The 72089-nt window shown below is 43.7% G+C and overlaps 2 protein-coding genes across 2 annotated transcripts; one reads left to right on the top strand and one right to left on the bottom strand.

Annotated features, from left to right (window-relative positions):
- Nucleotides 1-654: 654 nt before the first annotated feature.
- LOC136538254 (transcription factor MYB41-like) lies at nt 655-3488 on the bottom strand. The gene is made up of 3 exons (XM_066530240.1): nt 2999-3488; nt 2149-2881; nt 655-1158 (listed from the first exon to the last, which is right to left on the bottom strand). Exons 1-3 carry the CDS (start codon nt 3365-3367, stop codon nt 890-892), a joined length of 1371 nt encoding a protein of 456 aa, XP_066386337.1. The 5' UTR covers nt 3368-3488; the 3' UTR covers nt 655-889.
- A 19237-nt stretch (nt 3489-22725) lies between these two features.
- Nucleotides 22726-71528, top strand: LOC136536234 (uncharacterized). The gene is made up of 4 exons (XM_066528597.1): nt 22726-22837; nt 22908-23117; nt 23184-23234; nt 71296-71528. Exons 1-4 carry the CDS (start codon nt 22726-22728, stop codon nt 71526-71528), a joined length of 606 nt encoding a protein of 201 aa, XP_066384694.1.
- The last annotated feature ends 561 nt before the right edge of the window (nt 71529-72089 follow it).

The raw sequence follows: 72089 nt of genomic DNA, 5'->3' as shown, positions 1-72089 counted from the left end.
ACGGATGTGCAATGTCTGAAGTTGATAAGGATCATGATTGGTGCTCCCATTCTCCTATCTGGACTCAGGACCATAAGTTCAAGTTTGGTCCTACGCCAACGGCTACGTGTGGCCCCAGCAATTTCCTTGTATGTGATCCTAGGTTGTTTCAATTGCCTTTGCATTGTCCTACTATGAGGTGGCAGCTGGAACCCTTCCAGCTACTCGATCTGCTCACAAAAGGTAAACTTGATGTCAAGTTTAGGACGCTGGTATTTCAGACGTTTTTCTCTATATCACGAAAAATCGAATAATAGGCATTCTTCGGTTCAGATTGCTCTAGCTGGAGGGGCAACTAGCCACAATTTCCAAAAGTTCCAGGGTGCCAATCTGACTTCTTGTCCTCATGAGCACATGGATCACAACTTAGCACAAATGGATGCTACCATGTTTGGGTGTTGTCATTTTTAGTAGCCATACGGGCTACACGCAAGAGGACTATATACTCTCTTGTGAGAGAGAGAGAGAGAGAGTAGTGATAGATGGATGATGTAGCTCCCAGAAAATCGAGGAAACGTTGACGGGATCTATCTATAAAATCTACTACCATTGATTGATGATGTCAATTGAACTGGGAAACTGGAAAGGAACATGCTAGAGACGCTGACGCAAATTCGCTTGGATTGCACAGCTGAGATCTGAGTCGGTAACTGACCAACAGAGTCGTCAAGAACGGTGAACAGAACACAAACAGATTTGTCCATGATGCTTGGCATCTGACAGCAGCAAGAAATGTTCAAAAAAAGGCATTCTGTCTCCGGCTCCTTGATCAGTTCTCAGAATCATCGGATGCACGTCTTAATCGACGATTCGACATGGCTACGCCGATCCCTGCAGTTCTTGCACGAGATCAGCAGATCCTGGACATGTTGCTCCACTGGCAGACGCCGTCGAGGCCCCAGTCCTGGTCCGACGAGCTGATGCCGCCGGCGACGTGAAGGTCGACGGTGGACGGGTTCTGGTCGTCGCTGCTGTGCTGTGAGGTCGAGCCGGAGTGGTTGGAGGCCGCAGCCGGCGGCACCGTCTCCGGCGCGCTGAGTGCTGGGTGCACCAGGCCGAACAGAGTGTCCATGTTGTCCTCAACCCTGTGCTGCACGCCGCTGAACCTGTTCTCTGGGACTGAAACCAACAACAGAGAAACGCATGACGCAAAATCAGGAACAAAGTGACATTGCTGGGCAGGTGCCGGTGCAGCACAAATTCTGAAAGCTCAATTTGCTCCATGAAAGTTCATATATATTCGCACGATAGCACGCACATCATAAAAATTAAAAAATCAGTAGCTTTTATAAATTATTAGTCCTGATTTGATTCTATTCTTTTCACTGATCATGATGACCTCTCTATTTTTTTTAAAAAGAAAAGAATGAGAACCTCTCTAGTTAATCTCCGGAAAAGAAATATAGCTATATATGATCATCCTGATTATGCTAAGCTTTCTTGCTCAAAAAAATTATGCTAAGCTTGTGCAGAATATGACAGCAATGTGACGTGTTGCTATGGAAGATAACGAGCAATCATACAATTGCGAAAAGGAAGGATGAATTGGAATCATATTACGTCTGATTAGGTAAATGATAGATAAAGTGGTACATGCAGAGGGAAAAGAAGGGGAAAAAGGTTGTTAAAGCACTTGGCAGGATAAGGTAAAGTAATCATGGAACAAGATCAAAGGTAGTCACTGTCTTGCATGGACAAAAAGAAAGCCCTCTCCATAGACAGCACCTGCAGAAGCTTCTCTAACCTTAAAACTATCAAAAAGAAAGACAAAAAAAAAAAGATTCCAAACAGTGTGCTGTCCATGTTTCAGATTTTGTCCAAATCCCAACAAAATATACTTAACCAGAATTACTTTCACCAAGGCACATTTATTCCTATTAGTACTGCCAAGTAAGTGAACTCTGATTAACAGATGGTGACACCGCGATAAAGAAACGGAGATTTTGGAAGCACAAACGAAAAGGTTCACACTAATCTGCCAATTCACATCGTAATCATGAGTATTTGTTCTCTTCCCCCGCAAAGCAACAAATCGAACTCCGAGTGCATCCAAAAAAGAGAGCAAGAAGATGTGAGAGAAATGCTTCACACACGGCATGCACTACTCACCTCCGCCATCATGCCGCTCCAGGGCAGCGCCGCCGCCGCCGTTGGCCGGGACCAGCGCCGGCGGATCGACCTTGATGACGTCATGCAGCTCCTGCAGCATCTTCTCGAGGCTCGCCGCGTTCTGATGATCCGGCAGCGCGATACCACCCCCATGTCCGGCTGCGGCGGCGGTGGCCGAGGTCGGCGGCGTCGGCTGGCCGTATTGGTTTGAAGGGAGCTCCACTCTGGGGCCAGGGGATGGTGAGAGCGTCGGGAGCCTGCTCTGCTCGGCGGCGCCGCGCACGCCGTAGCCGAGGGACAGGTCCGGCGTGGCCGGGTGCATCGGCTCGGTCGGCGTGGACGGGGACACGGGCGACGAGTGCGCGAGCTGGAAGTACTGCGCGTTCCGGGCGAACGGCTTCGCCCACGGGGACGACGGCGCCGAGAAGGGCGCCGGCGAGAGGAACTGCACCGTCTGCTGGTTCGTCACGGCGAGCTGGCGGGCCAGGTCGAGCGGCGCCGGGCGGGAGCTGGCGTACCCGGCCGACGTCGCGGCGGCGCCCAGCGCCTGGACATTGGTCGTCCCCGACAGCTGCGGGGACGCCAGCGGCGAGAAGTCGTCGTAGCGGCAGCGCTTGGAGAGGGCGAGGTGGAGCTGCACCTCCGGCGGGTACACGGGCAGGCCGGCGCGCTGGCGGCGCTTGGTCCTCGTGTTCCAGTAGTTCTTGATCTCGTTGTCCGTCCTCCCCGGTAGCTGCGGACGCGCACCAACCAGCACAGGAACGAACACGAAGCATCAGTCACATCACATCAACAAGTCGCCATAAATAAATTATTCATCCAAGCCGAAGAGAGTACAGTGCTTGCTTACATGCGCGGCCATGCGCGCCCACTTGTTGCCAAGCTGCGCGTGGAGCTGGGCGATGAGGAGCTCTTCGTCGGGGGAGAAGGAGCCCTTCTTGAGGTTGGGGCGGAGATGGTTGGTCCAGCGCAGGCGGCAGCTCTTGCCGCAGCGAAGCAGGCCGGTCATCCTCTGCACTGCGTTCCAGTTCCCCTCGCCGTGGTGCCGGACGTGGTCCATGAGCATGGCGTCCTCCGCTGCCGTCCACGGCCCCTTCTTGAGCACCACCGGCGTGGCCTCCTCCTCCTGCTCCGTCACATCCTCAGCATGCGCATGGCCCTCCGCCGCCACCTCCTCCTCGGGCGATGATGTCGGCGCCGCGCCGGGACTCTTATCCATGTCGGGCGTCCAACGGCGGCGCCAACCAAGGGTCGAGGAGGAGGAGGGCGGCAGAAGCACGGCTGCGTGGGGTGGGGGCAAGGAGGTGACTGCGATGGGAGATTGAAGGGAAAAGTTGCTAAAAAATGGAGGCAGGGGAGCTGGCGTTTTCGGTTTGTGTGGTTTGCAAGTGGTTTTTTGCAGGTGAGTCAGTGAGGAGGGGCTACGCTGTGCTGTGGTGGGTCATTTGGCTGTCTGCCCCTTTGAGGCTTTTTGTTTGCACTTCCCTTTTTGCTCTCAAGAGGCCTATATATGGGCAGCATAGATTGGAGCATCTGATGCCTGCGGTTTTTGGTGCAGCGCTTGCGTTGTTGGTCTATGTGGGCGAGAACCGGGCGATGGAGAAGATCGGGGAGTGCCCAAACAGATATGCTGTGTAGGAGGAGAATGATTAGAGACTAAAGATGGGCCCAGCTAAGGCCGGCCCTATGCACGCCCCCAAAATAAAATAAAAAAATATGAGCAATTGTTTTTTTTTCATTTATGGCCTTCTCCGCAGTCACCGGCCTTAACCATTGCCATTCCTCCATATTGCCATGCGCTAATCTAGCCACTGCTCGGTCTCTCCACCGACCCTCCCATAAGTCACCCCCGCCGTTTAGCCGCTAGTGTCCCTACTAGCTTGACGTGACATCCATCACCCATCAGTATCGTCGGGTAAGCTGCTACCACCTTTATGCTCGTCGGTCTTTCAAAACCATAACCACAAACCATCTAATCCTAACCTAGCTTGTGTTTTTGTCGTGGGTTTGGCCTCCTCCACCGTGGACCAGCGCACCAACGAATTCATGGAGAGTTTCCATGATCCGTCTTGCCTGTAGCACTACCACCTGTGACACCATTCTCTTAGAGGAAGGGGGGGGGGGAGGAGGGAGCGAGGAGGGAGAGAGAAGAGAAAGAAAATTGTTGGCTGTCTGTAGTATAGGATAAGATTGCACATGATACCCTTGAATTGTGGATCGATGAACGATATTGTAGGGATTGAAAATGAAAATCTTAGCTAGTTCCATTAAAGATTGCAAACTAGCGCATGTGTGCCACATTAAGATATAAGTGAAGAGAAAGAGTTGGAGCAAGAAGGGTAGAGAGATGGTGCGATGGGGCTATATGTCCAATATTCTCCTTGCTATGGCCCTGTGAGCCCATTATATTGATCATGCTTTTATGTGGTAGATGTATAACATCCATACAAACATTATTGGAGCATCATCAACAATATCCCCAAAACAAGCCCAAACATGACTTTGGTCTTGGTTAAGAAATACAGGACTCCAACTGTCCAACGATGCCCTAAATGATCATCCTAAATTCCGGATCACCCAAAAGCCACCCCAAAACATCTCATTTTAGTGCTCCATGGATGTTAGGACTACTCCCATCCAAGCCAATGATTAGGCTAAGCTGTCATCCCTTGACCACACTCAACCTAACCTCAATTTGTACAGTCGTCCCAGTGTGCTACCCACATAACACATAGCTATGCGACCTTCATCCAAGATCAATTGCAAGAAAATGACCTCATATGGTTCACGATAGGTTCAAACCACATTTAATAAAATTTTACTCAAGTTTACAACACAGTTGTCCACAACTTAGTTCATAACACGACAAACACATTAAGGTCTAGAAGAAGTCTTGTGACTAGTGACCTAGTGGGCAGCGGTCCATGGTTGGGAGTTTGGGACTCGGGCAGAGGAACTAATAGCGACCTAGTGGGCAGTGACACTTGGATGCAAGAGTGAGACATGGAGAGGCGCGTGGTTGAGAGTCAGGCGAACAGCTACAGGTGGAGAGATATTGTCAGGGTTTGGAGGGAATGATGGATGGATGGATGGGGTTCCCTGGTATTATATGGATGGACAGATTCATGTTATCTAACAGAGTTCTGCAGGGAATAGGTATGGGGAGTGCTCCCCTATTCCCGGACCAGTTAAACCCAACGGGGAGCGTTTTTACCCCAGTTTAACTCCCCGTGGGCTAAATTCTCCCATCCCCGTTCTCCAATAGGAGAATTCCCTGCAGGGAATTTGGGGCCCATTGACATCCCTACCCGTGTCACCTTCCTCATCATCGTCGCTCCCTCCACTCGCTTAGCCCCCTTGACTACTAGGTTTGGAGCTCAAATGAGGAAACCAGAAAAGAATAGGGGGTTCATGGCATATATTCCAACTGCCATGTGGTCGTGCATGCCTCACGTGATGCAAATGGATGCCAAAACTCCCGCCTAGGCCACAATGTCTCGCCACATTAATGTTCAGGCGGACACAGAGCTGGTTTGGACCTGATTGTACAATAAAACAAGTTTAAGGTGCCAGATATGCAAATCATAAGTACCAGGACCTATCTGAGAATGCAGGACAATTTTAGAAATGGCCAGTGAAATTTACTCTACAACCTCTCTAGTTTAGCCAAAAGGAAAAAACTTTCCAATTCAACATTGGAATGCCATATATTCTCAGTAGCACCTAGTGGCTCTAGGACAGAGGGGACAACATGAAACATGCATGTGTTGTTGATGGTAACTAGTCATGGCAAAGATCACAAGGTGCATCACACCAGCCTAGATCTAGAGCTCTATTTCTTGTTGCTCTATGGTGGTCATGACTTGATGTTGTTGTGTTGTTGCATTGTGAAACAGTTGGACATTGTATTCTTTCCAAATTTGCCAAGCAGATTATGAAGAGTGAGTCAAACTCTTTCTAATTTTTCGCTGGATAGCATTGCCTTTATATATATGTGCCCATCAATCACGTGTCTCCATATCCAACGTGAATAATCACAGTTAATTCTCATGAACAACTGAACTATCCACTAGAATTGCCAACTGAATCATCATTAGACAAAGATGTGGTCGATGGTTTCTTTGACCTGATCACGTAGTTTATTGAAGGTTGGGTGCACTTGTAATAAATCCATGGTTCAATAATTTGTTTTCCTTCCATTGTCATCATTGATTTGTGAGCCATATGAAAGGTTTCACCAAGAGAAGAGCCCATGTCTTTTGAATAAGTTTAGGGCCATGCTTCCATAAAACCATACTGACCCATGGTGTAGGGTGACATCTCAATTTGGTGATGAACTAGCCATTGGCGGTCCACCACCAAATGAAGCTATTTTCATAGGTGTAGTGTCGGGGACTAATACTAGGGTACCCGAAGAGGAGGAGCGAATGACCATCAACATTGATTTGTTTGTGCGATGAAGAGCTCGACTACGCCGCTTGCTGGGCTCCACCTCATTTGGCCACCAAGGCCATGGGCCATGCCTCGTCTGATCCCCAAGGGTTGGCTCCACCTCGGTGGGCACTGTAGCCGTGGGTCTCGTCTCACCCGACCCCTGAGGGTTGGCTCGACTAGTTCTGCCTCGCCTGACGTCTGAGGGCTGGCTCCGCCTCGCCTGTCATCTACGCGCGACTCCTTTACAACAACGCGCAGAGTAGATAAGGCAAGGCACTCAAAGTCAACCGCAATATCGAGGACCGTACCCTGTATACATATAGGACAGTACCGTTAGGCCTTGGCAGAAGGGTGCTTTGCAACCTTCTAGGTATGTCAGAGCCCAAACAGTGTTGTAGGCGCCGACATTTGCCTCACAGTATTGTGGGTGTCGTCATTTGCCCTCGGGCACGGATCCTTATGGAAGCTCACGACAACCACTATGGTCCAGAAGGTGTGACCCAAGGTCAAACTTTTAGAGTCATGCAGGGAGCGTTCACACCTCAGCGCAACCCATCCCCACGACATGTCATTCCAGGGAACTCACATCGCCCACAGTGACGGATGCGTGGTCACTGTGATACCTACTCTCTGTATGGCCGCTAATCAGCATACTGGTTCACCGCGTCGCCTGCCGGGATGGAGTGAAATGTGATGACCCGCTGACAATGCTAGGGTGTGGCATTGCCAGGGGACAGGCGCCCCACGTGGCCCTGTCATGGTTAATAGATAGGCGCCCAGCGTGAGGCTGTCCCTGTCACCACCTGCCATGTCAGCAGGGCCCGCATGGAGGAAAAGGAAGTTCCGACGACCCTGAAGGACTTCCTTTGCCTCTCATTTTCCTTTTTTCTCCCATCTGTAACCCATGATCTCCCTTGGTCTATAAAAGGGAAAGCATGGCACCCCACTAAGGAGAGGGATTCATCGCATCGCACATCACACCACATCATAGCAGAACCACTAGCATCAAACTTCGAACACATAACTGAGCGGCGACCTAGCTCTCGGCACCCATTCGATCTTTCCACTAGAGACTTGGGACATGTCCCTCTCTCGCCCGTTTGTAACCCCTACTATGAATTTTTTAGTGCTAATAACACGAGCAACAACCATAAACTTGATATAGGGACATTCTGCCCGAACCAGTATAAACCTTGTGTCTTTTCAGCACACCATCCAGACCAGACGCGTAATAACACAAATTTACTCATTGGTGTTTACTCGAAACACCGACGTGTAGGTAAGATCGATCCACACAATTACTATTGGGGATTTCTTAAGCATGGGAAATTAAAAGTCACAATGTGGATGTACCATTATATTATTGCACAATTAAAGGATTTCTTAAGTATCAGGAGTTATTCTTTTTTTTTAAAAAAAAAGATGGCATACTTGTTGCATCAAAGAAAACAAAGTACCTAGCTAAAGCGTGGAAGCATTTTTTTTTTTGGAACGAAGCGTGGAAGGAAATTAACTCCAGTAAGCTGTTACACAAAAAAACAAAAGGAAACACAACTTGCAAACAAAAGGCTCACGTGGGACTAATGAGATTTGTAACAAAAGTTTTATGCTAGGTTTCGTCTATATATGCTTATGATTCCAAATATTCCTACATGCATAAGGGGTACACAATTAAAATGTACTCCCTCCCTTCCAAATTATAAGATATTTTGACTTTTCTAGATACACCCCATTCGTTTCGCTGAAAAAACAAGTCGAAATACTGTTCCGGCTGATTTGTTGTGAGAGAAAAAATACTGTTCCCGCTGAAAAAACAAGCTAAAAAGTATGGATTATAAGACAAGCTAACAGGACCATAATTTTTTTGTTATACACTTAGATATATAGTATGTCTAGATACATAGTAAAATTAATGTATATAAAAATGCCAAAACGTCTTATAATTTAGAACGGAGATAGTATTATTTATGTCTCCCCACTGTATGCTCTTTCTTGCTTGCCATATTGTCGCCAGCTGCAAACATTGATAATTCCTTGAAGGTACAAGGCACCAATCACAGACCTGCTAATTGGAAGCTCGTCGGTCCGATAAGTCCGGTCAGGCCCGGCCTGAAAAAATTCGTTCAGGCCTAGCCCGAAGTTGCCTAGCCTGGATCAGACCTCATTTCCCAGCTAAAAAAATAATAATGCATGCTTGGCTTGGTCCATCAACAATCTTATACTAGAGAGCTCGGACTTCAAAGTTTTCAGACTAGGCTTTTTGAAGCCCAGCCTGGCCTAGTATTTGAACAAGTAACGCACCAAGCATGCACATCATCTTGGAACCCTCACTGAGAATTGTTTTTTGCAAAACTGCAGCCAGCAATGCACTATACTATAAAAACACATGTCCTAGTCGTAAAATTAGAACCAACACGAATAAGGTACTCGCACTAATATGAAACAAGAGCCGACAATAATAATCCCTCCAAGTGCCATCCAGTGTCATGGATCCGTTCGTGAATATCCATGCCGTGACTTGTTACAAATCGGCATGTGTACCAATAGCAGTGACGGAGCCGGAAAAAAAATAGCTAGGGCAAACTCTAGGAACACAAAGAAGAACCGTACATAGCAAATTACTTTACTGATGGCTAAATTGCAAATAATTCAACTGAACAATGGCAATTACACGGGTTACATGCTGTACCATCATCATCTGTTTCGGTTGTTTTCTATTGAGTACTCTTTTCTTTTCAATGTCAGTGGCACCACTAGCTTGCACTTGGACCTTGCTCTCCGCCACTGCCAACTCATTCGCACCTGCTGGAGCAAAAACTGCCAGACTCTATGACATTGCCATGGCCGTGTTCTAGCAATAGGAGCATGGGCGGACCTGGTGATGTGCCCGGGTATTCCAGGACATATCCAACATTTTGCCGCAAAAATTAGTAGATATAAGTATACATATATGTATGATATAGTTAAGCTTTAATATTGTAGTTCTCTTCATCTTATTTATAAAAAAAACAGCCAGACTGATTCTAGTCCATTCTCCACCCTCGGTCTAGCAACTGGCGAGGCAGAGCTCAAGAGCCGCGAGCCCAATGGACGCTACCACGAGATGAAATCCTAGCGCCTGCCAAGCAAAGATGTCGGCCACCCCCCTGACTACCTTAAAACCCCAGCACGGTCAACCATGGGTCGCCTCACACCCCGCTAGATACCAGCGGGTAGGAGGGCACGCTGGTCGCCAGCACAGGCGCACACCACTGGATGCGTTTGGAAGTGCAGACAGATCTTGATTCCGCATCTTTGTTAACCAAATTCTGAGGCAACAACTCAAGTTCTTCTTTGATCTTGGCTCAATTTGTAATATATTTTCTTTAGCTTGGGGCTTGGGCATACCCAAGTTTGAAATCTTGGATCCGCCACTGAATAGGAGGGTTGTCCCCTCTTCTACTTTCATTAGGCGCCGCACCATTGTCGGCCGCTGAGCCACCAACACACCACTCCGGGCTCTATTTGACAACAAAAAATGTCCATGTTATGAAGTTGTCAAAACGTAGAATGGACTTCACATTGCATTCCACTTGTCGAGATGGTAAAAAACATATATGGAGCGTCCAATTTAGAGTCTGGATGAAGGAATTACCCTAGAGAGGGACGCCTCCGGGCGCAGGGCGGACCACCCGGAACAGGCACTGCCACAGACCAAAGTGGGGTTCAATCCCTAGAAAAGCCTCGCATAGCATCACAAAGACAATGGTGCAGAGGATCCCTGCGGGGGTCTGATCATGGAGGCAGAGCCCGTAGTGGAGAAGGAGCCCCCAGAGGAAGAGGTGCGATGGGAGGTTGAACCCATGGAAGTGGAAGGGGGTGAAGGAGACGACCTTGTCTGCCGCCGGCTATGGCTCCGTCTCAAAATCTTGAATCTCAATGGAGCCCTTCATGCATCCCGCTGCCTCAGTGGCCTCAGAGATCACCGCCCTTCTCTACATCTCATCAAGCTCCGCGTGATCCACCGTTGATCACCCCTACTTTGCCATGACTCGGGGGCATGAGGTTCTAGGACGCAGCGAACATGCGGTGAGGAAAGCTCTTGAACAGAGACAAAGAGAAGGGCTTTCAGGAAGGTGGAGCGCTCGCAGGAGACAATAGGTAACTCCTCACTCTCCTTCCCTCGTTGCCTCTATAGTTTGGGGGCGGTGGGCGCCCCGCGCCCCACAACCCCGCACATGTTTGTACAATGTGGCGGTAGACCACAGGGTAGGGGGACGCCCCGAGTGACCCCCAAAGGGGGCTAGTCCCCAGACGGACCCACTTCTAGGAAGATGAACTGACGGACGACAGGTACAGGCGAGAGTCCTGTCACCACCCCATACCATCGAGGCGACGGGCCAGGACGCACTAGCCTGCGCACGCCACGCCAATGACGCCCGCCACATGCACGCCCCGATGCTAGATTCGAGGGGTTGCACCCTTCATCGCATCCCTCGCGCAGAACCGATAGCTTGAATCCATGCGTTTACAACGCTATGACCTCTTGGCCCTTCTATCGTCATCGTGTGGTGTGGTGGTTCGCCCCAAACGAAGGATAGGGTGCCGCATGCTTTAACTCCACCTGTGGCGTTATGAATGAGGAATATCAAAAGTCTATACCGAGTGTGACCGGGAAGGGCGCGTGGAGAGAAACCACCCTGCCTGCTAACAAACTAGTCCCACGAAGACCTTGAGGCTGCACCAGCCCCTCTGTAAGTAATTTCAGGGCCTGGCCGATGGGCGACCCATGACCAATCCCGAGAATTGTAGAAACAAGAGCACGAAGGGCACCAAGCGATGGACCCACCATGGGCCACCAAAGCCCGTGGCGCATATTGCACTCGCGGGCATCACGAGTTGTGGCCTGAGCCAAGGAGGCCTGTCACTAAGCCCTCAGATGGGAGTGGGACGCTGAGTGATGAATTGACACCGAGCTAGGGCCTCGAAGCCCTCTCGCTCGACCCACCGTAGCCCAATGTAAGCAGGGCGCCTCATGCAGGACCAGAGCTGGTGACTCCCCGATGGGTCCGCCAGGCCTCCCCACACAACGCTCGATCCTAGTATCGTTCAGCCCAAAATCCATGCACATGAAGGCTCGAACGCCCTTAGAAGGGCGTCTAACCAAAGTCCTCTAGGACTCAACCCAACCTGATCGACCCATTAGGCAAAAATCAAGCACAATGCCTTGTCACCGGAGTCAACCCAAAAGGCCACGAAGGGCTCGGTGGATCTCGACAAGAGTCTAACATAGAGGTATGTTAAGTCCCTAGGAAAGAGTAAGCTGACCCACGGACCCCCGACCAACCCCAGCTCCCATCGGTAGGGGTTCGACTCCTGAACCCACCAGGCGCCCACTGCCTAACATGTACGAAGACGCTGCAGCATCTGCCTGTTTAATGAGCGCGAGGCCCTGTCGGCCACTCTCTCGGTAGGGTCGCACAACGGGCATGATACAACAAGACAAGGGACTCTACCAACTCTAGGGGCAAAGGGCTCCTATGCCCGCTCATCAGTCGCTCTAGGCGGAGGCTCCTTGCAGACCAAGGAAGCGTCGAAAGGCTCACCTAAGGGAGGCCACACCATAGGAGGCAACTCCTAACAGCCAAGTACCAGAATGGAGGCAACGACGTTAGGGGACGGTAGGGGGCGGTTGAACCACTGTCGGCTCCCCTTACATGATAAGGCGACGTCCATCAACGCCGCAGTAGAGGACCCATGCACCTGTTGCATAGACTAGAATGAAACTGACTCTAGGAGGGGGATTGGACTCAACTCAGTGGGGAGATCTGATTGCCCACACCGAGGGACCAAGGAAGAACACCAATGAACTCTAGGATAGCACCCAACGATCCACTACCAATCCCTCTCGATTTCCACCATTGTAACCACCCGATTGGGCATTCCTAATACGAAGATCACTATACTTGTAATGCCCCAAAACAAAAAAAAACAAAATACTAGCTTATGAGCATGGGCCTTTTGGGCTTGAGTTGATGCAACTAGGGCCTAATTTGAGCCCAATTCGTGGGGAGAAAACAGGAAAACAACATACAACCTGACCACATGCTAGGCCCAAGTCAATTTACCCTCTCTAGACCTAGGGAGGAGCATCCCTAACCCCATTGTGGATCACCTCTCTCCCTAGAACATGGTTGTCCCTCCCCATAGCGCCCCCTCTATAGAACCACATCCATAACAACAACAAAAATAGGGGAAAAAGGAGAAAACAGATTGAGAAGGAGGGCACGATCAAGACGAGATATATCATTGGCGTAGACTGGATTTTTCCGGTCGTTGCTTTAGTAAAAATAGCAGCCAAAACAATTGCTTCTTGTTTTCTTTACCATTTTCCTCCTTTTCTCCTTTCTCTTTATTTTCTACTAAAATCTGCCACATGAAAGGATGAAACTGCCCCTGTGCTAATTTCACGAAACGAAAAGCCACGGATGCCGCTGTGCTTCGTCTTTCCATATCCGCGCTGCCCCTTCGTCTCTTCTGCGCGCGAGCCCTCGCATGGACGACGTGCCGCCGCTGTTCAACATGCCCCTGCCGCCCGACGTGCTTTTGTCGCGCGACGTGGCTCCTCTGCCTGACGCTGATGTTGACGCGATTGCTATGGTGAGAGACCTGCACACGTAGGCAGGCACATGCAGGCGCAGGCAGCCAGCCAGCGGCGACCAGCACCCAGCGCTGAGCGTCCACATGAATTAGCACAGGGGCAGTTTCATCCTTGTGGCTGATTTTAGGAGAAATAAAGAGAAAGAAGGAAAAAAGGAAAAATGGTAGAGAAAACAAGAGGCAATGTTTTGGCTGCTATTTTTAGGAAAGCAGCGTTTGGGTGCTAGTTTTGCGAAGCGCATTGTTTGGACTGGTAAAAATGCAATTTTCTCCTATCTCGCCGCCCAAGGTTTAGGATATAACCAAGGTGAGGAATCTGCCTTTCCCTTTGTTTAATTGAGATTTAGGTGGCATGTAGCCGTGGGGCATATTGGTTTTATAGGGAGGATCTCCGTCTGAATGTTGATCTAGGGTTCTGCTGTTCTGTAGATCGAGCGCTGCTGCTGTTTGTGTTGTTTAGACAACAAAAACGATTTTTCCAGTGAAACTTTATCATATGAAAGTTGTAGAGGACTTTCAGGTACATTAGCTTGTGAAATTTGACGATTTTAACATAAGCAGTTTGAGAGTTATCTTTTTTCTAATCTGTCTGTCATTCTTAGACAACGTTCTGGACAGAACTGGATCTAGCAGGATTTCAAAAACCTTACAAGCTTAAATAGACTTTTCATACGTCTGTAACTTGTTGTACATTTCATTAGATTTTCAGATTGGTAAATATCATGATTTTTTGGTAAGGGAAACTCCAGATATAGATTTTCAGAGTCAAGTGTGCTGTTTTCTTTGCAGGATTTTCAATTAAGCTTTGATAATGCATTAGGCCATCTTGTTACCCCTCTGTGAAAATATGAATAATATAAAGTTGTAGATTATGAAATCTATCTAGTGAACGTTTTTAACTTTTGGACTCAAGTATTTTGAGATATGAAAATGTGAAGCTTGCTGTCTCAATTCTGAAGCAGATCCTGAGGTCTGTTTTCAATTATGGATTAGGCCATCTTAAAAGCATGATAAAAATCTAGGTCCTCTATGAAAGTTGTAGGTCTTGGTCTGTAGATTCTGAAAGTGTATTTGGTTGCTATCATAGCCTTTATGGATTAAAAGATAAAAAAAAAGTTGTAGCACTGCTGCACTTGACATGGCGGTTGGTTGTTTTGCTTGTATGTCAGATTCTGCCTGTTTGTATTTGTTATAATGAGTTCTCTCTCTGATATTATACTACTTAAGCAGGTGGTAGTGTTTGCGAGTAGTGTTTTTTTGGGACTAATATCAGGTAGCAGTTTTCATTATCCGAATTTTGAATTACCCGACCCGAAAACATGGGTAACCTGAACGCCCAGGCCTAGTAGCTAGAACTCGAGCAACATATGCGCCAATCAACTTTTCTTCTCCTTTAACCTTTTGCAGAAAGTATATTAGCATTTTTAAGAAAAGTCTCAAAATGTATTTATTTGGACTTCTAGATGTTAATAAAGTTTTCTAAAAATTGGTCAAATTTTTTGCTAATGATACTTTTCCAAAGACAATATAGGCATGTCTTTTGACATGTTGTCAAATATAGAAGTAATAAGAGGTGGGAAAAAATGGTCTAAATTTTTTAATATTAGATAATAATATAAAATACAAATCCCTATCTCTCCTAATAATTTTTTAATAAACCTAAAATTTTGTTCCAAAATTCCCCCTAATTTCTCTCTCTCTCTCTCCATGAATTTCCCCACAGCCGCTCTCCTGAAATCCGCCCGCCTGCCCTTTCACCATCTGATAAAAATCGCGGTCTTTTTTTTTTTTTGATAATACGTATCTATATTTGTAGGTAAGGAAAACATACAGGAGCACGTACAAATACAGGTATGTACGATCAGGATACAGGGATAGCTTCCCAACTGACATGCACAAAAGCCCCTAAAGAAAATAGAAATTACATTAAGGTCCCTGGACACTGTGCTTCCCGAAAACTCCAGAGGTCTCCGTCGCCAACTGCCGCCGCCGACAAAGCCGCCGTGGCCCTGGATCAACAGAATCTCCTTCGCACAAAGGCTTTGACATGAGCCGCAGTAGGGCCTCGTTTACCTTGCGAAAAAATTTTAACCCGATAAATAGCAGTACTTTTGTCTTATTTGACAAATATTGTTCAATCGTGGACCAACTAGGCTCAAAAGATTCATCTCGTGATTTCGAACTAAACTGTATAATTAATTATTTTTTTTACCTATATTTAATACTCCATACAAGCGGCTAAAAATTGATGTGACGAAGAGAGAGTGAAAAAACTTGGAATTTGAATGGCATCTAAAAAAAAAAAAGGCCTAGATGAAGCCATCGCTGCAAATCCATCGGTCGGGGACGCACCCCAAGCTTCTCTGATCCTGGATCGAAGCTCGCCATCGGCCGCCGTCCGACGCCGAGGGGACCTTGAGCTCGATCCACTCACCTTCCAACCGCGGTACGCACAGCCTCCTCTGCATTAATGAAGAAAAGAGCGACCGGAACCGCGCCGGCCAGCTCCGACTCCTGTACAGCTCTTCGCGACCTCGCCGTTGACGCCGGAGTAGAACGTCACCGGGGCGAGGAAAAGGCCGGGAGAAGTTATTCTCCTGCGCCGTCGCCGCCTCCGCCTCGCCGACGCCGCCAGGAAAAGCAATCCGCCGAGGATTGTCACCCCTCCGGCACACCCTAGCTCCACCGACGAGTACCGACGGCGAGCACAACCTAGGTCTAGATAGATAACTAGCTAACCTATGTACATCCGCACGCCGATTTCCCGGTCCACCTCCATCTCCCGCGCCTAACCGGCCGTCGGAGAGGGAAGGGGTCGGCGAAATCGCCGCCGGAAACTCCCGTCGCCTCCTTTTCGTCCAACTGTAGCAGGGGGGAAAGGAAGAGAAGAGAACGACGCCTATAGCCGGGGCGTTGCTCGGCCGCCAAGCCGCCCGGCAATGGAGGCCCGCGCTGCAGAGCATCGCCGAAGGGTGAGGGCGCCAGCTCGAGCGTTCGGGTCTTGTTCCCTCTCTTCCGCTCTCACCGCAGCCATGTTCTGTTGCCAAGTTCGAGTGCCCGCGCCCTGGCTGAAAATTTCGACCTCTTGATGAAAATCTCCTCTTCCGCGCCTCTCCCTGCGCCGCTCTAAAAAAATTCGTCCCTCCCGCGCCGTCCCTCCCAGTCCCAGGTTATCTCTCCCCCTCCCCCTCCCAAAATCTCTTCCCCTCCCATCGTTGCCTCCCTGAGGAGGTGCCCAGGTTGACTCCCGCTCCAGGTCCACGGCAGCAGCATCTCTCCATCGGGACCCTGGTCGCCGCCGCTTCCGTTCGAGTTCACGGCCATGAGCGCTGCAGTCCCCAACCGCTCGCCATCCCAATCCTAAACTGCTGCTCATGCCCGCCTCTGCCCCGCTGCCATTCCCTTGTAAGGTTGTCAGCGCGGATAGAGTCGTCCGGTCCGTCAGGTACCCCTGTACTCTCCTTAATCCTTCTCTCGAGCATCGCATTTTGATGGTCCATTATTCTATATGAATTAGTTAGGTTGGTTTAATTTTGCTGAATAAGAGGGGTAGAGGACTGTATATATTTAGGAGAAAAGGAAACAGGAAGAAGATTCTATGTACAGTTCGATTTGTGTCTCCTCCATTGAGATTATGGTTAAACACTAAGACGTGGAGCTACAATTTAATTGTTAGGTGTCGGATACACATTTGTTCTGTTGTAATGGATTTTAGTTTAATTCTGTGGCATTCGAGATTCAACATAAAAAATATCCCCAATGTTTTGAATTTATATTCTCTTGATTTGGATGAGAGATAGTGTGCTTTGGTCATTAAATTGTTGGACAACGGAGACAACTACAGTCCCATTTCTCGATTGGCCTGTATCTTGTCACTTTGTCTTGAACCTGTTACTAACCTGTATGGTTGTATCTATGCAGTCTCAACTCAGTGATTTTGAGTAATTATTTGGTTTCCTAGGACAAAAAGAAGTGTGATCCCTGCTGCAGATTGAAAATTACCATGATTCATTTGTTTCTCAGTTCAATGACAGTTTCAGTGGGATCTTGAAGAAGCTGTTGCAGTACTAGCTTGCTGATTCTAATTATCTCAACAAACCAAAGGTGATGAGCACATAGGCGGATGACACGGTGTGAAGTCCCAACTTTGGATGGCTGCACATGGTCAGTACATTTAAATAACTTCTACTTTCAGTCAGTTCATGTCTCAGATTGTTAACTTGTGTCAAACTGAATACCTGATGATATTCACCTTATCTATGCCATTTTTAGGAGATTGGAATTTTTTTCACAAGATTTTATTTGGTAAGCGTGGCTGTGCCAATCAACTTTTCTTGGTTGTCCATGCATATGAAAAACTCAAAAAAGCACTTGCAGAAAGTTGATTTCCAGTAGTCACTGATAGGAGGATTTAAATTTTACTTTTTCCCTGTATATATGACATGGATTATGGATTGGCTGAAGCAAAAGAAGTGCTATGGGAAACTTTAGGTTATATTGTTTTATATGTAATGGTTTTCTAGCTTGAACATATACTGTTACCCTTTGAGACAGAATGAGGTTAGCCATTTTCAAGATCTGTTAGTCTGCTAGCTGATCAGATGGTTAGTTTCTCTTGTGGGTCATATCATTCTTGTTTTTTTTTTCAGTCCTAATATTTGTAGCTGTTCCATTGTTCACAGTTACTTGTCCATAGTTTGGGAAGGATTGGGAGTAACTGGTATGGCCTAAGTTCATTCTGCTCTGAAACTTTTAGCTACAGTTATTATTTGTACGAATTTAGAGAAACATCACAAAAATTGTTTCCTGGCCAAATGTTCAGCAAACTTGCAGCCTCTTTTTCTTCTTCTTTCAGATCATGTTATTTTATTTTCACTTTGGTTCAGAGGCTGCAAATGATAAAAATTGTACGTACATGATACAAATATGTGAATTGACACTGTAATAATTGATCAGGAATATGCATAGACAGGGATTTTTGACAACCTTGTTTAGTGAAGGTACTGCTGTTGGTTTGAGTAATCAGATTGGCCAATCTGATGAGCAAATAGTAGCACATGAGAATGTTCTTCCATCTGAGCGAGCAAATGGGAGCACATGAGGTAGTTCAAATGCTGCCATATATTCTGACTAACTGCTGATTTGCTGAAGTTGTGAAGTATACTGAACATTTTCACCCCATAATATGCCGTTGCCATGTTGGTCTAGAATTATTTTTTTGTCTTCTATGATGGAGTTGTAATTATGGTAGTGCTTGTACTGCCTAGCTGGTGGTTTTTTGTCCATGAAATTAAATTGCAGGTACCATGTAATGTTTACAAGTTGCATCTATTTTGTAATTAGACTACGTGTTCTAAAGAAAAATTAGATTGTGTCAGAATGGCAACTGTAGTGTAAATCTGATAATAAGGTGCTGAACTAGTTTTATCTAGTCAACTGTTGGATTCTGATCTAAGAAACTACATCATCTGATTTTCAAAAAGGTATACATGTTAGAACACCAAGAATATACATATTTGGCTCTTGTTGTCTCGGGCTCACCAAGATGCTGCCTTGGCACTCTAGCAGGTGCAGCTGCACCTCTGATCACAAGCTTGGGCTGTTAGTATTTTTTTTGGAACAGTTGACGTGCTTTTCTAAAATGTCTTGCATAATTGTTATCAATGTCATTGGATTTTCTATTAACTATTGGATAACTTAAGATTGCTTGTTGTTTTATTTATCTTAAAGGTCTTGTTTTAGATTTGGCTGGTTTCTAGGCGTAGTCTAATTAATATCCTATTTACTGCTCTTGTTGATCACTAATAAAAGAGTCTGCTGATAAAAAAAACTTGCATAGTCAAAATTGCAGATTTTGATCAATCTCCTCTATTGAGTACCATCACCACTTTTTTTGTTAATTATCCAATTTATTAGACATGTTGATGACCAAACCAAACTAAATAAAAGATGAAGTATCATTTTCATCTTGGGGTTGCATATTTCCTGTCTTTGATTTGTCACTGGCTGAAGGAAGGACTGAAAGTGATAATCTCTATGACAGATGCCTCAAAATATCCAATCTGTATTTTTTTAACTATTGATGATTCCTCATGCATGAATAAGGTGTCGAGGTGTAACACTATTCAATTTTTTATATAGCTCAAGCACAACCACTTTTGAGTCTCCACTCAACAGTGGTTGCTGGTTTCTTTTTTCTTCTGAATAACTAATCTGTATTTGTCGTCCCATCTTCGCATCTAAATTTGCAGCTTGTGTATCGTACCTTTGATGATGTCTCCATTTATAGAATCTCTGATTAGTAGTGCAATCAGATCAGTACCAGCATAAGCATCACCTGCTGTGCCTTCGTTGTCTACTCCTACGTCATGATTGTCATCATTAGCTGAACCTTCACTTATACCTTCCCTTTGATTAAACCCTTAACAAGTAAAGGTTTCTAAACCTCAGATTGCATTCTGTACACCATGTATCGACATCTAGCACGTCGACACAACTATTTCTCCTTTCGACGTGCCAGCAAATGTGGTTTCAATAAATTTCTGGAATTTGTTTTGCCACTCAACTAAGACCTACCAATGCGAACTATCATCTTGAGACATTATTATGCTTCCAAATAAAGTTGGACAACCAAAGTGAAATAAATGACAGCTGGTTGTCCTAGTTTGCATGATGATCGGATCAAACAGACATACATCAGTACACTTCTTTGTGTATATATCAATTTTATTAATGACAATATTGCTTCCATCCACACTGGTAGTTCATCATCAGAGCATCAAAGTATATACCGGTGATGATTAGATGAAAAGTCACTTGTATCTAGACAGCTCCTGCTGCATCACTTGCGTCGCCTCCTAAATGCAAATATCAATCGACTAGACTAGCAAAAGAAGCAAATATCAATTGCCGATTAAACTGTAGAGACATGATCAAAAGTATCAAACAGTTGATGACTTGTACTTGCTACGTACTAATAGTGCATGTCGACAAAAGCCACATTAGTGATGATGCTACGTTAGCTTCTCTTGCCGGAGAGATTTTGTTGCCGATGATAGGCGTCGTGTGCGTTGGCATTTCCACGTTCCTTGCTAGGGCACCAATGTCGGGAGTTGGGGGGGCCACAGCAGCGATAGAGGATCACATATGGCATCGGTAGAAGTCGATTCGTTCATAGGCCAGGGCCCCTCTGCTATACCTAAAGCCCACAAAATACAGGTGTTTCTGGCATATTACAATGACACTAGGATTTTATAGCAACCAAACCGATATGTGGCAATAGCAACATACTATTGCCTCGCTTTAGATATTTAGTTGCAATAAACACCTGTATTGTAGTGTAGTATTTTTGTGGCAACACAGTCCTCATATTACCATCTTTTTGGACAAATGCTGCAAAACGCACCCCTATTACAACACAATTTGTGGTGATGCAAATGGCGTTAAGTGGCAATCGGGTCGAAATCTAGTAGTGATTTAACCCCTGATTCCGCTTCGATGGCAGCCACTGTTACACTTTTTCACATTTTTGCATCCACCTACTGCCGTCTTCTCATCCTCGAGTCCTTCGTCTTCCTTGCGCCGCCATGGCCTCTAGCCGCCAGCAATCTGAGGGTTCGATAAGTGCCTCAAGCCAGACAAGTGCCGAGAAGTCGCAATCTTCCCAACCCTCCAAGGTCGTGGAGCCCATTGAGTATTGGAAAACATCGACCATGAAGGTGAAGGACCTGAAGAAACTGAGGGAGCGAGACTTGCTACCAGATCCACAGATCTATGAGTGGGTTGCTACCAAAGGTCAGGACCATCCCACCCCCGATACCCATCAAGCTGTGGTTTTTATTGCGCATTTCAAGTGTGGCTTCGGGGTTTCCCCGTCTAAGTTCCTTAGAGGATCTGTAGACATTACGGGATCAAGCTTGTACATTTGCTGCCGAATGTGGTAGCTATGCTTAGTGTTTTTGCCTTCTTGTGCGAGGCGTGGCTTGGGGTTAAGCCTTATTTGGACTTGTGGCGCCATTTTTATTCTGCTGCTTATTATTCCAAGAACCTGGCCATTGGGTCGGTCAATTTTTCCCTAAGGAAGGGAAGCGACTATACAGTGTTCCTGATCAAGACCTCTTGGAAGGGGTATCAGAGGAAATGGTTCTACATCCAACTCCATGAAGAGAGCCTGATCAAAGGCAAAGCGCTGATGCCCGTGTCCAATGAAAGATGGAGGTCGGTCCCTCTCATCAATGAGAGGATGCAGAAACATATTGCGTGTATTCAGGAGCTCCGGGCAGCTAGGCTTACCACGACGCATGTGGTCGAGACCTTGGTAAGGTGGAGGATTGTTCCCTTGAAAAATCGGGACTCGGCCCACACCTACAAAGGGATCCTTGACCCGAACAGGGAATCGGTTGAAGGTATAGGCCCTTATCTCGAATTTTCCCTTGTTCGGGGATGGCGTTTATGTCTTTTTTGTCTGAATTTTATTTGCCATATTGTTTTAGAAGTGCATGATGAAGAGATCGCCCAACGGGTGATAGAGATCCTCGATGTTGATCAGCCGAACTGGACTAGCGTCCCGTTGTCGTATAACACCGAGAATCCTCCTCCTCAGGTAAAAGCGAGATCTTTGTTGACTTGCTTCTTTAACAATCTTGATGCTCACTCACCATAGTATACCAGGATGTCATCCCCTTGGGTCCTATCACCGAAGGCATGGACATTGACAGTGACGATGACGATGGTCCCGAGCAGCCGGTAGCTAGGGCAACCTCGGAAGGTGGGCCAACTCAGGTTCCTATGGCCTTAGCTGTTACGCCACCCCCCAAGCCCATCTTGGGGACACAACAGAAGGAAGTAGCCGGAGGAGCAGCTGGTGATGAGACTTTAACCCAAGGAGGTGCCAGCCCCCGGGCCTGCTCGGGTGGTCGAGAAGAGGAAGACCCGATCACATGGGAGTGCAGAAGAACTTTAGTTCCCCCCCCCCAAAAGGAGTCGAGGTAAGTCCAAAAGCCCTCCTTCAGTTACCGCCACTAGTGAAGATCGGTCGGCAACGCAACAGGAGGCAGAGTAAGACGTACCACCTCACTCTAGTGATCAGGTACCACTTAGAGATGTCTTTGACTGCTTGATCGGGGTTTTTAGCCATCTAGATATCCTTGAACATGTTCGGGAGGTTTGTACTTAGGAGAAAGCCATAACTCCGCCAACGCCCAAATCGATGACTCGGCGATCGAAGAAGCTAAAGTGCTTGATCCCGCTTGACCCGTGAGTTATTGGCTAGTGATTTTGTCCATGTTTTTTTTTTCAAGTTTTCCCTCTCTTTACATTTAATTGCTATTTTGAAGGAACACCAAAACTCCCGAAGGCTCGAAAAAGACTGCCGCTGAAGAGCCCGGTGCTACCCCAACTTCTGACGTTCTGAACATGGCCCTGACGACCACTGTCTAGGTTTAGGGGGCCGAGGCTGTACTCCTAGAGAGAAACCCCTCTCGACTGCGGGCCCTTGTCCAGGAGATGCAAGGCTTCTGTGATCTTTGGGAAGGAGATCTCAAAAGGGCCAAGCAGTCTGACTCAGACAATGTTAAGCTGCAGCAGGAGGTGTATGATCTTGTGGAGAGTAATGAAAGTAATCTTTGGTGTAGTTTTGAAATGCACCCATTGCTATTTGGGTGCTGACTTCTTGTTGTTTTCCTCAGGCCTGCGCAAGCACATTAGGATCCTGGAGAGGGAGAAGGCGACTTTGAAGCAGCAGGCTGAGGAGATGCAAAAGAAGCTTGAGGCTACTGAGGAGCGTCGGGCTGCTGTTGAAGAGAAGTTGACCAAGGGAGCCATCACTACTGTAGAGCACGTGGTGGGAGTCATCAAGAGCCACCAGCCTGATTTTGACCCGAGCCTCATATTGCAAGGTTACAATTGTAGCTAGGCGGATGATGCTCAGCAGTTACTTGATAAAATCTGCCCCACGGCCATAGCTTTTGTTGAGAAGCTCGATTTCTCCGTTGATGACGATGATGATGAAGATGGTAAGTGATTTTTTTTATCTTGCATCAATCACCATGTTGTTGGAACATTAGCCCTGCCTTGAGACAATTTTCGTAATGTTGAACACATTATTGTTTTTTATCATTTAAGCAGTTTTATTTTATCTATAATTATGGTGTACTTGAGACTCAAACGGTCTATCTGTACAAATGTTCCTAGCAACTGTGTGTGTTCGGGCGTTCTAGCTTCTATGCGTTCAGGAAAATCGAGGTTTGGTAGGTATATATGTATGGTAGCCCCCAACTCTTTGTTTGAGTAAAAATCATTCAAATAAAGAGTAGAGACTTAATAGAGTAGATGATCGCCTCCCTAATCTTTATGTGAAAAATGTTGATCGATGTTCTAGATAAAGATTAGCTTAGCTGTTTGAATGTCTGTCGTTTTAGGGTAGCCCCCGATCCTTTCTATAACTGAAAGGGCGTCGAATGGGGCCACTGGTAGGCTCCAACCCCCGAGCATGTTTGAGTCAGGGAGAAGGAAGTGTAGCCAAAACATCAAAAAGGACCAATGATATGGGGGTAACTAGTTTTGTTTTGTTCGGTTAGTTCCAACAACCCTCAATTGGTTTCTTTCAATTTTATGAAAAAGGCCCCTACCAGTAGACGATAGTACAATTTTGAAACAAATAGAGTACCTTTGTGACATGTTAGTTTCACTTACTTTGATCACTAGAGATCAATCTCATAAGATCTCTAATGGTAGTAATTTTGAAATGATTAATGAGAACCTTGTTCACTTGAGGTCGAGTGCTCCGTCGAGTACAATGGCCCCTCTTGTGACTGGTGTTCAGTTTAAATGAGTACTTTGATCACTTAAGGTTGTTGGTATTTATAAGTGCAAATAGAATATAAAGGATTCCTCAAGGGCACAATACCATTGTAGCATTTTACCGGGAGTATTGTAGGTATCGTTATTTATATTTACCACAAGAAAACAATGGAGTAAAGACTTATTGAGTAATAAAGGAATATCTATCAGTCAACATACCTGCATAGCTAGAGCAAGGGGTAAAGGTAATGATAGGATTTAAGCATAAAAATACTCAGGGGATAGATCAGTAAGATAAATAACTAGTCAACTCGGGAGAGCAACGGGTGAGGTAGATTCCTATGATATTCTTATTACATGATTAAAGTATATATATATCCCACTATAGCTAAGACTAACTCTACTCTTGTGCACTTTGGGACACCGCTTAGATGGTAGAGCACCCATAATAGATAACTCTACTAACGCGACTATGGTCCTATAATTTAAGAACCTGTTCAATTTGGCGTGGACTACAAAGGATAGATGGGACTGTCACCACTTGCTGCTACCACACAACTAGAGAACAGGGTGTACTCATAGGCAGATCATCATATAAGCACCATGCTTACATGAGGCTCGACTACTTAGCCCAATCGATAAACTATAGCAGGCTAAGCGCTCTATGAACCCGCACACAAAAGTAATGATAACCTCAACTAAGCATGATATATATTCAAAGTAAGTATAGCCATGTAGATAATAATATAATGAATTGATAGTAAGTCTTACAAGATATAGAAGTGAAGACACAAGGCTTTGTCGAGTCTCCAAGATTAGATCTGGAACTTGAGAATGAGCCCAACTCGACCCTCACTCCCAAGCTACTAATCCACTACATTAGAGAGTTCTAGACCTAATCCTCCTGATGTGTGTTCATCTGAATGAGAGATATGAATTAGGGTTTCCAAGATGGCCTGAGGGACGGGGTAGGGGCTGCTATATATAGGCCGGAGCATCAATTCTGAGCCCTCGGATCAAACTGACTTGAAAGAACGGCATACATGCAATCTAGAAGGCGGTGGAGAATCAACATTCGAAGGGGAGGCTCACACGTGGGTCCCACAGGCTGGCTGACCTACAGGTGGGGCTGGTTGGCCCCCATGTCAACATCTCAGCTCGATATTCGGTGGAGAGTCTTCTAGAGTCTTCTAATGTTGTTTACGCCACGGATAAGCATAATTAATTTTGACATTTAGGTCCACCTTGACTGTTTTCTCTGCAAACACATATTCACCAAAACTTGTGAAATTTATTAGTTTAAACCCCTAGACCTATGTTGGTGATCCTTTTTATGCATTTATATAAGTTATATTGACGGTTTATGATGAACGTTAACTATCGTCAACAAACTTCCCCACACTTAACCTTTGCTAGCCCCTGAGTAAAGCCAAACTCAGTAATGGATCAGGAGTTGCTACAATATTTTCACTCCTCAAAAGTACACATGCGTTTAATAAAAAATTCTTCTTCGGATTAGAATAAACTGATCCAACTTTCAAACTTACCGATATTACCTTCAACCATGGGGCTTCTTAGCTTTCACTTGGGTCTTGAGTAATTGAAAGACAGAATGATCAAGTCAAGCACTATGTCTTAAGTTCTTTGTTCCACCATTATTTCAGAGTTTTTATAAGTTTTCAAAATAAAACTCAGAGATTCTATTGTATAATACTCTCAAGTCTCTCAATATATGTGGTATTTGTGGATCCTCACCAAAGGCAGTAAAGATGTTATGCCTTTTTTTTCTCTTCATACAACTAAAGCTTATGTGGAGTTCATAGGTAGGGAGAAAGCTAGAGCATACTTGCAATGCATATATTGTAAAGTTAAACTTCAGATCCAAAGAGAGTTGAGTCATACAATCAAATCAAGATGTGCATGTGTGTGGATATATATTTGGTGGCTAACCTAATTCTACTTTGCTCCTTGAAAATATATCACTCTTTCAAAACTTGGAAACATTTGCTAGAGAGCAGGGGCTATCTTATTCATCTCTTTTTTTTCAGGCGAGCATCTAAGTACCTATTGTTTTAGATATCTTGAACACTTTTGTGTCCATCTTTTTCAATTCTTTTTTTTATTTTTTATGAATAACTTTTGCATAGCCCCATGTCTCTTTTCTGCAACAAAATTTTTGAGAGATAGAACAAGAACTTGCAGCATTAATTTGAGGGATGGGAAAACCTATCAAGAATATTTTTGGTGTTCACTCCTAGTGTAGGAGTAAAATATTTTTGGGTGATCTAAATAGAATGGCATGTTTTTGTGCCTACTCCTAATGTAGGAGTAGTTCATATGTGGGTGGTGTGTACGTGATCTTGATTTTAAGAGCATGACAAACCTCTTATAAGGGTCAACAAAGCTTGACTAAACTCAATGCAAAAGCAAGCAACATATATGTGAAAGTTTTCCTAGCCTGAATAACATGTATGGCTCTGGTAGAAATTCAAGATTTGTCATACAGGAACTCATCATATAGTATTTTTATGTTTTTCAAAAGATAAACCTCTAGAACTTTAGTTTCACTCGGAACACGATAAACAACAGCTCAAACCTTCTCATATCATATCCATCAATTACCTAGACTTAGATCAAGCATATGCTACCCACGAGTTTCAAGTTCAGAGTAAATCCTTATATCAAAACGATCTTATCTAAAACTTGGAAGAATTCAAGGCTGAAAACTAGGTACTTGAAAGGAATTACAATAGAGCAACTATTTATTATTTCCATTTTAAAAGATTATCTTCAGTGTCCTTTTTATTCAGTTCTTAAAAATAAATTAAAGCAAACTGGACACACTCTTTTTATTTATGGCTTACTACATGGTTTGTTTGTGGTAGCTAGTAGGTGGTGACAATCTTATCTAGCATTTGATTCCACCACGTTCGGTCAAGTTAAAACGTAGGTCTTTTTGTGCTAGGCAGTTTAGCACCCTTCTCATCCCTTTCTGTTGCTAAACGGCTTAGTGACCCGAAGTGAATAACCTTTGTATCTACCTTGCCAATCTAGTTTCATAACCATATAAATCCTCTCCACCGAATCTATCATATACCCTTGTGTCATAGGATGAACTTAGTTATTTCTTAAACTCACTCACGTTCCCTGTGGAAACCAATACCCTAGAATATTCTTGGGTAAAAGCTATAGTGATAGCCGTGTACTTGCAATTTATTCTGTGTGCCACCCTTAGTGTCAACATTATCATCAATGGAACCTTCTACAAGTCCAAATTCCAACTAAATATTGCTTAAAGAAACAAATTATTAGTAGCGATAGATGATATATGAACTACCTAGTTGCTTTTGCATAGCATGCCCAAGCCAGTGTCTTTTGGGCACTTTCTTACACTACTCTCTAACCAACACTAGTGTCCAGGTTGGGAAACCCCTTCAGTCCCAATTTCCCAACTGGGACTACGAATCTAGGACAAAAGGCTGCCCTTTAGTCCCAGTTACTATTACCAACTAGGACTAAATTGGCCCCCAGACCTTGCCCCATGGCTGGCTTGTTTAGTCCCAGTCAGTGTTGCCAACCGGTACTAAAGTACCTTTTTTCCTTTTCTTTCCTTTTTTGTTTATGGTTTCTTTTCAATTCAATTCATTTTTGTTTCAATTAGCTTTACATATATGAATTCTACGTTGCTACACTACTACACTAAGACCTTTCACAGCCGCGTCGTAACCCCCATCGCAGTCCAATTTTGGCCTCGGTAGTAAGCTGTCGATAATGATAGTCATAGCCATCACCATCATCATCTAAGACCGACTATGGAGTACACTACACCACCATATTGGCTTATCATCCGTCTGTGATAAGGTCCTTACTTCCGTTGCATTGGAGCACGACCCGGCTATCGATATACACTAACACTACCACATTGGCAAATTATCCACCTGTGTTGAGGCTATCAAAACCATCGTGTGGGCACATCAACCGCCTATGTAGTGGTCACTAGTATTGTTGCCTTGTACTTCAACTTGACTATCTGTGGTGTGGGTTCGCTATCCCTTCGATGGCTAAGACATCTGTGTAGAGGTTAATACCACTGTCACTTCAGTGTATGAACTAACAGTACAAAGGTCATGGTCACCGTCGCCTTGCACCACGATTCACCTTTCATGATCGTTTAGTTGGTGTTGGGTTACTAAATGATTCGGCTGTGATATACTTTTGATCCCTTTCGCATCATACGTATAGCGGCAGTGTTGGACGTTTGCACCACCACCAACAGTGGTGATAAGAAAACAATGAACGACGCTTACATCCGACGGTGATAGAATTTCATCCAGTTTCACAATAGTTACTAATTCCGCTGGGCCCTTAACAGCTTCATGAACACAAAGCATACAAATATATAATCATTACATCTAGAAATCATGTTCACAAATAAGAGTACTTTTTACACTAACAATGGACGCTACCATAACATCTTTCTCAACTAATGCCCTAACACAAGCGGTACATAGAGCATACTAAATATACTGATCTATACAGACTTACATAATGAAACGACATAGCTTTCTACGGTCCATGTCATATGCAATCAGTGTTCTACCCTTCCCAACAAGGAAAATGAAATTCCATTCTAGGTGAACTATAATCACTCTATACTCCTCATCACAAAGCTTAGAACCAACTTTAATATTCATGTGTCCAAACAGTTCTTCCATGTCCACAATATGCTTCAATCTCTAGTTATTAGTACCATAGTCTTCAAGTATCCACACTAAAAGCTAAGACATATTATGAAAATTAGCACAACACACACATAGGTGACCCTGAGCTTGATGGATGGAAATTTCAACACCACATGGTTTACAAATTGTCCTCCATGTCTTTCCCTCTATATCCACAGCAACTATCGTAGAGTACCCAAGCATGTGCAGAAAACTATTAGTAAAAACACTTCTCAATTTTGAACGTAGAACAATACCCTCCCCCCATTCAGATTCCTTAAAGATCCATGTTGCAATTTTAGATGTGTAGATCTCCACACCTACGCACACACCCTCCACCTCAACTTCAATCACATGGAAGTGCGAGGATGTTGGGTCGATACCTAAGTGAGCCTGACCAACAGAACGAATGCTACATGGCCGTACATGCATTTGCGGGTCACCAGATTGCAGACAACATAACATCGTAATCCATTAGGCCCAACACACTAGCAAAGGATGAGGCCGCTGCAATAATCTGAGACTAGGACTTTTTGAAGGGGGAAAGGCAAGAAGGACAAGGAGGTCCGTTCACCGGTGATGCTGGTGAAGTGGTGATTTTTCTTCCACCAGCTGCCATAGAAGAAGCCGACAATAGTCTATGAAAGCTTCTTACAGTGATAGGAGTCAGAGATGACATACTTCCATGAGCGACAGACACACTTGCAGCAGCACAAGGACCGGGCGGGGAGGTAGCGGAAGATGTCAGCAAGCACATCATCTAAGAGGCTCTCCACTGTGTTCCTCATGTTTGGGGCCTCCTTCATCTAGAAGGACACCACCAGCCGAAGAGATGAGGCCACCATGCTGTGGAATTGCATCAATAAACAATAGTAAGGAGATGAGTTTTGAGAAGGTATGGCGATGCAAGTAAGGCCTCATTACACTTTCCTTTGGATCTAGCGGCAGTGAGCATGAGTGGCAATGCCGATGATAGCAGTAGCTCGTTCGCTAGTGGATCTGTGTGGACAAGCCAACGATGTGCACCTATGTGGAGCAAGAGCTGAGCAGTGGTGATGAGCAGGAGCGGCGATGATGAACAGCAGCAATGAGGACAAGAAAATCTATGTGTGTGTGGGGAGGGAGGGGGCGGCGGGGGTAGGGGTTGCTTGCTCTCTGCATAACTTTTACGACATGCAGGAATCAAACTTTCATCAGCTCAGCATGGAAGGGTTCAAACGCGGGATTGAAAATTCTGCAACTAAGCAGCAGTGAATGTATGGTACCATCACCGGCGGCTAGTTCCTAGTACCACCCGAAGACCTCCGTATGTTACAGTGATGAGTAGTAAGGCACATGATTTTAATGTTTGGATTTGAAACAAAGCAAAACTGCACACTTATAAAACTAAGAAAAGCACAAGTCCAGTACTTAGATTGAAAGGAAGCCAACTTGAGTTCGATGGTAAATAATAAGGCACAAAGATTTACATTGAAACAAAGCCAAACTACGTACTTAGAAAACATAAGGAAAGCACAATGCCAGTACTCTCAGATTGAAAGGAATCCAACTGGAGTTCCATACATTCATACCAAATAAGTGGGTCGACACTACCAAGCTAACAAGCATGCCGGAAGCTAAAATGCAGATACTAATTAGGCTGACACTATGCAAAAGTTAAAAGGCCTTCATATGTACATCATTGGTTGCATAATTAATCATTCTCCATGCAGATCCTAGTCGACCTCCATGGGATCATTGTGAATCTCCATAAGATCCTATAGACCGGTGTCGACCCCCATAGGATCATTATCAATCTCCATGTCATCCTGAGCCTTGACCACTTCAACCCTGCCCACATCAATTGATACACTTTCATTTAGCTCATCGACTTTGTTCACAAAGCACTAATTCGGTGAACCAATAATAAGGACAATAAGGCTCACAAGCTGCACTCCACAGAGATAAAAGGCCACAAACTCCAGAATGAGAAGATGCATTTTTATTTGTAGATCCAAGAAAATACTGTAGCTGGGTTGGAGGTGAAGGAGCAGAGAGCACGAGAGAGCAATACAAAGGAATATAGAATCCAGTGAAGGAGCAGATCTAGTGTAGTTACCTTAGATCTAGATGGAGTAGAGAAGCAGGGACAGTGCGCTGAAGATTTGTGCGCTAGCAAGGTTGGAGGTGAAGGAGCAGTGAGCACAAGAGAGGCTGCCTTTCATCTGACGCTAGCAGGGTGAAGCAGAGTAAGGGAGCAGAGTGGGGAATGGATGGGAGGAAGGTGTGGTAGGACCGTAGGAGAGTATATATATAGTTCAATAAATTGGTTGCCCCTATACCAGGGCCCAACATCCAAGGAAGTAGGATGCCTCCAACACATCAATTGATACTTGGATGTACTAGAATTTATAGTTCAATAAATTGAACACCTGGTTAATCACCTTTCATTCAGTTCAACAGTAGTTGTATAAAAGTGGCAGATTTAAGTTTGATACATAAATTGATACTTGAATCTACTGCGGTGATGAACTAAGCAACTTGCCAATGAACATGCCAAGAACTAAAGTAAGTAAAAAATAGGTGAAAGAAGAACAGAAAGCACATTTCTTTCTCAAAGGTACGCAATCTTTCATCATCTTCGTTGGAACCCTGGCCATTTCTTTAATCTGTGGCATAATCTCTTCCACCTCCTGCAGCTGTTCTTCATTTGTTCTAACATTGGCCTCCACCTTCAGCTCCCAAATCATGTTACGTAAATCCAAAATCAACGTCTTCAGATATTTTCCATATGGGGATCATACCACTCATAAAACCAGCAATCTAAGTCAGACTGTGAAAAAACCAAATTAACATAAGTACAGTGGGTGGGATTTCAATATTTGCATTGCGAAAAACAGGAGATTTGGAGATTTGCCATTATAATTTAGCAAAGTTGGAGATTTGCCACTGGTATCTCACTGACATGTGGGGCACACATGAGTTAATTACATGTGGGACAGGATGGCAAATCTCCAATTTAGTAAAATTATAATGGCAGTCTTCAATTTTTCTCAAAAACAGAACGAACAAGAAAGAAATCAAGTTACATTAATTGCCCTGCATCATCTGTGGTACTGATGTCCTGGGTTTCCATCACTCCATGAAATCCACTGAGGTGTCTTCAAGCCGTAGTGACACAAAAGTGGTGGCTGGTATATGTAGGGGTGGTTCTTGACATGACATGGGATGGGTGGCCCCCTCCCATTGTAGCCTCCTCCACTGGAAGCTGGTGTTCTTCTCACGATGGCGCCGTAGGATGATGCTGATCACTAGGAGGAGTTGGAGTTAGATGCAGCCATGGAGCAGTCAGGGTTCAAAGTGTTGCACACTCTGAGTGAAGAGGTCAGCTTGGGTCTTTTGTCTACGCTTTTGCCTCCTGCTAAGGCGCCAAAACGTCCTTGAAAACCCTCGCACTCCCACCAAAATGAAATGTTGTGTCACCGGCAGTTTAGGGTACTATCCACCTATAGAAGAAGGCCTGTTTTGGATCCTCTGTGCTTACATAGAGGTGTACACGTGGATCACAATCAAGACCAACTGATTCAATTAACATTTCAAACAAAGTAATAGTTCAATGATTATTCAGTACTCATACATACTAATCCAGAGGCTTTATCAGTACCCATAAACTTCATTAACATAAAAGTTTCACAAATTCTAAGACTTAATGTTAGATGGGTAGGTAGTTGCTAAGGTACTCAATTAGTTGATGCGGTCCCAAAAGCCAGAGGTAGTGAACTGTAGCGAAGATGACAACATCTCCATCCATAGACACATCGTATCTATAAAGTATGTCTACTTCCTGTCTAGTCCTGTAAAGCATAAAAATCTCTCCACAAACAGGGTCTTGACGATTCTTGTCAAATTTTGTGGTCTGAGAAGGTGACGAACAGTGGCTTCAACAATCAACAGTCGGTCCGGGTGAATGCTCCATCCCCAAATAGCAATCAACATCATCTGGGGTCCTAGTGCCACCCCTAGCTACAAAAACGCAAGGTTGCTCGCATTGAAATGGCTTCTTTCGAAGTAAGACATCTGTTGCAATGAAGAAATTACTAATATGAACAAAACTGATACCGAACCCAAAACCAATTGGAACCAAATGCAAATAGGGGGTGACCGAATCCATCTAACCTTCATGGGGCATTGTCCACGATGACAATGCAAGGTGCTTGAGGCAGGGCAAGTACAAGCGATGGGTCAAAATGAAGATGAAGCAACGGGTGGGGAGAATAAAGATGAAGCAACAACGAGTGGGGAGAACTAATGGATTCATATTGTAGTTTTTTAGTTGGTCGAACCACCGCCAAGGTGCCAACAGGGCCCGAGGGGAGTTGGGAACGGGCTGACGCTTCTAGGTTTGTTGCCAAACGGATGGTCTAGTTTGATCGGCAACGAGAATGGATGGCATGGGATAAATTAAACAGTGTCCGTATTAAGCCGACCACTGCCATGGTAATCCAATGCTATAATACAGCGATTGTCAGTAGTTAAACGGCTTTTAGATTCTCCTAGAAACAACCGCAACCATACATGATAGTTTTTTTTCCTTTTCATTCATTCATATATATACGGAAAAATAAAAAACATTCATCGAGAGATACAATCTATGCACTGGCATTTTGGAAGTAGTATTGGAAAGAACATGTTTTGCATTTCATATAAAAAATGTGGCATTAAAGAGATCAAATCTACGTGAATAGAATTTTTTCCATTGATTCATTATATATATCTAACATATAGATACAATTTGGATGAGTATATGATTGTACTCGTTTGGAAGCATAATAACTAACCTACAAATATTAAAACTACTTATACTAACTATAAACTACTTAATCTAAATATAATACTCTCACAGAGAGGATCATGCTCACCTCGCTCGCTTAGGAGGAGGTGAGTCAAAGTCAGAGTCGGAGTCAAAGTCATCGGTGTCATTGGCGTCGTCCTCATCCTTGTCCTCCTCGTCGTCCTCCTCTGGGTCTTCCTTCTTGGAGCTCCATAGAGGACTATAATCAGACATCCAGTCCTTAGAGGAGGCGTTCTACTCGGAGGAGTGGTGGGAAGGCAATTCGTCCTTGCTGGATGATGGGCTGCTTGAAAACTTGGTGAGGCTGTCTGATATTTTCTTTGTAGATTGGAAGAGAAGGGGATGATGGATGAAAAAGTGGGATCATTTTAGAGGGCACTGGGCTTGAAGTATATGTAGAGTAGTGGGTACATGGTTCTTAGGCTTCAGACAACATAAGTAATGGTGATTTGACGACCTTGGAAGTTGAGGCAATTCAACACTCACGCTGAATTTACCGTCGGTTGACCAAACTCTAATTTAGGGCCGGCAGGCAAAATGTGTATCCTAGTCTGCCTAGCTTTTCATGCGATGGAGCAAATACAGCCCCAATACCACTGACATATCTATTGTTAACCCGTCGATGATACAAGTCTGAACTACCGGTTTCATTCCAAGGAGGCCTCGCTATCGTTCCAACCGACAGTGGAAGTATCACAACATCACTTCTATCACTACAGTAGTGAAAGTGGCGACAGCGATATATCAATTTATAGTAGTGCTAATATATGTCCATATGTATAAGTTTCCGATCGAGCATTCTACATAAATAACACACTAAAATGTATGAAACTATATACATACAAATATTTCAAAAGCTTGTACATGCATAGAATATGTACATAAAGTAATAAAGGCTTGTACTCATATCCTTGGGATTACATTCAATCCTAATCTTCATCACGGCTGGGAGATATTCTTCTTCTGTCATAGTGGTATGCGCCACTGGGATTTATGACTTGGTCATTAAGAAATCCTGCTAATGACTCTTGAATTGCTTTGATCTGGTCACTTCGTAAGACCCATTGCTTCAACCATCCATGCTTCAATTCGAATGAAAGGAAAAATACGAATATATATGATTAATATATCAACACAATAGTAATAAATAAGTTGTGTATATTTTTTACGTGCTTCGAGGATCTCTTCACTTATTTTCAACGAGTACTGCATGAGAAACTTGCAAACGTAGTATCCACATAAGTTGTTCCCCTTTTTCTGCTCCAGACTATAGCACCCGGTTTTAAGAACAAAACTAGATACACACCATATGTGAGCCTAGGAAGTCAAATCTCACATACAACTACAAATAAGGGTAATATCAATAGACAATACTCGATATATAACGTACTTAGTATAAAGAATATAACCTTAGATAGCAAACAGTGGAAAGACAACTCTGATCTTCGGATGAAGACTTCAATTCCACATGGACAACTGACTGGTTAATCACAAGCCTAATTCCTCCAAACTCTAGCAATCTGGTACCCATCCGGGATTTTTTCAAAGATTTAAAAAGTGAAGTTATTTGTTGCAGATGAGCTAAATGTAGAAGCGCTAACAGACAGATACACACAAATAGAGGAGACTAAATCGATGTACCAAAACATGAACATGCCTGATGGTATCAGTGGTAGGCTGGTGCACCTGCTGAGCTAGCAGAAATCTGTTTTTTTAATAGAAAGAGGTATTGGTATAGAAGTCTGCTGATCAAACCTGTGTACATTGAGCTAACGAGGTATGTTGACGCCACATAGCAGAAGGAATCTTCAGTTAGGCCAATGGCAAATGTGAACTTTTTATGAGATAGCAGCCTTGAGTGTTGGAGGGAAACCAGTCGGTTTTCTGAGTGGATTGATTAGCGCTTCACAGTTTCGGCAAACAATCTGTCAAGCTATTTCATCATTACAGAAGAAGTTGGCTTGAGCCGTGTCATCTGCTGCAGTAGAAGGAAGCTTGTATCTGCATGTTGAGAAATAGGCACAGGTAGCAGTGTCCATTGTTAATAATGATTATATAGTAGGCTGTGCATATCGATTCACAGACGGTGAGTGATACCTAGGCATAATTCCTGTCCAGTTACATTTGGTGCACACGTATGGGCTGGATTTTTTGCTTCGTTTTTTGTTGCACTTTTTTGCACAAAATATATCACTGCTTGCCATCTTGTGGAATTTGTTTAACTGTGACAATGCATTTACGGCCTTCTTCCTGTAAAGAGTAGAAGACCAAATTTTGAACAATGTATCAATAGCATAGTTGTATATGTGGAACAAAAAGCTGTAGAATTTCATACTTTTTTAAACAAATGAAAAAGAAAAAAAGGATATGGTAAGAAAACATATGACATTGAATCTGAATATACGCGATTAAACTGCAACATTAGGTCAGTGTAGGTGGCTAAAGTGTCGATCGAAGTCGTTAAAGAGCAGCACAACAATATTGAGAACCTATATTGGGATTAGTATAAAAATATGCAATATGCAAGGACATTTCAGAGATGATGATCTTAACTCATGGTAGACCAGTGGCAGGAGCTTGGGAGACTAATTAATAAGAAGGCAAAGAAGAATTTGTAAAAACGCTACCGAATTAGCTACTCATGGTGAGGGTGGTGCGGCAGGGAAAAAATGAATTCAAATTAGGGGACAAAACCAGCATATGAACATCTAATATAGTTGCAAAGAAGTAACTAAATATTGTTATAGATAGCAATGTTATGAAGCAGCAGTTTATAGCAACATTCTAGAAAGATGTGCCATCCAATAAAGATAAAATTAAAAAAGGGGACGAACTGGTGGAACTCTGTGTTTTGCGACAAAAGGAGGATCCAATGCAGACAGTTTCATTGTGCAGGATGTGCTGTAATTCTCTTAAATTATCATGGACGAAGATCTGGAAAACACAAAATAGAGGCAAAACGGTTAGTGCTACAGCAGGTAGACCTAAGCTTTTGTTTGAACAAATTTTGCATATTTCTAAGAATAATTTACAGTTTCATTGCTTAACCCAGTCACGACCTATGGTTAGAAGGTGGTCAGTAAAATATTGAAGGGTCAAATTAGATGGAGACGGAGTAAAATGAATGGATAGATATTTACCTGCCTTGATCATGAATCCATGGCAGGGCACATGGTAAAAAAAGTTTGACAACTAACAAGCTGCCACCAAATAGAGAGCAGCCATGATTACAAGCTAAATTAACTACAAGGCAACTGGGAAAATTGATCTATATGAAAAAATAGTAAAATACATTAATAAAGCACTAATGCGATGAAGCATTGAACTGTCAATTAGAAGGTGAAAAATAAAGGATAAGGACTGTGGATTAGATTTTGCATTGCCCTTTCTATCCGAGGTAGGAGATGGTCAATACATTGTAAAAAATAGTATCATCATGCGTAGGAAATCTTCCAACAATATAGTGACTAAATTTAAGTATCATATGAGACTGGATTATCTGAACCTAGCAATTTGCACAGTATGCACTGGAAAAAATTGTTATCACAAATGAGACACGAAGCAAGTTACGAACCTATAAATCAAGGACCTTGTGATAATTACTCCTCACTCAGTTTTCTCCAGGCCATCAAACGGATTGTGTAGCTACGTGGAGAAGTGAAACCACATATAGGGATGTAGGAGAAAAGATCACCAGCCCACCACACATAGCAACAGTTCTGAAATCTGAGTCAAAAATAGCTGTCAAAGAAAAGAACAAATTAACCTCCCCATAAGGTAGTAACTTAATGGTATGAGAGAGACATGAAAAGGCAGCGCTGACTGAAGTAGGGAATTAAGAAAGCGAAACCAAACTGTTTGAAACAAAATAGCAGATCTTATTATCCAAAGAAGGAAAAAGCTGACAGAGATGAACAAATACAAACACGACAGCTTTCTGCATCTCTGGCTTACTTTAATAGGAACAATGTAGGAAGCACATATGGGAAAATATAAAGGCATGTAGGTGTGTAAGCAAAAAAGAATGGATCATGTGGAAGCTTTTTTGAAGAAGAGACAATTAAGCATATGGTAGGCCACATTGGCTCACGACAGGTTGCAGCAATTTAATGTAGGACGTTCCAACAAGGATCATGATATTAGAAACCAAAAGTAGCACATTAAAATGTTAAAAAAGCAAGAATGAGAAAACAGGCAAGTGTGATGCTAAGTCAATCGCAATGGAGGCAGAGGTGTGTACTGGTAGATTAAGCCATAGGATAAACAAAGAACTTGGATGTTGAAAAATAAAAAAAGAATAGCCATGAAGGAAAATAGGAAAAGAACTAAAATTAGATGGAAATGAAAAGGGAATGAGAGAGGGGGTGGATCACCCTGTCTGACATATTTTGGTAAGCCAATAACTGTAATAAGTACATAGGTAAACGCACGCTGCTATCATGTCCCTTGGACCAACCATAGTAACCATACTCATTCATTCGATCTAATCCTTTAGTATGGTATAAGGCATAGAAGCACAATACATCAACATATAACCATATACGATTATTTAACCTTAAGATTTATCAAAATAGCACCTCGTTGTAGTCCACAAGATGTATCAGCATTTAGAAACAAGCCAACTTAAAATACATACAGAGGTAAGAGGTTACAAATCTTACAGGAGATGACACCGTTCTGTTGATAGCACACGTGGATCAGGCAGGACCTGACATCATCATCATATCAACCTGCCAGGAATAATAATAGACAAAAGGACATCATGTCCTAATCATTGTAGCATGAATAAATTCTTATAAGCTAGGGAGCACTGTATTTTGTTACGTCCTAATCTATCAGCCACACGAAGATTTAGCATATATGGTGTTAATTGCATCCCGAGCCAGAATGCGTAAACACTGTTGACAAATATAATTAATGAAGCTAAGTATTTAGGAAGATTTTGTCACTGAACCATGAAGGGTTTTTTTGCCATAATATGAGCCTTACCAATTGGACTACCTTTTTTTATCTTTAGTTATAATTTCCAACCATTGAATATGCTTCATGTCTATACTAACTACAAGTATACGACATATGTATTTCTATATAAGTGGATCGCAAAAAATATGACACAAAACCGTAGTCTGTAGCTGAAGAAGGACAGCTATTACCAGAGACAGTTGCAGTGCAAGCGAAAGATTGGACCACAATAATTAGCCTCCCTTTAGCCTCATCATACACCTGCAAGCAAAATGTACGTATCATAAATAGGAAATCATCAATAGGATAATAGCCGTGTCCTGGTCTAAGTGATCAGGCATTCTAATCTGAATACAGACAGATATGTAAAAATAATTTGAAAATCAGCGTATCCACCTTGTAACCTACTCTCTCAAGTAGATACATGACAAAAGTAATGTTTGTAGAAAGGACAAAATGTCTGCATGTTTATAATTCAAATATCAGTTAAGCTAAAGCGAAATAATTAACACGACGCTGACCACATCACAAGCAGCCTAGGTTGCAATGCAGTGCTTTATAACAGGAACAACTTTTCCTTTAGTGATAAAGAACTGGCCTTGTAAAAAAAATAGTGTTAAAGAATTTGATAAATAAGCTATGAATTTTGGCAGGGCATTCTTCCAATTTGGGGTAGCCTTCATAACCTCTGCATGTACAGATGCATTTATTGGAAAGCAACTTTACTGGAAGAGAAAATGGACTTGTCCCTAATTTCAAAAGCTAGAGAAAACTACTAGAGCTCTTCTTTTCATGTTCCTTTTAAAGTTCAAAGTGATTCATAGAGGCTTACTTGCAGCCAATCAAAGAATTCATTTGGAGTTTTTTGAAATGGCAAATTTTTTGCTAAAAATCGTAGTGGAAGAGTCTTCAATATGAACACCTGGGGAAGCAAAGAAAACGATCAGTTTACTCCAGTAGTCCAGTCGCCTAGCGAATGTAGACACACACCACAAGATTTCTTTGATCCAATTAGAGGCATTCCACCTAAGCAGCACAGCCATCATTATAAAAAAAACACAGCCGTAAACAATAAGCTAAGCACCGAATGGAAAATACAGACCTAACGACATAAAAAATAGAACATGTAAAATGAAATAGAAAACTAAATAAGGTTAGCATGGAAGTCAGAATGACTCACCTCGGCATATGAAACAAATTTAGGGGTTTGAGTCACATCTTTCGGGCCCTCATAGTATACACCTACACCAATGAAGATCAATTTGGAGACCTGTGAAAGCAAACTGAAATTAGCTAATTGGAATATAAAACTCTGAAACTTGTAAGATCTGTCTTGTATGAAGGCTTGTGGCATAGCGGCCAAAATTCACATAAAAGGAAGCACTACAGATACCTCAGTTTAATCTGTTGTATTACTCTGTAGTCTACAGTACTAAAGAAATATAGACAACAAAACTATTTTGAGCATGTACCACTTCCGGGTAGTTGACTGAAGAATCAATGGCAACAACAACACCAAGGCTGGGCCCGACTAACACCATAGGCCTTTTGATGTATGATTTCCAGAACTACACATACAAGATAAGTTGTACGGGTCACATTACTGTAACTAAGAAAATAACAGATCAATGTAACTATTAGATAGTAGCGTCGGTTCACAACAACTCAACAAGAACTGCCTGGTCTTAATTGGCTGAACTGTTAGGCATAGGGAGGAGCGGTGGGTGTGGTGTTCATACTCTCTGGTAGGTTGCCTTTTAATGAAATGATAAGCAACTCTCCTAGGTGTTCGAGTAAAAAATACAAAAGTGGAAAATAAACAGAAAACTATTGTAGCAACTCAAGAGAAAGTTGTGTATTTTATAACATAGCTGGCAACGACGGTGGTTTAGTTACTCTCATGCTAAGTAAGTTGTTACTCTCATGTTAAGTAAGTTGTTCAAATCAGCTACTATAACGCTCTAATGTTATAAGCAAGTTGTTCAAATCAGCTACTATCAGTACTCAAGTAGCATTCTAGGGTTTGCCATATTAGAATCAGAAAATTAGGTCACCACAAGGAAAAGGACACACAACGTGGCAATTAGCAAAAGGTACAGATAAGCGAAAGAGGACGAACAGGGAGGGCAACGGCGTTGGGTACTGGAGATGGCGTGTAAGCGGTAACCCTAGCGCTCCCGCACGCGTCGCTATCAACGACTGAGGTGGATGGAGGGGCCCAGAAGGCGACGGATCCGGCCAACCAGGCGACAGATCCTGCCACCCAGCAGGCGGATCTTGTGGAGACGGGGAGGGCTCGCGCTGGATCCGGCTGCTCACTGCAGATCCACCGCCTCCATTGGCTACGCGAGGTGTACGGCGTGCTCTAGCCTCAGATCGGCTGACAGGAGGGGCTCTGTGAGCGGTCGCTCCAGATCCACCACCGAGGCTGCTGACGTGACCTCCCTATCGTCATGCACGGCCACCATGGAGGTTCCTCCGCCGCCAGAGGCCTCCGACGCCTTAGGGCGTCCGCTAGCTGGCTGCGCGGGCGTGGGAACGACCGGCGACGGAGGGGCGAAACCCTAGGGCTCGCTACCCATGGCGTTGCGTCGTGAGGAGGAAGTGGCGTGGTGGTGGCGGTGTTGGTGGAGGAGGAGGAGGGAGGCTGGCGCCGCGCGGAGGGCAGGCCACCGTCGAGGTCGTCCTGCTCCGTCGCCTGAGCGGCGCTACGAGTGAGGAGCGAGGGAGAGAGAGAGAGAGAGAGAGAGAGAGAGAGAGAGAGAGAGAGAGAGAGAGAGAGAGAGAGAGCGGAGAGGAGGAGAGCGTGGGGGTCGGGGAGATCCGCCGAGGGTTTCATAGCGGGCGGGCACGTACTGTACCGAGCGGTGGAGCCAACACGGGTCGTGGATCGGAGAATCGGACGGCCAGGGAAAATTGGGGCGACGTGGCCACCCTGGCTGGCGACCAAACCTCCCTGCTTTGATAAGAAGAAATGCTAGTACAGGGGGAATAAATTTCAATACCAGTGCCCATAATTTCATTGCCCTAATGCTCTGGTGAAGACATTCGCTTGTCCGGACGCTTCTGTTGGTTGGTCGTGACATCGACCTGAACGGCCCAACAACTATGCTTCACCTTTCTCCTTGCTTTAGCCGTTGTTTATGAACGGAACCAACTATCTCGCCAAGGTCTCTGCATCGTTGCGGCATGCTCCACCGCGTCCACGCCACCGAGGCGTCCACCGCACTCTGTCACCCACCAGCCACCATCCTCCACTAGACCTGAGCGTCGTCGCCTACCTTCCTCCCTCTCCACCGGCGACCTCCGCGGCATCGAGCTCCACACCGACGACCTCCACAGCATCAAGCTCCGCACCGGCGTCGAGCTTTGTGTGCCAACAACCATCCATTTGTCCAAGAAACAAGTATATGTTGCGCTAAAAGTGCATGTTGCAAGCATATGTTTTAAGTATTTTCAGGTGTTTCAGACGTATATTTTAAGTGTTTCATTTGAATGTTCTAAAAGTATATCTGGATGTTGCATATGTTTCAATGGCTATATACGCATGTTGCAAGCATATGTTTCATGTGTTTGAGACATATGTTGTAAGTGTTTCATTCGGATGTTGCAAAACCAGATCTAGATGTTGCATTTGTTTCTATGGCTATACATGCATGTCTCAAGCATATGTTTCAAGTGTTTGAGACATATGTTGCAAATGTATTTTACAAATATTTCAGTCATATGTTGCAAGTGTTTCATCTAGATGTTGAAAAAGTAAATCGGGTTTTGCACATGTTGCAATGGTGCAGGTGGTTGGCGGACGTGAGCACCATGGGACTTGGTGCAGACCTCGATGAAGGAGCGACCGTCCAAGATAGCACGGTGGGGGATGGGACGCAGCGCGGCATGGCACAACAGGGCCTACGGAGGGGCACGGCACTACATGGCGTGGCAGGGCCTGCGGAGGGGGTGCAGCGGGGGCTTACAGAGGGAGCACGCCTGAGATGGCAACGTGGTGGCAGATGGGGGGCGCGGAGGAGATAGGCCACAGATGGGGATGTGTGTGCGTACGCGGGCGCTGTTTTTCTGTAAGGACTGTGCCAATAGCACGAGGGCGGTGTTTCTGAGCCACGTCCCGATAGCATGCAGGCGTCATTTCTTAGCTGCATCCGGACGCGTCCTGACGCCGAACGTCCAGGCGCAAGGCGCGCCGATTTCATTGTGGTTCTTGAATAGCAAGGCCAATGTACCACTGTACCAGTGCACAGCTGATGCTTTCCGAAAAGCCTAGCGCCCGAGCTGAAGTTCAAAAATAAACTCGAGACAATAAAAAGAACATTACCGTAAAGTGGTATGTGATGTTTCCTCCACTAGGAGTAGGTCGCCAAACTTTCTTTGGCCTCTTCTGCAGCGACAGTGGCGGCTAAACTTAACATCACTACTCTTTTTACCTTACAAGCAACAAATCCAGGGATGAAGATACTCCATTCCTTTTGGTGGTAGCTGCACTATGTACAGGACAGGACCGAAGCGCACATTAATTAATAAACAACACAATCATTGTCACATACTCACATACCTATACCAGACTTAGACGATGTATAGGATAAAGATGGCGCGTGAGTCTGATTATCTCAATAATGTTGTTGCCGTTGTTACCACCGTGGCATTGTTAGCTGATGATGATCTCATGTTTTTGGAGTGATTTTTTTTTTTGTTTTCTTTAAGTGAGAGGCTTGCATTTCCACAATTTTATTCATCAATACTTTTGTAGCTTATACTCCCTCCATTCAAAATTATAAGTCATTCCAATTTTCTTGGAGAGTCAAAGCACTATTTAAATGCCCCAAGCTGCACGCCCATGCTACACAAATGGAAATAGGGAGGAAGTTTCTGGAAAATTCAGTCTTAATCATCTTATCCTCTCGGAGAAAAAAAAAGAAAATCATAGTTACTGAAGAGAGACTGAGAAACACCACACACTGTTTTGGAATTGGGTGATTTTCATATATATATACAAGTCTGATTATAGAAGTGGCTTGTGTTACAAGACATGTGTACGACACATTTATATATATCTATGTATCACCCACATGCAAACAAAGCGGGAGAGTCACAGACGCAAAGACTAAAACTAAACTTAGTGAACAATTGCATAGGTAAGTCTTTAGTCATAATATCCACAAATTGGTTAGAGGACGGGACATGTAGCACACGCACGCCGTGCCCTAAAGCCACCTTCTCGCGGATGAAGTGGATGCAGATCTCGATGTGCTTTCTGTGGCAATGATGTACATGGCTGACGATCATGTAGACAACCGTAAAACATTGTCACAATAGATAATGATCACACTAGCAATCAAGACATGGCAATAGGCAATACTCCAGCTTTGCACTAGAACGAGACACAGTGATATGTCGCTTGGATGACCAGGACACCAGGTTGCCACCGAGGAAGATGCAACAGCCAAAAGTAGAGCGCCAAGAGTCCAATTAGCCAGCCCAGTCCGCATTGGAGTAAGTGGTGACAAAATGAGCTGGCCTAATGTGAAGACTAGCGGATAGGGTCCCTTCATATAGCAAAGGATGTGCTTGATTAGCGTGCGATGTGGCTCCTAGGGATTATGCATGAAGAGGGACACCTTCTGCATAGCATACGCCAAATCAGGACGTGTCAAAATAAGGTACTGGAGGGAACCATTAATACTCTAGTACTCTGTTGGATTGGCGACAGGGGCTCCCTCTAGAGCAAACAACTTAGCACGAGCGTCCACGGATAACATAGTGGAGTGACACTCAACCATGTTGGCGTGCTGAAGGAGGTCAAGAGTGTACTATTGTTAGGATAGGAGCATGCCATCACGGAGTATCGTGTGATGGAGATCCCAAGGAAGTGATGCAGTGCGCCAAGGCAGCGAGGTCCATCACGGAGAACTCGGAATGGAGCCGCTTGATGATGTGGCATAGCAATAATATTGTAGACAAGGCAATCAAGATAATGTCGTTGACGTACAATAGCAAATAGGCAACCCGCGGTCCCCTCCTTGTGCACAAAGAAGGACACGTCAGAAGCCGAGGAGATGAAACCTAGCTGTCAATTGTACATGGCAAACCAATGGTACTATGCATGAGGGGCCTGCTTGAGGCCCTAGAGTGAGCGCTACAACAAGCAAAACATTGTTGGGTGTAGCAGGATGAACAAAACCAGTAGCTGCTGACAGTAGACTATCATAGTCAGGTGGTCATGGAGAAATGTTTTCTTCACGTCTAGCTGATGTACATGCCAGTCTTAGGAGGTGGTGATGCTGAGAATAGTACGGATCATCGTTGGCTTGACGGCTAGACTGAACATCTCATTGTAGTCGATGCCATGCTACTGTGAGAATCCCCGCACTATGCAGTAAGCTTTTTGACGCACAAGTGTACTATTGTCGCGGACAGGGGCAAAGTTGCATTGTGTATAGGGGGTGCAATGCACCCCTTGAAAAATACAAAAATAGCCATGGAACTTGTGCTTCTATATCCACTTACCAGTCATCACATTGGCACAGTAGGTGGTCGAGGATCCAGATGCGAGGTGTTGTTGCCAAGCTACGCTTGATAAGTGCGAGTGACCATTTGATGAAGAGTGGCAGTGGAGGCATGCCTGCATCTATCCTGGAGGTGGAGATGGCGATCGCAAAAGGTGATTGGGCAAGCCGTGAGTGTGGTGGACACCCGATGGGAATCGGTAGGCATTGCGATGCTAGGGTAGAAAATCCAGCGCCCTAGGGAGGGGCTGCGGCTAGGATTTGACTTGATGCATGGGATCATAACACGGAGATGGAGTTAGAGTTTTGGAAGAGCAATGGAAACAGAAGATGCTCGAATGAGATCATAGTTTTGTGATACCATGAAGAGAGATGGAGAAACACCATACACCCTTTGTGGTTGGGTGAGTTTCATATAAATAGACCGAAGTGTGTCTTGTGTTACAAGACATATGTGTACAACATATTTACATACCTCTATCAGTTACCTTATAGTCCTGTAAATCTTAGTCACCTTAAAACTTATTATTTTGTATGCCTTCCATATCTGCTATTACATGACAACATTTGTATTCTAGTTTAGAGATCATTAAAAGAAAGTGTATATGTTTCATAAATACTTTCCTGAATACTGCAACATAAGCCAATATATAAGAGTCATTGAAAATAGTTCAAGCTCTTGGACTAATTTTACTACTGACTGGTTTGCATCCCAACAAAGAAATAAATTCCTGTTTGAGAAAATAGATATTCCTAGATGATTGAAACTGATTCGCCTATTTTTTTCAGAAGTTGCTAAGTTTTGTGTGATATATGATCCTTATTATGATATATACACACATATTCTCAAGAAAAAAAATGAAATTTTGTTAATTTGACAGTCCAACACAAATCAGACTAGGAAGCACGAAGGATTGGAAGCTACGTATTGTAGAAAAACCCTGGATTTTCTTTACTGGATTTTTGATAGGTAATAAGGAAAAGAGAACAATACAAGAATACCTATATGGAGGTAGGGAACAATTTTGGCAGGTCTTTTCCAGTACGTGGACCAAATAATACAATTCAAGTATATTTTCACATGAAAAATGTAACAACGTGAACTGCATGAGGCTATTTGACTATTTTTATTTTCATAATGCAATAATATAGACACATTTCCCTTTACATATATAGGCCATGTTCGCTTGTCTTATGAGCCGTACTATTTTAGCGAACGAACAATATTTTTCTCTAACAACAAATCAGCGAACAATACTTTCAGCCATGGTTTTTCAGCAAAGCGAATATGACCAAACCTTATTATGAAACTAGAGGGGACGGGCGGGGGCGGTGTCAAGGCTGCTGCAGTTCAATTAGTTCATTACTTCATTTCCACAACTTTTGCAATCTAGTACTTTCATAAAGCAATGGTTTGAACAGAAAGAATTCAGTTTAATTTAACTCTTTTGTGGAACTTTTGCAATAATTTAACTCTTTTGAACAGAAAGGCTTTTATATTACTTCGAACACGAATCAGTCATTGATTCAGACATCATCAAATGTAGAGAAGCTGAGATTTAAAAACTACCAAATGTAATCGCATACGTTTGTGCCCACCTTTACCATTTTGAGCAAAACTGACATCCCAAATGGCAGAGGACGGATCAGAGAAAATTTAAAAGGCTACTATGCTTCTTTTTTTTTTTGAAACAAAGGCTATGCATATGATTTTGAGCGCCTGGTTCATGCAGAGTGGCATGGAACGGATCTCGTGGACGCCTAGTTCATGCAGTGGCCTGGAAATATGGAACGGAAGTATGGAACGGAGAAATTTTGGAAGGCTATGGCGACATTGAGTGATTACCCTACCAAGCTAGACCTCACAGCTGTGGTAGTACGTACGTACCCCTTGGCTCGCTGGAAGAAATTAATGAAGAGCTGAGACATGAACTAAAGTACGTACATACCTAATTGGCTCATCAAGGAGTCAATTATGTCCATGTTCTTGTGAAGATCTAGGATACCTTGAGCTCTCCATAGCTTGCTGCAGGCAACAGACGATTCTTGCTTGCGAATCATCAGCATCGTCTATCTCCATGAGAGAAATCGATCAGGCTAAGCCGCTAATTAAGGCTAGGCACGAGACAAAAGCAAGAGGAGATATTGACGCGGCTCAATCCAAGAACATGGCTGTCGCGCCAATCAGCCAGGCCTTCGGATTGAGGCGCGCCAATACCTCCTTGTCCGAGCACCAGCAAGCTAGCCGAAGCATGCCATCGCCCCTTCGTCCCTTTTCCTTCCATGCCAAGCAAGTCACAAGAAAGCAGCATCTCTGCAGGATCACTCCAAAGTCTAGTGATCTCTAGCAAATTACGGTCGGTTGAAAAAGTAAACGAGAAAGTAGACAAAAAAAAAAAAAGATGAGTACATAGTCTATACACTCAGAAAAAGATGAGAGAGAGAGAGAGAGGGAAGGAGGGAGGGAGGTTGAAGAAGACAGATGCATTGGTGCATGGTGTGTGGACGGATACCTAATCCTGCTACCTTCTCCAAGAGAAACCGATATTTGGGGATTATATAGCCAGTGGGTGGGTGTCTTAATTCTACTGTAGGAGGGGCTAGAGCTAGCTTCTGCTTCCCTTGCTCATGATGCAACTTTTTATCTCTGGGCTCCTAAAAGGCAGCAGAAAGCGAGTGACAGGATACAATCGAGAGAAATGTTTGAGGACGCAACACCAATTCCGGTTGGGTTTCTTGATAGATGCGAGTTCGCTTATTATTCTTGCCGGAGATTCATGATTTTGTTCCACGACAAGTGTAACACTTCGCCAAGTTCTAGATACAATAGCATGATTACATACTTTGTGCGTGGTCAAAAGGAGCTGATCTGCATTGCAAATTTAATTTAAACAAATCCTACGTTACTTTTTGGATGAAAAGAAATAAAAAAACTATCAGTATGCTAAAATATGTTACCAGGACATTATCACTATTAAACTATACAGCTTAAATACAGCATATATGGCATCTATATCATTTATAAATGGTTTGCACTGCACCTTTTTGTTGAAAGATAATTTATGTGTCAACTACTTCCAGCTCAGGATCGATTTGCCAGGACAAGATCAAGTGGTAAAGCACTAAGATATAAATACATACATAATGCAAGCATTTTACTTTTCTTGTTGAATTGAAATAAAAAAAGGGTATTGCCCATGCAGCGATGCTTTCTTGAATCAAGAATTGCATTAGATGGGAAACTTTGTAATATGTATTTTTATCTGCATATGAATACCTCTATTCTTTTTTATTTGGGTATTATTCATATACTTTTGTGCACAAATACTCATATGGACACAAAGTATTATCTGATGAAGAATACTCATGAAACACAATTATCTGAAGAATACTCATGAAACACAATTATTTTCATGTTTTATTGAAGGATTTCAATTCAGTAATCGATTGACAAACTCAGATCCAGCGTTTTGTTAGTCATATCGCCACAACACATTTTGATGGATTGTCAACCAGAGTTTTCTGATTTCAATACTATAACTATATGAATGTGAAAATCACTTAAAAGATCTAATATGCTCTGACAAGCAAGCATAAATGCGTTTGTACATCAGTGAACGGCCATATTTCCCTTCTTTTAGCTTCGGATACTGACAACTAATTGCAATACTAGTACTTCACCGTACCTTGTCAATTTTGCCATACTATAACGTTACCTAGCATTGATATACGCACTGTTTGCATCTTTTATTGACCTTTTGGTCTGTGTGTTCTCAACTACCCCCACCTTACCCATCAGCAGACAAGGTTTAGCAATAAATAAAGCACTTAAAATATACTGTATATACTTGCATGATTAGCATTTTAATTTTTTTATCTTGTGTAATAAAAGTTTCTGTAACACCCTAAAATTTGCTCTTTTCGAAAAAGATATAAATTGATTTAATTTTGTATTTTATGCTCATGAAATATAGGAAAAAGAATATTTTTCATTATATTAAAATTCATCATAAGGAGTAGCAACATGATTGTGCATACATGCCGGTGCATTTGATTTATTGCATGAGTGGTTTGAATCAAGATTCAAAATGGTTTGAATTGCTTTTGGAAATAAATTAAAAATGGCTTTGAAGTAAAAGAAAAGAAAGAAAAAGAGAATTGGAAAATAAAAGAGTTTAAAAAAATTGTAAAATTTATTTTTGGAAGCTTACCAAAATTTCTCATTTTTATTTGAATTGAAAAGTATATTTGAAACTATATTTGAATTTGATTTGGATCATATTTGAATTTATATTGAAAAAGAAAAATAGGAAAATGGAAAACTCTCCCTCTCTTGCCCGCGGCCCATCTCTCCCTCTCCACTGCGCCGACCCGCTCAACTTCGCAAGGCCCAAAGGCCGCAGCCCAGCCGAGCCAAAGCCGTAGCCGATGGCAGCGCCCACAACTCGCTCTCCCTTTTCCCCCTGGCCTGCTACGCTCTCCCTCTCTCCCGCAGGCGGCCCAACCCCGCTCTCTGTTGAGCCAGCCCAGCAAGTAGGCCATGCCGCACCGTGCCTCCTCTTCCCTTGTGCGCAGTCACTGATAGCCCGACCCGCGCTCCATGTCATTGCCATCTCAGGCCCACTTGTCAGCACCATCCTTCACCTCTGTCGTAGCCGAAGGGGACTCTGCCGCCGAGAGTCCGAAGTTGCCCTGCTTCGCCTGCCTTGCCGTGCGCGCCAAGATGCTCCCTGGGCCATAAATAGTAGCCGCCCGTATCGTGCCGCCTCCTTACCGAGCTCTAGAGCAAGCTGCATCTGCCGTATCACCGTGCCGCTGCAACCCTAGCCACCGCCACCACCGTGCTCGCCTCGCAGTTCCGCCGCTCTGCTGTCGTCTGGGACCGCTCATCGAGCTTTGCTAGGAGGTAAGCAAGCAGATGGTACCACGATAGCTCTCTCTCTCTCTCTCTTTCTGTTACCGTAGTGTCGTCGCTGTTGTTTCGTTGGAGTCCCGATCCACTCGGTCGAGCTCACACATGCCTCTGTGCCTCCGCTTGTCTTCACGATCCCCTAATTGAGTTCTACTCGCTCCGCTCTCCCTCCCTGTGCTAATCCCGTGTCCGATGATGCCCGGAACGTCGGATTGACGAACGCCAGTGAGGTCCTCTATTCTCCGGTCATGGCACCGCCGCGCACAGCACCGCTCTGATGACCCCTGTTTCCCCCATTTGATCTGCACCGCTCGATCTGAGATCAACGGCCTAGATTAGAAGATACCCCTTCACCGGCTGTTTTGCTAAAGAGCCCTCACATTTTTGTAGAATAGAACCCGCTGTCCCTGCAATTTTGTTAAAGAGCCGCTGTCTTTCTTCAAAATAGTGTCCGCAGTCCTTGCCCGATTTAAAATCAGATTATATTTATTTTAAATTCAAAAATCAAGTTTCATCTATTTATAAAATTGCCAAAATCTTCATTAAGCCATATCTTCTCCGTTTTAACTTCGATTTGACCCGTTCAAGTTGCTTTAGATTCGTAATGACGTAATCTACGTATTAGTGGTATTGTTTAACATGTTTAAAGCTTTTGAATAAAATAGTAATATGATTAATCTATATGTAATTAGTTTTTCAATTAAAAGCAACTTAGGCTTTTTACCTCTATCTTTTGTAAATAAAATAAGATTAATCTTGTATTGGTTTTCTAATACAAATATAATATGACTTAAAACAATTTAGATATTTCTCTGAAGTATCTTGTATATGTTTTATAAATAAAATAAACAGAGTTTGTAGTTTTCCTTATTCTCTAATAAAAGCAAATCTATCGGTAGTTGTACCTTGTTCACCGTAGCTTCGATTAGTGTGCCTCTCGCGACTGTGTGTTCGTAGCGATACATAGAATCATGTTTCAAACTCTTTTACTTATTTTTTATGTTTGGTGTACTATTCTAATTTAGTTCTATTGTTTGCTTCGTGTATGATTGCATGGATGCTTGTGTGGTGTTTTATGATCATGTCCAGTTGGTGAGCTATACGTTGTGAATCAAGAAGCAGATCTTTGAAGGCTTGGACTAGGAGAAGGATCTGAGTTTAAGGCAAGTATAGCATGGGATATTCCTTGTTGTCCTATAAACCTTTAATCATTTAATTCATACTGCATGTGTCTACCTTGACTACCACTAAGGATATCCTAGACTTTTGTTGTCACACTCGATTTTAAGGATAAAATGGGATGCATAATCTTATGTGCGCCCAGAGATCAGTCACACACATAAGCCAACAAATTATAAATAGTATCATCATAAGTGTTTATTACATCACGAATAATAAGGCAGAGTCTTCACATAAATATAGCGGAAGTATAAAGATAAATCTCTCGCGGAAGCTCCATATCACAGGGATGTCAACTAGTTAACCACAAGTCTAGTAATCATCAGGAAAGTCATCATTACCATAGCCATCTGTTACCCATCCGGGATATTTATCCAAATAATGAAAATAAACAAGCGTAAGTGCGTGTCATACTCAACAAGTGTAGCATGGGGTTCATGAGGCTCAAAAGGCTTGACATATGTTTAACAGCATTTAGTTTTTAGTTGTCACAATTTTAGCATAAGAGTAGCAACAAGTTGTTTCAATCCCAAAGTAAAACACATGATCAATGTAAACAAGAATAATGAATAGTATAAACAGATAATTCTTAGTGATCATCTATTCCACAAGGGTTCCAAGGCCGCTCGTGACCATGAGCATGGCTAATATACCAGTTCTACACTCTGCAGAGGTTGTACACTTTCACTATGAGTCGTGATTTCCATATGCCCGGGTTAATTACTCCCAAAACACTTCCAAAGTGAGCAGGCAGGGTTCACTATGAAGCCTTTCAAAGGTTCGTCTAACAAGTTAGGGTTGCTTGGTTTCTATGCCCTGTGAATGTAGGGCTCCCCTTCCGATAGGCACATTGATGCGCAACCTATACACCGACGGACAGAGGCCGCACTATATCCAACTCCGAAACACACCCCTCTTGCGCCATAAAGGTAACCAATAACAAGCTAGAAAAGGTCCTTATACTGAGCTAAAGCCAGAGCCATGTAGCCCTCACAGCTGTACTGTAAGTCCTGGATGATCACTTACAGATAAGTCCTTAGGGAGAGGAATCTAGAGCATTTAGAAAGTAGCTAAGCACTCCAACCCCATGTTTCCATGTTGCTAAAAAGTCATGTTTTAATGTTTATTGCATATACCATTAGTCAAGTTACAAGATCATAGTTTAATTGAACACCAGTAAAGCTACCCAATGCATATCCCATAGGAGACAAGGAATAAGTTCAATTCTAGAGAATCCCTATCAATGTGACACATGCAACATGAATTAAATGTATTAAAGTTGATAGGAAACAAGGATAATCCCATGCTATACTTGCCTCGAACAAAGTGCTCCTGCTCATCAAAGTAGTACTCTTGTTCACCCAGGAATCGCTCACCGTCTATACTCGATAATCACAACAACATACAAGCATCCAAAAGCAATCATGCATAGCAAACAAAAGCTATAGCTTAGAATAGTACACCAATCAGCATAAAATCAAGATGAAAAGTTTGTAAAATAAATCTACATCTTGCTACGAACACACAGACACGAGAATCACAAAATTCGGAGCTAAAACGAAGAAGTTACGAATTAAACAAGATTTCCTTTAATAAAATAATAGATTAAATATAACCTCGAATTTTAAAAGTTGAAAACACATCTAACAGTAGTACGAACATGTAGATTATGGAATTACGAACCTAACACAAGTTGAACGGATCAAATCGCAGTTAAAACGAAGATTTTATGGCCTACAGAAGGTAGTGGCAGTTCTATAAATAGATGAAACTTAATTTTTGAATTTAAATAAATAAAATCATATTTCAAACCGAGCCAAGGACTGCGGCCATGAAAACAAAGAAATACAGGGGCTCTTTAACAAAATTGCAGGGACGGCGAGTTGAGATCCAAATAATTATAAGGGCCTTTTTACAATACGACATGCAAAGGGGTACGGGTGAATCTGGACCGTTGGATTAAATCTAGATGGCTCAAATTAGATAGGAGGGAGATGGGGTCGCTGGAGCGGCGCTCTCGTGGCAACGCCATCGACGGCAGCGGCTTGACCTCGCCGGAGTTGTCAGTTTCGACGTTCTAGCCACCGTTTGACTAAGGAAGAGGTCGGGAAGCAATAGAAGCTCGATGTGAACTCAATGGAGGGTTCGGTTGGGGTTGCGGTAGCGGCCCAGGTCCATCGACATCACTTTGACGACATAGGTAAGAGAACAGAGTGCAAGGGAGAAAACAAGAGAAGCACCTAGGGTTTCCTTACCTTCTCGCGGAGCTCGGGGTTGCGGTCGCATCGGTGGAGGAGCGGCAAATTGGCGAATTCGACGATGGTGGCTCGCTTCAAGGGTTGCGGCAGCGTGGCTGCTAGCTCTATGTGAGGCGACTGCATTGGGGCGAGATAGGAAGGTGGCGGTGCGGGGTCAGGCGCTATTTATGGGGTGGCTTCATTGTGCGGGCCACGCCAGGATGTGGCGTGGAGGAGACGGACTCAACGGCGACGGTAGTGTTCGTGCCAGACATGCGCGGGAGGAAGAGGAAGACCCTGACATGCGGGCCCAAGCTGTTAGCGAGAGAGAAACGGCGCGGGCGCGCTACCGAGCGGGCCACGGGCGAAGCTAGGCCTGCTGGAACAGAAGCTGGCCTACGAGTGGGGAAACAGACTGCACGGGGAGAACCAGGCCGAGCTGGGCCAGAATCGGAGAGAGGGAGAAGAAAATGAAATTCCCTTTTCTATTTTCTTAAACATAATTTCAAATCCAATTTCAAATCAAATTCAAATTCTTTTACAAATTTCAATCAAACCAAAGCATCACAAAATAAATATGCATCAGCATGAGTGCACAAACATGTATGTAGACCTTATATTTGATTTTATTTTTAACAAAGTTATTATTTTCCTAAATTTAAATGCTCACAAAATGCATAATTAAATCATTTCCTCCTATTTTAAAACCATGCAAATTTTAGGGTGTTACAATTCTACCCTCCCTTAAAATGAATCTTGTCCTCGAGATTCGGACGATGCTTACTCAAAAAGCTACAGGTATATTTTCCTCAGATCCTCTTCCCTTTTCGAAGTAGCCTCATCTTCCGTATACCGATTCTATTGAACCTTACACATCTTTATAACCCAGCTCCTTATAACCCTTTCTGCCGTCTCCAAAACCTTTTCTGGAAACTCCTCATAAGTGAGATCTTCCTTAATTGTAAGTTCTTCTAATGGTATCTGCTCCTCAGGTATACGTAAATACTTCTTTAATTGAGACACATGAAACACATCATGTACACCTGACAAGCTCTCAGGCAATTCCAACTGATAAGCTACTTCTCCACGTCTCTCTAAAATCTTGAAAGGCCCAATATACATTGGTGCTAACTTTTCTTTCATGTTAAACCTTCTCACACTTCTCATTGGTGATACTTTTAAGTAAACATAATCCCCTATTTCAAAAACCAATTCTCTTCTCCGACTGTCAGCATAACTCTTCTGTTGAGACTGTGCCACTCTCAAATTATCTCTAATCATCCTTACTTGCTCTTCTGTGTCTTTTAAAACATTGGGTCCGAACACTTGAGTTTCTCCTGTTTGATTCCAAAACAACGGGGTTCTACACTTTTGTCCATACAAAGCTTCGAAATGTGATATATTGAGACTCTTCTGATAACTGTTGTTGTACGAGAACTCTACATAAGGCAAACTCTTGTCCCAACTTGTACCATACTGCAATACACAAGCTCTCAACATATCCTCTAATATTTGATTAATCCTCTCAGTTTGTCCATCTATCTGAGGATGATACGTTGTACTAAAATTCAACTTTGTTCCCAACGAGCTATGTACTTGCTGCCAAAAATGAGATGTAAATTAAGTACCCTGATCAGACACAATTTTCCTGAGAACTCCATGTACACCTTATTCATCAAGTACATAAAGTATGTAGGCGCATTGGTCAAACCAAAGGACATAACGGTGTACTCATATAAACCATACCTCATAGTAAAAGCTGTCTTGGGTATGTCAGTTGCATGAATCTTCAACTGACGATAACTAGAACGAAGATCAATCTTAGAGAAAACACAAGCACCTCTCAACTAATCAAATAAGTCATCAATTCTAGGCAATGGATACTTGTTCTTGATAGTAACCTCATTTAGGGACCGATAATCAACACACATTCTCTAGGTACCATCCTTCTTGTCAACAAATATAACCGGTGCTCCCCAAGGTAAAGAACTAGGATGAATGAAACCTTTCTCCTATAACTCCTTTATTTGTTTCTTAAGTTCTTCTAGTTCATTAATCCCCGTTCTATATGGATGCTTAGCTATAGGTGTAGTTCCAGATAATAATTCAATAATAAACTCAATGTCACGGTCAGGTGGCATACCTGGCAAGTCATCGGGAAACACATATGGAAACTCATCCACTACTGGATCCTCCTTGTTGACACGATCATCAAGCTGGTCCACTGTGACTGTCGGTTGTGCTTGCACTGCAACCTCAACACTGATTCTGTCTCCCTTTGGTGTTGTCAAAGCTACTGCCTTTTCTTTACACTAAATCACTACTTGTTGTTGCACCATCTAATCCATACCCAAAATAAGATCAATTTCTGTTATTCTCAACACAATGGGGGTCACTTGAAACTCTACCCCCTTAAGGATAGACTAGTCAGGAGACAACGGTAAGAAGCTGGCATACTCCCTCCTGGTGAGTTTACTAATATGGAATTTTGCATGGCATATAAGGGTATGCTATGCGTTCTAACAAATGCTTGTGATATGAAAGAATGCGAAGCTCTAGAATCAAAAACAACAGTGGCAGGAGTTGAGTTGATATCAAATGTATCGAGCATGACTTCTAGTTCCGCAAGCGCCGTCTCTATAGACACATGATTCACCTTCCCATAATGCGGTGGCTTCTGGTTGCTATTCTGCCTCTGAGGGGTTTGCTGGTTGGGCTTCTCCGGGAAATTATACGATAGATGACCCTCTTTTCCATAGTGGAAACACTTGTTGGGAGTGCTAGGGGCACTAGTCTTCATAGGAGTGTTGTTGGGTATTTCCTATCGTGGTGTCTACTGACCACTCTACTGCTGGGGACATTGATTGCCATTCTGCTACTGATATGATGGGCGTTGCTGGTTTGGGTTGCGCTGAGGGTACTGACCATGATTCCCCTGATTGGGTGGTCCCTGGTACCTCTGCTGGAAGCCTTGCTGAGGGTTGGTGCGTGGACGAGTATTGCTTCCAGAGGCCTGTCCCTGAAGCCTCCTCTTCTTGGCCTCCATCTCTTTGCACTTATTGTCAATAACAATGGCGCGATTCACCAGCGTCTGAAAATTGGGGTATGTATTGAACATGAGCTAGAGTTGCAGACTATCATATAGACCCTTGAGAAAATGGTGTTGCTTATCAGCATCATCAGCCACCTCATTCGGAGTGTAATATGACAACTGAGCAAATTTGTCATGATACTCAGCTACAGACATAGATCCCTATTTTAGAGCTCTGAATTCCTCCAGCTTGAGCTCTATTAATCCTTCAGGTATGTGGTAGGATATGAAATCCTCTCTAAACTCCTGCCAGGTGACAGGAGGAGCATTAGCGGGACATCCATACTCGAATGCCTCCCACCAGTCTTGAACTTCTCCCAGGAGTTGTCCTGACGCGTACAACACCTTCTACTTGTCATCGCACTACGCTATGTTGAGTCTCTTTTCCACTGCACGAAGTCAATCATTTGTTTCTAGTGGATCAGTAGCATGAGAAAACATAGGGGGATGGCCCTTCAAGAATTCACCACACTTGTCACGCGGTGCTCCACCAATTTGTTGATTCTGCTGATTCTGCACCAGAGCTTGTATAAGCTGTGTCTGCACTGCCAGAAGCTGCTCAATAGTAGGTGGTGGTGGTGGTGGTGGATGTGGGGGAACATCTCCACGACCTCAACCTCTTCCTCTTCCAGACATTTGACATCCAACATAAATATTCAAAATTTAGAGATTTCTAAGTTATATGCACTTATAGAGATATAGAATAAATTCTAAAAATTTTCTGGACAAGTTTCAACATCAGTAGCTTGGTAAAACAGTCATATCTCGAGTTCTAGATATCCAAAAGAGGCGTTCTTTACATGGTTGGAAAGATTGAGAAATTATCTACAACTTTTATTCAGAACACATGCCCAGATTCTATCGTTAGGTTACTCAGAAATAGGACACAACTGAAACTGTTCTAGATTCCAGACTGCGTAGAAACTTCAACTTAAAACAGCTCTATATCTCAAACCAGATCAGGTATAGGGGTGATTCCAGAGGCATTAGAAAGATACTTAAGTCTAGTTCCTCCCATAAAAAGTTCATAATTTTTGGTCTGGTATAGTTAGATTGACATTGAGATAAGATCAGACTGCTCCAAAAAATTGACCCGAGAGAATATGATGTACCCAACCCAACTATTTATTTATTGACTCAATCTTTAATATTCTTCATTATGGAACTTGCGGACATGTCCACAAAGTTCCAGCACTTATTACAAAAATCCAACTCATATATAAACATAATAATAAATCAACTAGGCACACCAAAGTTCACACCACACTACTAGACTCGACTTGACTCAACTTGACCCATGCTACTAGCGTCTTATTACATAGAAGGGACTCCAACACCTATGGGCGAAATTCATGGGGAAGCTCCTCGTAGATGCTTGGTAGGTTGAGGCACACCCTTTGCTCATCTATCACTTGTTGGTATCTCTTAAGGGTCGCCTCCTGTGCCTTCAACTTATCTTTCAGCCGTCGATTCTTGTCTACTAATTCATAGGCATACTACACCATCACTTGAGTAGTGGGATCCGTGCCTTCAGGGTCCATTATTGCCCATCCCAAGTCAGGGTGTTGGCGAGGAAGGAAACAATATTAATCTTCCTTCATATCATCAAAGCGCCGACCACGGAAACCCATGCAGGCTACAGCGGCTGCATCTTCTATGCTATCTTCCATGGTGGTACAATGAGCGTAATGCGCATAGTTCGAGTCTAGCTAGTATGCTTCCTTCTCTCCATCCCTGATAGAGATGCACACCCTAGTCTTCCAATAAGTGTCCTCTAGAGGATGCATATGCTTATTGCAAACGTACTCCACAGCTGCGTCCCAATCACCGTAGTAGGTCTGAAGAATCCCCATAAGTCGGTGGTGCGAGGTGGAGGATTCACACCCTGGCTTGTACCAGATCTTTGTAGTCCATCCCAGGAGAGGGATTGGCTCATCCTCTTGAACAGTGTCCTCCTCCTCCTCATCATTAGACAATATAGTGACCACCACTTCTTCGGGTTCTTCTTCTTTTGGCTCTTCCTAGAATGGCTCCGACGTAGGTGCAGGTGTTGGCGAGTCAACTTCTTGCTCATGGGGTTCCTCCTCCTCACATGGCTCCATGGACTCATACAACCCACGAGGTGGGTAGTAGCCTCCGGTGCTGATGCGAGCGGTCTTATTGGCACGAGGCATCTACAGAATTAGATTTACTCAGATTAGCAACAATAATTTTCACAATAGAGTGAGGCAAAAGAAGCATAAAATTTAGCAAATAATAAGGGTGAGATGGGAAGCATAAAATGAGTGAAGCAAAAGAAGCTAAAATGACCATTGCTAACTAGGCTTGCGTCCTACAGTCAACACAGCTCTGATATCAATATCTCACATTCGATTTTAAGGATAAAATGGGATGCATAATCTTATGTGCGCCCAGAGATTAGTCACACACATAAGCCGACAAATTATAAATCAAATCATCACAAGTGTTTATTACATCATGAATAATAAGATAGAGTCTTCACATAAATATAGCAGAAGTATAAAGATAAATATCTCGTGGAAGCTCCATATCACAGGGACATCAACTAGTTGACCACAAGTCTAGTAATCCTCAGGAAAGTTGTCATTATCATAGCCATCTGTTATCCATCCGGGATTTTTATCCAAATAATGAAAATAAACAAGCGTAAGTACGTGTTGTACTCAACAAGTGTAACATGGGGTTTATTGGTCTCAAAAGGCTTGACACAGGTTTAACAACATTTAGCTTTTAGTTGTCACAATTTTAGCATAAGAGTAGCAACAAGTTGTTTCAATCCCAAAGTAAAACACATGATCAATGTAAACAAGAATAATGAATAGCATAAATAGATAATTCTTAGTGATCATCTATTCCATAAGGGTTCCAAGGCCGCTCACGACCATGAGCACGGCTGATATACCAGTTCTACACTCTGTGGAGGTTGTACACTTTCACTGTGAGTCGTGATTCCCATATGCCCAGGTTAATTACTCCCAAAACACTTCCAAGGTGAGCAGGCAGGGTTCACTATGAGGCCTTTCAAAGGTTTATCTAATAAGTTAGGGCCGCTAGGTTTCTATGCCCTATGAATGTAGGGCTCCCCTTCCGACAGGCACAATGACGCACAACCTATACACTGATGGACAGAGGCCGCACTATATCCAATCCCGAAACACACCCCTCTTGCACCATAAAGATAACCTCTAACAAGCTAGAAAAGGTCATTATACTGAGCTAAAGCCAGCGCCATGTAGCCCTCATAGCTGTACTGTAAGTCCCGGATGATCACTTACAAATAAGTCCTTAAGGAGAGGAATCTAGAGCATTTAGAAAGTAGCTAAACACTCCAGCCCTCGGTTTTCATGTTGCTAAAAAGTCATGTTTTAATGTTTATTACATATACCATTAGTTAAGTTACACGATCATGGTTTAATTGAGCACTAGCAAAGCTACCCAATGCATATCCCATAGGAGACAAGGTATAAGTTTAATTCTAGGGAATCCCTATCAAGGTGACACATGCAACATGAATTAAATGTATTAAAGTTGATAGGAAACAAGGATAATCCCATGCTATCCATGCCTTGAACAAAGTGCTCCTGCTGATTCTGCTCGTCAAAGTAGTACTCTTGTTCACCCATGAATTTCTCACCATCTATACTCGATAATCACAGCAACATACAAGCATCCAGAAGCAACCATGCAAAGCAAACAAAATCTATAGATTAGAACTGTACACTAATTAGCATAAAATCAAGATGAAAAGTTTATAAAACAAATCTACATCTTGCTACGAACACACAGACGCAGGGATCATAAAATTCAGAGCTAAAACAAAGAAGTTATGAATTAAACAAGATTTCCTTTAATAAAATAATAGATTCAATCTAACCTTGAATTTTAAAAGTTGAAAACACATCTAACAGTAGTACGAACATATAGATTATGGAATTATGAACCTAACGCAAGTTGAATGGATCAAATCAGAGTTAAAACGAAGATTTTATGGCCTACAGAAGGTAGTGGCAGTTCTGTAAATAGATTAGACTTAATTTTCAAATTTAAATAAATAAAATCAGATTTTAAACCAAGCCAGGGACTGCGGCCATGAAAACGAAGAAATACAGGTGCTCTTTAACAAAATTGTAGGGACGGCGGGTTGAGATCCAAATAATTATAAGTGCCTTTTTTTCAAAACGACCGGCGAAGGGGTACAGGTGAATCTGGACCGTTGGATTAAATCTGGACGGCTCAAATTAGACGGGAGGGAGACAAGGTCGCCGGAGCAGCGCTCTCGCGGTGGCACCATTGACGACAGCGTCTTGACCTTGTCGGAGTCGTCGGTTTCGATGTTCTAGCCACCGTTTGGCTAAGAAATAGGTCGGGAAGCAATAGAAGCTCGATGTGAACTCAATGGAGGGTTCGGTTGGGGTTGGGGCAGCGCGGAAATGACGCGGTGCGCGCGGTAGTGGCCCAGGTCCATCGGTGGCACTTTGGCGACACAGGTAAGAGAATAGAGTGCAAGGGAGAAAACAAGAGAAGCACCTAGGGTTTCCTTACCTTCTCGCGAAGCTCGGGGTTGCGGTCGCGACGGCGAAGGAGCAGCGAATCGGCGAATTCGACGGTGGCGGCTCGCTTCAAGGGCTGTGGCGGCGTGACTGCTAGCTCTATGCGAGGCGACTACATTGGGGCAAGATAGGAAGGTGGTGGTGCGGGGTCAGGCGCTATTTATGGGGCAACTTCGGCTTGCGGGCCATGCCAGGACACGACGTGGAGGAGGCGGACTCAGCGGCGATGGTAGTGTCCATGCCAGACACGCGCGGGTGGAAGAGGAAGACCCTAATTTGTGGGCCCAAGCTATCAGAGAGAGAGAGAAACGGTGCGGGCGCGCTGCCGAGCGGGCCACGGGTGATGCTGGGACGAGGGAGAGCTGGGCCTGCGGGAACGGAAGTCGGCCTACGAGCGGGGAAATGGACCTCGTGGGGAGAACCAGGCCGAGCTGGGCCAGAATCGGAGACAGGGAGAAGAAAATGAAATTCCCTTTTCTATTTTCTTAAACGCAATTTTAAATCCAATTTCAAATCAAATTCAAATTCTTTTGCAAATTTCAATCAAACCAAAACATCACAAAATAAATGTGCATCAGCATGAGTGCACAAACATGTATGTAGAACATATATTTGATTTTATTTTTAACAAAGTTATTATTTTCCTAAATTTAAATGCTCACAAAATACATAATTAAATCATTTCCTCCTATTTTAAAACCATGCAAATTTTAGGGTGTTACATTTATACTTTTACCTTGACTCCTATGGGATATGCATTGGGTAGCTTTGCTAGTGCTCAACTAAACCATGATCTTGTAACTTGACTAATGATATATGCAATAAACACTAAAAGATACTTTTAGCAATATAGAATCAGGGGGCTAGAGCATTGGGCTATTTTTTGGTGCTCTAGATTCCTCTTTCTAAGGACTTATCTATAAGTGATCGTTCGGGACTTACAGTACAGCTGTGAGGGCTACATGGCTCTGGCTTTAGCTCAATATGAGGACCTTTTCTAATTTGTTAGTGGTTACCTTTATTGGCGTAAGAATGACTTGCCGAATCAGGTATAGTGCGGCCTCTGTCCCCTTGAGTATAGGCTGCATGTCATTGTGTCATCGAGAAGTGGGGCTCTATATCTGTTTGACGAGTGAATCTAATGGCCCTAACTTGTTAGACAAACCTTTGAAAGGTTTCATAGTGAACCCTGCCGATCTTCCTTGGAAGTGGATCAAGAGATTAGCTACCTCGGGCGAAAGGGTATATCACAACTCACAGTGAAAGTGTACAACCTCTGCAGAGTGTAAAACTGGTATATCAACCGTGCTCACGGTCACGAGTGGCCTTGGAACATTTACAGAATAGATGATGAACCCTGATGATACTGATGATAAAGATGCTCACTAATTATTACTGTTTATGCTATTCATTATTAGTATTTACCTAATCATGCGTTTACATGGGTTTGTGAATAAATTTGTGCCACCCAATTGCTAAAAGATGACTCATTAAAAGCTAATCGTAGTTAAACCAGTGTCAGCCTTTGAGCTTCATGAACTCCATGTTATATTTGTTGAGTACGACATGTATTTACGTTTGCTTTATTTTTTTTCAATTATTTGGATAAAAATCCCGGATGAGTACCAGATTGCTAGAGTTTGGATGAATTAGGCTTGTGATCAACCAGTCAGTTGTCTCTGTGGAATTGGAGTCTTCACCCGAAGATCGGAGTTGTCTTTCCGCTGTTTGTTGTCTAAGGTTATATCCTTTATACTAAGTATGTTATATATTAAGCATTGTCTATAGATATTACCTTTATTTGTAGATATATGTGAGATTTGACTTTCTAGGCTCACATATGGTGTGTATCTGGTTTTATCCTTAAAACTGGGTGCTACAGTTTCGTAAATAAATATATATAATAACTCAAAGGGTTGGACGAGAAGCTCAGCTCAGCGTGGCTCACATCTCAAAGTTGCTGAGATTACGCAAAGTTTCCTTAGAATTCATTTATTTTGAATGAGAGTTGAGTCGACTTAGTTTGATTTTAAGTTTGGTATCAAATGAATAAATGATACATGCACTAGACTATAATAAATAAGAAGGAATCAAATTTTAAAAAGCTCGAAAAGAAGTTGAATTGTCTTGTATTCACCCCAAATATTCGTGGACTTAAGTTTATCCCAAGCCAAATTTTGCAGGCTAATTTGGTTTGACCATCAATATCTGAAATTCAAATGGGTTATCGACACAAGAGTAGCGCTACAATATTCACCATGATCGATACCAAACTCAAAACATATAGCACTTTCGATTTATCACGAAAATATATTTTTGTCAATATTGTTAATCAAAATGTGATATAAGACACCGTGTTCACACTTTAATAGACTAAGGCCCTATTTGGATACAAGGTATTTTCAATATATATTGGAGAAATACCATGGTTTTCGAAGGTACTTTGGTTTTCGAAAGCTGTTGGGCATTTGAATACAATAAACTTTGAAGTTTCTAAAACTTTGGTTTTGTTAAAACTTTAATCTTTTTGGATTTTTAAAAACTTCGCTCACAGTCTCTTTTTCTAAACCATGGTTTTGTAAATCTTTGAATTACAAAAGCACAGTTTTGTGATACCATAGTTTCTGAAAACTAACACGTCCTTAAGTGCATTCAACAAGACGTAGTAGGAGACATTGTTTTGATTCCCTACGAATCATATCCGGCTTTGCAATCAAATGTGAATCTGCTTTTCCTGTATACTCTGAGGTATCTAGATCATAGTCACCTAAAACGGGTTCGATGCTTTCGAACCTTGACCCGAGTTCGTCGACCCTGACCCAGGTTTGCAAGTTCATTGCAATCCAAAATGTAAAAATATTTTGCAAGTAGCGTTCCACGTTCTACGATCCTGTACCTCAGACCCGTCGACCCGAAAACTTTGTGATTATGATTCAAATCAGCGGGAGAAGAGAAGCCGAGAAAAGGAGAGGGGGAATTGAAGAGGCTGGCGGGCCGGGGCTGGGTCGCAGCAGCTCGTAGGCTGCCACTGCCAGGCAGCAAGCAGGAAGGTCAGGGTAGGGCTGGCGAGGAATTGAATTGAGTTGCCGTGCTTGCAAGCCTGATCTGATGATGATCCGGCATAAATGATGCAGGGACGAGGTGGTTGGTTTATGGCTGCGTGCCTGCCTGCTGCTTGCTTCGTCCTTGCAGTGGGTGGGGGCACGGCCAGCAGCAGGCAGCAGGAGCCGGAGCGCGCTGGGCGCCCAGGATCGGAGTCGGAGCGGAGGAGGGAGGACCAGCGCGCGACAGGCAGCAAGCTAGCTTAATGCCCACCCGTCTCTTGGTGCTTTGCCATGCGTGAGTGCAAGAGCTGCCGCCATTATCATGCGTCGGTGGACGTTGCAATAACTGCCTGCTGCTGGTACCTGCTGCCCGGACCGGCTCTGGTCTCGTCTCATATGGTCCGGTCGGCAGGCTGCACGCGCCATGCGCGGCGCATGCATGCACGCCTGTCGCTCTCGGCACAACGTCGATACATGCCATCATTGATAGTACGTCTCGATATCTGACGTCAGCTCTCCCTCTCTCTCTCTCACTAGCACTAGGAGGTCTCGGAGCGTTTTACTCTCTCTAGGTGTCTCCATCTATCATGGCTGTCCACGGCCTCGGCTGGAGCGGCCGAGAGGTCGTCGTTTCTCCCGAATTTTTTATATTTTAGCTCTTTTTTTTAAAAAAGTTTTTCATAAATAAATTTTCGAATGAAAGATTTTAGAATATGGATCCTTAACTCTACGTCATTGATGCTGACACCAAGCTAACACGTCTCGACGCCAAAGTCCCTGGCGCCGAGCTCCTGGGCTCGAAGCGAACGTAGAAGGTGACATGGCAGAGAGCTCGGCGCCGTAGATCTTGGCGCCGAGCTCCCTGCCATTTAACCCGGCCCAAGCTTCGTGCCCGAGCGTTCTTCCTCTTCTTTCTCCTCCCTCTCGGGTTATTTCTCTCCCTACTTCACCCTACCTCACGAATCGACATATTGGACTTTGAAAACTTTGATTTGATCCGTAGATCTTCGAGAGCAAGGTATCATCGCTCCCCTCCTAGTTCTTTTCGCATCGATTCGGTATATATTAGTCGGATTTTTTAACGTAATAATCGTCATCACTTAGGGTTTCATTCTATCCCTCAATATATGTATTATACAACCGTAAGATGATGCCAAGGCGTATAAAAGCTATCAAACCTAGGCACATGTAGTTATATTATGGGTTCATTGTTGTGCATCAAATGGAAAACCCAAGGTTTAGGGTTTAATGTTAACTGCTTTTGGTTCTTAGAACGAAATTGGTTATATTGTAGTTATGGTTCTCATTGACATTTATTTATGATGTTTTGATTTATGTTTGTTAAATTACAACCGTTTTGTTAGATGCAAGAAATATTTCGGGAGGAGTTTTGACAAAACGGGGTCGTCCTTGAGAATTATACCCCGACGCGTCTAGCAAAGATGCCCCCGTCTCTCTTGACCCCCCTGTCCCTAACTGTGACTGTGGTTTCCTGGCCCATATTTTTCAATCGAAACATCCGGACACAGCGGCGCGTTGCTTCTACACATGCAGTCGTTTTAATGTAAGAAATTGTTTCCACTATCCTTTTTCTTTATTTATGTAAGTATGCTACTAATATTTTATTGGAATCTCGTTGTGTAGGACCATGAGAGGTGCTTTTTCTTTCAGTGGATCGACGGTGTAGACAAGTTTGATCCTAGGTACCTCTTTTTCGACGATTAGTTTAGAGCGAGACATTCACGTGAGCACTTCAAGCGGTGGGTTCCACCCTCCTAACCCTCCGCCAATGACGGCTAAGGAGAAGCACCTAGCCGTAGTTAGACGACTCGAGGAACCTCCTCTCTGCGATTGTGGAGATCGAGCTATGATAAACCCTAAGAATATGTTGGAGTTTGTGTGTCCAAACAAGCATAAAGTAAGTGCAAAAATGTATGTGTTGAAATGTTGAGCTATATGTGTTTATGTACTAATGTCTACTTATTTAGGTGTTTTCAATGGCAAAGTGTCATTTCAAGGAGTGGTTGTATGGTCCTAAGAATCAATGACCGAAAGAACCGCGAAAGGTTAAGGAAAAGAAGAAAGAAAGCGGCTGTGTTTATAGTCTAAGACTCGACCTAGGGTTGGGGACGGCCAGGGGTTGGGCGCCCACAACTTGGGCTTAAGGCCCGACACGATACATGGCCAAGTTGGCCCAAATAGGTGACGCAGCACCTTGCCGTGGTCACACAGAATGATCCACGGACCTTCTGGAGCTGGGACTAGATCCAAAACGACGGCATCGTCGTCCCCTTTCCAACGCATCCAAGAACGGCCCGTTTCGATGTCGTATGAGGAAGTTATGACCGAAACAGTAACGACGTGTCTGCTGAATCCGAGGACGACGTGGCAGCTGAGTTGGAAACGAATTGCAACTTGGGGAAGACCATGGCGTCGGTGTGTCCAGCGTGGCGATGTCCTCATCATCCTCCCCTTCTCGAATTGGAGTCGTCCTCGACTCCATCTTGGCGATGTCCTCAAGCGTGGCGATGTCCTCATCATCCTCCCCTTCTCGAATTGGAGTCGTCCTCGACTCCATCTTGGCGATGTCCTCATTATCCCCTCCTTGTAGAATTGGAGTCGTCCTCGACTCCATCCCATCATCAGCGAACTCCTGCAAAAGGTTAGTGACAGCAGGCAATGCACCAGACATAAAAGGTTGACAAAACATAGTATAACATGGTGCATCAGGATTATCACATAACTCAGCAGTAGCAGGAGTTGTAGCAAGAAAAGCACCTCCTTTTAACTTAATCCCATTATTTTTAGCAATGTCTGTTGGAGGTTTATTTTTAATCTCATTAGCATGTTTAATAATATCCGTAGGAGACAAAGGCAGCAATGTAATTTTCTTGTCCTTATGTATGATAGTGTATGTATTAGTTCTACCATGGTGTAAGGCATCATTATCAAATTCCCATGGGCGACCTAACAAAATGGAACAAGCTTGCATAGGGACAACATCAAAATCAGCAGTATCATGATAAGAGCCTGTGAAAAAGCTAATGCGTGCTGATTTAGTTACCTTAGTCTTACCACTATTATTGAACCATTGAAGTTTATATGGATACGAATGTTGTCGTGTGGTCAAGCCAAGCTTGTCAACCAAATCTGAACTCACCAAGTTGTTGCAACTCCCGCTATCAATGATAGTGAGAACACGACAACCCTGCACAATGAGATACATGTGGAATAAATTGTGGCGTTGGATCTTCATCTCGTCTTCATGACCCACACGTGTACTCAACACACGCTGCACAAGAAGGCTAGGGTAGTCCGCGGCAGCAGCCACAGAATCAATGGTGATGGCCTCCTTGTCATGATCGCCCTCGATGGGATCTGCATCAATGTTAGCAGCAAGGGCTAAATCATCTTCAACATCACTAGCACTTACATATCCATCCTCGGTAGCAATGAAAGCGCGACGACTGGGGCATTCCTTCATGACATGTCCCATGCCTTTGCATCGGTGGCAAATGATTTTAGAGCTGGACGAGGAGGAGCTAGTAGAAGCACCCGGAGTGCCACCTTTCTTCAGCTGTGGAAACTGCACATTAGACAATTTACTTACCCTGGAAGAAAATGGAGGTGTAGATGGCTGTGGTGCAACAGGAAGCTTGGGCGTCTCCGGCTCGGAACGCTGCTGAAAATTCCTCCCATTGTTAGACCTGAGAGGCTGGTGTTGTTTGTGTCCCTGTACTTCTCGTTCGGCCTTAATAGCAAGATGATACAATTGGGAAAAATTGCGCCATTCTTTGTAATCAAGTATGTTCTGTATATCATGGTTTAAACCACCAAAAAATCTAGCACTAGCATCATCATCATCTTCATTTATACCACAACGTGCTAAACCAATAAGCAATTCTTGATAGTATGCTTCTACTCCTTTATCACCTTGTTTTAAAGTTTGTAGTTTCAAACGTAAATCACGTTGGTAATAAGGAGGAACAAAACAAGATTTCATACGTTGCTTTAAAACATTCCAAGTTTGAGGCACAACAGCAGCATTATTGGCATTGCAAAGATCACTCCACCAGAACAAAGCAAAATTAGTAAACTCACTGGTAGCAAGTCTAACTCTATGCTCAGCAGGAACATTATGAGAATCAAATTTTTGTTGAACAGCAAGCTCCCAATCTAAATATGCCTCTGGATCAACATTACCAGCAAAAGGTGGTAGACTAAATTTAATTTTAGCAAAAGGATCATTATTACCATGATTATTACCTGCCATACCGCGACGATTGAAGTTGAGGCGGCGACGGGCACCACCGTCAGCATACGCATCTTCATCACCAGCATCTTCATCATCAGCACGATAAGGTGGAGGGCGTTGCTCAAGCTGTTCAATGCGGGTGACCAGATTGTTCACATTGCGCGTCAGCTCGGTCATAAGATTGCGTTGTTCAGTCATGAACGTTGCAAGCTCGCCCTTGGACACGCACTCATTGAAGTCCGTCGGAGTTCCTGCCATGGTTAGAAGATAGAAAAAGACAACACCAAAGTATTATCCCTATCAACTAAAAGGAAACAAGTGGTGGTGGTGAAAGTGGAATGCAAAATCACAAGCGGCTTACCACCGTCTTGCCTGTATTCTTACCAACGCCAAACAGGAGCAAAACCAAAGTGGCGAAGCAATCTGTTGTGGAGCGTGGGTAACAGTTGCAAGATGAACCTGTGCGGACAGAAGAATATGTGGAGCTATAGGTAGGCACACAATATGACAGCAAGGATTAGCAATTAACGAGTGCAGAGTAGCGATTGTTCAATCTGGATCCAAAGTACAAATCACAGTTGCTGGCTAAGACGTGTCGAGATGTAGCGCAACAAGGTGAAAACAAAGAACGATCGAAAGAACTCATAGAACAAGCAAATAGCCCGGATTTCTCCTTTTTCCTGAATTTTTCCCGGATTTTCCCAAAAGGCACTAGTAGAAAACAAACTTTTTTTTTACTATTTTTTTTATACTTTTCTCTGAACAAGGATCACAAAAGATGCAACCACAAAAATTGGCACCTACAACTGAGGTGGGATGTGGTCTACAGAAATTCAGCACATTCTCTGAAAAGCGTGCAAAAACTTTGACAATTTTTTTTCTATATTTTCCCGAATTTTTTTGGCAATTTTGATGAAACCAAACAGGGCGAAGCCGAGTTTGGGTCGGGTCCAAATGGTGTCAAGAAGCTGCACAAAAAATTTCAGATTTTTCTGATAAACGAGCGAAAAGTTATGCCTATTTTACCGAAGGTATCTCAAGGTATGTTTTCCGGGAGGCACAACCCGGCGGCGGCAGTTAGGGCAAAGCGTCCCTAAACTCTAACACCGATCACAGCAGTAGGTATTCGCCTGATGATGTAAGGAGGGCTGCGATGCAGGCAAAATAAGAGCGGCTGGCAACCTATCTAGGGTTTGCGCGGCGGCGAGAAGTTACACAAGGTGGCTAGCGGGGCAAGTCGAGTAATGTGGTGGCTTCGACTTGTTGTTTGGGAACGGTGGATGGGATAGCGGCGGAAAACAAAATCACAGCAACGGGCGATTGAACTACGACCACGAACACAATCCTAAACCAGCAACAAGACTCGACCACGGACACAAACTCAACAACACGAATCTAAAACGAAATTGCAAAGGCACAAAGGGCGATAGGACAGCGGAAATTGAAATATTTTTGGGCTTTTTGTGGACTCTAGGTAATGAACAAATATGAATCTAAGGCAAACGAGATTATACCTCACGGTAAACCTGAAAGCTCTGATACCAATTGATGAGTACAGGCTCGATCTTCCGAGAGGTAGCCGGTAAGTTCGATTTGTGGAGATCTCGACGTTGGCGATCCGGCTTCAAATTAGACATGATTCGAACCCTGCAACCGTTATACCACCGCTCCGTTGGTTATCAACCAAGCACAACTTGATTGACCTCGCCAAGAAGGCTTTTCCTGCAAGTGAATCGAAGAGCACAAGCAAGAAGGTAAAACACGCAATCTGAAATTGCAAATATGAATGACGCGAATATCAATAGAGGGTTCAAGAACTCGGTTTCAAAGGACTAATCGACACAGTGGAGGAGATCAAGAACGGGGGCCCTGGATCACTGTAAAAGGATTTGTCACCACAGTTACAATGAACGATTCAGTTTCTCGAGGGAAAACTAAACTCTAAACAAAACCCAATTGTGTAGCAGCGGCGGCGGCTGTGTTTATAGTCTAAGACTCGACCTAGGGTTGAGGACGGCCAGGGGTTGGGCGCCCACAACTTGGGCTTAAGGCCCGACACGATACATGGCCAAGTTGGCCCAAATAGGTGACGCAGCACCTTGCCGTGGTCACACAGAATAATCCACGGACCTTCTAGAGCTGGGACCAGATCCAAAACGACGGCATCGTCGTCCCCTTTCCAACGCATCCAAGAACGGCCCGTTTCGATGTCGTATGAGGAAGTTATGACCGAAACAGTAACGACGTGTCTGCTGAATCCGAGGACGACGTGGCAGCTGAGTTGGAAACGAATTGCAACTTGGGGAAGACCATGGCGTCGGTGTGTCCAGCGTGGCGATGTCCTCATCAGAAAGGGTAATTTACAAAGCACCTGCTGTCATGTGCGAATGTGGTGTTAAATCCAACTATGGCCTAGTCCCTTCGGAGCTTGGAATAGGCCATTATTGTGGCCATATGATTGAGTATGATGAGGTTGGTTATTTTTGTGGTAAACATGAAATCGTATTTTATTTCTTTTGCTAAGACATATATGATATAATTTTTCGTTTGAACAGAGCACTAGAAAATACAGGTGGGAATGTTATAATGGTCAAGCTAAGTTCTTGGATGAGTTGAAGAAGAGGCAAGTAATTGCATGAAAGAGGAGATATGGACCTAACTATGTCAACCTATTATTTAAACATCACAAAGAAAAGATGCGTGAGTTTGCTAGACAACGCGGTATTTGTAACCCGATCGATGTTGGGCTTAACAAATGGGGATTGGAGAGACGGATGACGTTAGAGGAGGAGAGGGCAAGGAATGAGGCAAGGGAGGAGACAAGAGTACAGATGCAGGTCTTGATCAAGCATGTTGTTGCATTATGTGCCAGTTAATGCTTAAAAGCATTTTTTTGTTGCCTGATTTTAAATGTAATATAATCGCATTGCTAACTGATTGCATTTCATACATGAAGGGATTGGTTGCAGCGAGGAACATGCCGCAGAGCTGGCTCGTGCGAGGTATGAGGAGAAGAAGTTAGATGAGCATAGATCGCGAGTTAGTCGCACCGTTCAATCACCGATTGTGTTGTCTGATGAGGGGAACGAGGATGAGGACGACACTGGCAGACTGAGTGCGCTCATTGCTCTAGCAGAGGCGAGCTTACAGGCACAGGAGGGTAAGGACGATACTGGCAGACTGAACTAGCTAATCGCTCTAGCAGAGATAGGGTTGCAGGCGGAGGAGACTGAGGAAGACACTGGCAGACTGAGCGAGCTCATCGATCTTGTAGAGGCAGGCTTACAGACGGAGGAGGATGACGACACATTCTTCACTCAGGCCGCAGTGGCCGCAGATGAAGTGGAGGCCGCTTACTACAGGCGACAGGCAGGTCAGAGCAACACAGGTGAGCCTAGCCATAACAACAGGGTTGTAGTAGAGGACTGGTACTCGAATGATGAGTTGCTTACTCAGTATGTTTCAGACTGAGGATTTGGAAGTGCATTTGCCCCTATGTCTACTGTCGGCACATACTTCTAGTATTATTATGTTGTTTAATGTGGCATAGTATTGAACTTTTCATTATGTGGTTGTTTTCATTATTTATGGTCTCAATATTCTGCTTAATGTTATGGATGTATTGAAATGTGAACATGTGCTGCAAATAAAACCTAACGACGTACGACATTATATAATTCAACACACAAAACACATGAAATGGCATGTGAGAACATGTACCGAACTTAGGTACAAAGTTTCCTTCGACTA

The sequence above is a fragment of the Miscanthus floridulus genome, chromosome 2, assembly GCF_019320115.1.
Source record: "Miscanthus floridulus cultivar M001 chromosome 2, ASM1932011v1, whole genome shotgun sequence".
NCBI lineage: Eukaryota > Viridiplantae > Streptophyta > Magnoliopsida > Poales > Poaceae > Miscanthus > Miscanthus floridulus.
Note: the sequence above shows the minus strand (reverse complement) of the source record. Positions and strands in the feature narration are given on the sequence as shown.

Excerpts from the sequence above, each read along its gene's own strand:
- LOC136536234 (XM_066528597.1), top strand. The coding sequence starts at position 22,726 with ATGCAAGGCTTCTGTGATCTTTGGGAAGGAGATCTCAAAAGGGCCAAG. Across the intron at positions 23,118-23,183 it reads CCCGAGCCTCATATTGCAAG|CTTTTGTTGAGAAGCTCGAT; the intron begins GTTACAATTGTA and ends CCACGGCCATAG. Across the intron at positions 23,235-71,295 it reads TGACGATGATGATGAAGATG|GGATTGGTTGCAGCGAGGAA; the intron begins GTAAGTGATTTT and ends TCATACATGAAG.
- LOC136538254 (XM_066530240.1), bottom strand. The coding sequence starts at position 3,367 with ATGGATAAGAGTCCCGGCGCGGCGCCGACATCATCGCCCGAGGAGGAG. Across the intron at positions 2,882-2,998 it reads GGGCGCGCATGGCCGCGCAT|CTACCGGGGAGGACGGACAA; the intron begins GTAAGCAAGCAC and ends GCGCGTCCGCAG. Across the intron at positions 1,159-2,148 it reads GGAGCGGCATGATGGCGGAG|TCCCAGAGAACAGGTTCAGC; the intron begins GTGAGTAGTGCA and ends TGTTGGTTTCAG.